The 70,426-nt window shown below is 41.1% G+C and overlaps 4 protein-coding genes across 7 annotated transcripts; all 4 read right to left on the bottom strand.

Annotated features, from left to right (window-relative positions):
* Window positions 1-1,736: 1,736 nt before the first annotated feature.
* Window positions 1,737-7,488, bottom strand: SERPINA10 (serpin family A member 10). Its single transcript, XM_063397351.1, has 4 exons — window positions 6,750-7,488; window positions 5,645-5,918; window positions 4,785-4,932; window positions 1,737-2,016 (listed from the first exon to the last, which is right to left on the bottom strand). The coding sequence occupies exons 1-4, from the start codon at window positions 7,468-7,470 to the stop codon at window positions 1,825-1,827; spliced, it is 1,335 nt and encodes a 444-aa protein (XP_063253421.1). The 5' UTR covers window positions 7,471-7,488; the 3' UTR covers window positions 1,737-1,824.
* Window positions 7,489-24,324: 16,836 nt separating this feature from the next.
* On the bottom strand, window positions 24,325-36,788 carry LOC134551553 (alpha-1-antiproteinase 2-like). Of its 4 annotated transcripts, none has more exons than XM_063399285.1 (7): window positions 36,399-36,787; window positions 35,014-35,110; window positions 34,161-34,260; window positions 29,597-30,262; window positions 28,385-28,655; window positions 26,474-26,621; window positions 24,325-25,886 (listed from the first exon to the last, which is right to left on the bottom strand). In XM_063399285.1, the coding sequence occupies exons 4-7, from the start codon at window positions 30,243-30,245 to the stop codon at window positions 25,692-25,694; spliced, it is 1,263 nt and encodes a 420-aa protein (XP_063255355.1). In that variant the 5' UTR covers window positions 30,246-30,262; window positions 34,161-34,260; window positions 35,014-35,110; window positions 36,399-36,787; the 3' UTR covers window positions 24,325-25,691. The 4 variants fall into 4 exon arrangements, with proteins under 4 accessions (XP_063255355.1, XP_063255356.1, XP_063255353.1 ...); XM_063399283.1 differs by having other exon boundaries at window positions 24,326-25,886; window positions 34,143-34,260; XM_063399286.1 differs by lacking the exon at window positions 34,161-34,260 and having other exon boundaries at window positions 36,399-36,788.
* A 15,467-nt stretch (window positions 36,789-52,255) lies between these two features.
* On the bottom strand, window positions 52,256-58,391 carry LOC134550620 (alpha-1-antitrypsin-like). Its single transcript, XM_063397352.1, has 5 exons — window positions 58,365-58,391; window positions 56,100-56,744; window positions 55,172-55,442; window positions 54,501-54,648; window positions 52,256-52,572 (listed from the first exon to the last, which is right to left on the bottom strand). Exons 2-5 carry the CDS (start codon window positions 56,728-56,730, stop codon window positions 52,363-52,365), a joined length of 1,260 nt encoding a protein of 419 aa, XP_063253422.1. The 5' UTR covers window positions 56,731-56,744; window positions 58,365-58,391; the 3' UTR covers window positions 52,256-52,362.
* Window positions 58,392-64,183: 5,792 nt separating this feature from the next.
* On the bottom strand, window positions 64,184-68,672 carry LOC134550621 (alpha-1-antitrypsin-like). Its single transcript, XM_063397354.1, has 4 exons — window positions 67,905-68,672; window positions 66,147-66,417; window positions 65,351-65,498; window positions 64,184-64,375 (listed from the first exon to the last, which is right to left on the bottom strand). Exons 1-4 carry the CDS (start codon window positions 68,548-68,550, stop codon window positions 64,184-64,186), a joined length of 1,257 nt encoding a protein of 418 aa, XP_063253424.1. The 5' UTR covers window positions 68,551-68,672.
* Between the last annotated feature and the right edge of the window lie 1,754 nt (window positions 68,673-70,426).

A 70,426-nucleotide genomic window follows, 5' to 3' on the forward strand; every position in this document is an offset into this window, starting at 1 on the left:
TGTGCATGGTTTCATTAGTCCTTTGCACTACAGACCTCCATCCAAGCAGTCTTTTTAGGGACAGCTTACTTCTGGGTTAGTTCTGTTACACAGCACCAATGCGTTTGAACCCTTGAGAGCACTGTTTGTGCCTGCTGGTCAGCTGTAGCTCTGGAACAACAGCTGAAGGTCAGCTGTGCAGTGGAATTTGTTGGTTTTTGTGCAGACCAGTGGCAGGAAGGAGTGATTTTCTTTCTGTGTACATTTGTAGTGCAGTCGAGAGTTAGGTTAGATGCACCTTCACAGTCGTGTCAGATAGCAGAGCCTGCCTCCTAAGTCCTTTTGTGAGGGGCTTACATCAGTGTCTGGGCTGTTGTGGGCAGACACCAAATGGTAACTGAGGTAAGTTTTAGAGATTTACCAGCTTTATCCTGCAATGTACCTTTTGTATCTTCTCTGGATATCTGTGTGTGTTTACTGATAGACACCTGCGAAGTTCCTTGTGAAATGATTTTGAAAAGGCATCTGCTTCTTTTTGGGCAATTGTTTTGTGAAGGTTCTATGAGCAAGCAGAATAATGCTGAGGTCTGTTAGGTGCATAAACCTGGAAGTACCATTGTTTAGTACTTTACACATAGGACTCTGCTAATTAAAATCTATTAAGTCTTAAGGTTTTTTCATTCTGTTGGAAGCACTCCTCTACTTGAATAAAGGAAATTTTATTTAGATCATGGAAATATTTTACCAAAACATCTTGGCAATACTTTTTGGATTTTAGGATCAACTTTGTGAATAGATTTATTCCACTTTAATGGAGGTATGTTTTTTCCTACCAAAGTCTGCCTTAGTTCAGTTTTAGAATCACAGAATCACAGAGTCATTAGATTGGAAGAGACCTCCAGGATCATCAAGTCCAACCCAACTCTAACCTCAACTAAACCATGGCACCAAGTGCCACATCTGGTCTTTTCTTAAACACATCCAGGGATGGTGAATCCACTACCTCACCAGGTAAACCATTCCAATACTTTATTATCCTTTCTGTAAAAAAACCTTCTTCTAATATCCAGCCTGTATATCCTTTGGCACTCTGTATCCTGTTATACAGTTCACCCTGGTGTCTAGATGATGTTACAGTTAAAAATTCTGGGTTTAGGAGAGGGTAGGCTTTGTGCTATGAAACAGTGCAGGCCAGATTTTCCACAATCAGAACACCTAAGTTGTTTTTCAGAACTGGTTTGTTTTTAACTCAAAGAATATTTTTAAGGCACATAATGTACTCTGAGAAAATGAGGTGATTTGATAGTCTGCATAAATGCGTTGAAAGAGGTCACACTCACAAGGCAGACTTCACGATAGACTTATTTTCTACAGCAATAAAGATCTCTAGACAAAGATTGTAAGTTCTCTTTTATGGCTTGATACTGCTTCTGTTTTTATAACTTGCAAAATTCTGCTAACACTGAGATCACTGAGCTCTTCATTCTCTGCAACAGAAGATAGCCCTGAGAAGATAACAATGAGCTTTCTGAATATTTTGGCATGTGATTTGGGCTTTTTATTCAGATTTATCACTAAAATACTGGTTTTTGAAATTTCACTTCTGTGGTTGTTGGGTTTTCTGTTACCAAAGGAAGATTATACAAGTCACATTTTTGTTGCTTTGAGCCTTAATGAGGTTGGCTTGTTATGTGGCATTAATAAAATACTGCTAGAATGACCTAGTGCTAGCTGGAGAGACAAAACAGGTTTTCACATTTCATCTTTCAATGTCTTTTTTATTCTAAAATAAATTAATAAAAAGAAAACCTCTAACATACAAAGAATAGAAACGATTACCTTTATTCACATTTCTGTTGGATCAACCACCCTGCCAATGAACAGTAATGTTTTAAAAGTTTCTTCAAAGATCATGAAAAGGAATGGTCGGTCCACTTTGATGACAGGAGGCACTGTAAATGCAGTTATTTCTGACCCACTTGCTGCTGCAGCCTCGGTTCCTTCTTCATCCACTTCAATAACTGCCTTTTGGACAACCTGAAGTGCACGGTAGAAATAAATACGTGACAGAAGTAAATACTAACATGAAGAGTATTTTTCCAGGTGAAGGCATTCAGTTGAAGTAGGCTTTTGTTAAGGATTAAAATGAGCAGTTCAGTACTGTCTACCTGTGTTGGACTGTTTGCATCAGCAGCAGAGGAGTCAGCCCAGCCACTCTGCCCGCAGTGCTCAGTGTGGATGGTTCAGGAGTCACTGCACTTTTCCACATTTCTGAGCTTAGAGATTGGGGGTTTTACATGAAGCAACCACTGCATTTGTGTGGAGTGCTCCTCTTTGACACCTAACTGTGAAAAGGAGTTTCTCAATTGTAGGAAATGTGTTTTCACCAGTCACAAACACTGCCTGGCTGGATATGTCATTCACAGCTGATTTTGTGAGAGCTTAGGGAAATGCACCAATCTTGGCTTTTTCCCCTGTATATTTCTAATTTGTACATTTGGTATCACAGACTAAATATGTAGAGCAATGAGGTACAGTCCTGGATTGGTTTGAAGACTTTACTTTCCCACTGAAACTGCAGCCTGGCAGAATCTGATTTTTCATTTTTTCATATTTTCCATTTTGTACTTTCAACCTGCTTATATCTCTGAGTGCTTCTGCTGTGTTAGTGTCTGTATTGGTGAACAGCCTGGTCATCTAGTGGATTTCCAGCTCCTAAACTCTAAATTCTAGGAAATACTTTTGTGAAAACTGTTGAAGGACTTCCCCAGTGTTGAGCTTTCTGCTACATATTCTTCAATAATTTATTTGTCTTTCACAATTCACAGGGACAGGATGCTCCTCTGGCACTTTGTAGCTGATGCACATATTGCTTCTAATATCAGTTAGCAGTTCCTATTAAAGTGTGATTTTTTCGTAACACAATAGAGTTAACTGCTGAGAATTATCATGAAAGTTACATGATCAAGAGGGAGGGAGAAAAGTGCTGCAGATTGCCATTATATTTCCAACAGTGAAATAGTTCATACAAAACTGGAAATCACTGCAATTTTGTCCATTAAATATTTATTCTTGGGATGTTACATCTTCTCAGAAAGGTTGTTTTGTTAAGCCACTGCAATTTTGAAAACCTGTAGGTCAAGCATGAGAGTTTTTGAAACTTGTATAGAAGTGTTTATTACACCACTCTGTTAACTGGCTAATCACAGAGGCTTCTGTAAGGATTTGGTGTAGGGAGACTTGTAAGAGCAGCACCAGAAGGGTTCTTTCTCATAGAATACAAACACTCAGAGGGAGGGTGCAAAGGAGGTGGAGCCAGGCTCATCAGTGGTGCCCAGGACCAGAGGCAGTGGGCACCAACAGAAACAAAGAAAGTTCCCTCAGAACGTTGGGAAACGCTTTTTCATGTGAGGGTCACTGAGCACTGGCACGTTGCCCAGAGATCCTGTGGATTCTTCCTCTTTGGAAATACTCAGAAGCTGTCTGGACATGCACCTCAGCAACTTGCTCTAGGTGACCCTCTTGAGCAGAGGAGTTGGACCAGGTGACCTCCAGAGGTCCCTTCCAACCTTAAGCATTCTGTGATTCTGGGAAGCCACTCCTGGAGTTATGGTCCTGGGTTGTCAGAGCCATACAACCCTCCACCACCACAAGCAGTTGCATGCTACAGTTTCCTTACATAACTTTATAAAGCCATGCTTTTAAATCCTGTGCCAGATTAATTTTATTTGGATCTCGTTTATAAATCCATGCTGTTTCACAATTTTTTTTACTTTTAGTGTAATATACAAATTTGTATTTAGAATTAATTGCTTTTCATCTTGTTCCCACGCACTCCGTTCTTGTGGGCACAAGTATCTCGGTGTGTTATGTCTTTCATCTCCTTTCTTTGACCATGCCTTTTAATTTTCTATTATCAGCAAATTGTCTTTTTTAAAGACTAGCTGTTTCTTTTTCATAAGATGTCTCTGGTCACATAGACCTATTCCTTCTTGATATTGATGTGATTGACAAGTCCTTTGTCTTCCATTGTCTTCTGCTTCTCCTTCTGCCTCTGTTTTTTATCAGTCTTCTGAAATTCATCTATGCTCTCCCTTAAACAGTGGTACCAAATATCTCTTCCTGCTCCTCTTTTTCTGTGGGGCTGTGTCCCTGTCTTCTTGCCCATTCACTGCCCTTGCCTTTACCTGTTTAAAGGTTCTTTAAAAGTTTCAGCATACAAAGAAGAATATCTGTGTGGGCTGGAGTACAACTATACTGTGCCAATCCTTTGCTGTGAGATTCTGTTTTTTCTCTTCTGTGGTATGCAGAAGGAGAAGCAGGAGTGCTTTGACTTCTCTTCCTCCCTGTTTCCTTTTTGAGATTTAATTATTTAAACCTTCTAAGGTTCTTTATTTTTTTGAGAAGTATACCTGTCTCTGAACTGTGTATGAGGACTTCTTTCTTTGAATTTCCTTCCTTGCCCTGGCTTTTGCCATTTGACTGTCATTTTCAGTGTCTTTCTTGTTCACAGTTTTTGTGAAATTGTGCTTATTCCTTGCCAACCACCTTCCTCTTGAGGCAGAGCTTTTCTCCCGTGATGGGTTAGCTTTGGGAGGTGTTGAGCACCTGTGAGATATCACTGCCCCTTGCCTCTACACACCTCTGACTTGAAGTGGGACCTGTCCTGATTAAGATGTGTAGATTGCATATACGTGGCAGATGAGGTACTTTGCTATTAGTGTCCCTATAAATTTATATTACCATCTTGGCTGGGCCATTTGTATACTATTATAATCCAAACCTGAGTAATTTGGTAGGCTTACCTGTGAAACTGCTACGTATTCGTGATCTGTGAGATGACTGAGATCTGCTGAACTTGTAAATAACTTTTTAATTCCAAGACCTTGAAGCAGTTTCTTCATTTTGTATTTTTGCTCTAGTTTAAACTTTGGAAACGAAATATCCACTTTTCTGTTAAAAAAGAAATAAAATTCAATGCAAACAGTAGGTCACTTGACTGCTGAAATTCACACTACTCAGAAATTAAGCTTTACACAGAAAAAGAAGGGAGAAAACCTGAAAAGTCTCTGCTGGCATTTAGATTGGCAGAAAATAATTTCTAACCTGTTGCCTGCTAGTGATGCTAGAAATAATTTCCTTCTCTGTATAAGTACTTCCACCAGCAGTTACAGCGTCCTGATACCAGGGCAATGCACTAATTTATTGACTGATGAAAAGGATTGTCAGTTCAGGTACTACATTTCAAAGGAATCATTTGGGTTTACATTTTTATATTCAAATTTATCAATTCCTCTGGGTTTCCCCTGGTAAGAAATGTTTAATAAATGTCTAGACTTCTTGTGGATTTTGCTCGGCAGTACTAAATTTAAAGAGAGAGGAGACCTAAGGAAGAATATGGAAAGATGCATGCCCTCACAGAGAGAGATTTTTAACTGAGATGAGCCAGAGTTTTGACCCCTCAGAGTCAAAACTTCCAAACTCTGTCAAGACTCTGTAGATACCTCTTGCTACAGAGATGCTACCATGGGAAAAGGCTTAGGAAGAGCAGCTAAACTTTGCTGGGCTGTGTTGCTTTGCTGCAGTAGACATCAAAGACATTAATGTCCCATTTACTGCGGTAGACATCAAAGACATTAGGACCCCATATGTGTCGAAGCAATACCTGATTTTCATGTTTCCAAGCCAGGATTCCACAAGCTCTGTAGTCAAATGGTCTTCAATTGAAATGTAGTCTCCCTCTTTTTCTGGGATAACAATCAGCATGTGGGCATTCCCTTTGTAAGGTATCTTTATCACAGTGCATCTTAAGTTCTCATCAAAAGTTGAATTAATTTTGTCTGACTTGAACATCATGGGTACCTGTACGCTTCTGTATTTGTTTATGTGGAAAGTCTCTATTTCCGTGAATTTGGAATTAAATGGATAGACCCACTTGCCTGAGGAAAGAAAGAAATCAAATCATTATGTGTGTTCAGATTTATTCAGAAAAATGTTCTAAAAGGTTTTAAAAACTATAGGAGATTTTGTGTATCTAGTTGAAGTGGCTGTCAGTTATGTCTGGGATAAGTGGATGACAATTTCAGTATATTTTATGTTTCTTGTATATAATTTTTTTACAGAAAAACCCCAAAGTAATCCACAAAATAAACTGCTGCATTTGCACATAAAGATGGGAAATATTTTTCTAAGGTTGGTTAGTTGCCACTCAAGTTCAGAATTTGTGTTCTCTTTGTTTTATAAACGCCTGGTGAGCATCTGACCTTTCCTAACATGTAACCTTCTCTGAAATTCTTTACCAGCTGTTCAGCATCCTGTACTTAATTTAATTATCCAGTATTTTGGATGGGGATTCACTGACCTCTCCACAGAATGATTTCTGCCCATCACTGGTATTTTTTTCCCTCCCCTTGTAAGGTAATATAATGGGGTAATTTGGCTTCTCTGGGGCAAGTGATTCTTGATGGAAATAGAGAAATTATTTTTATTTCAATGATTTTGTGTACTATGTTAAATCAGTCCATGATTTTATGCCCAGTATCCAGCACTTTGAGACTCTATTGCATAGAAGACAGCATAGAAGAATTGTGGTTCCCTGTCATGAAGAGTAATTTCCTATTAAATAAGCTTAATAGAAAAAAGTAAAATTAGATAGAAACATAGGGAAAACAGGACATCTAAATTCATTTAAACTCCCCCTAATGTAGCTTAATTTAGAGTCTTGATTCTCCTAATAACTAATTATTCTGCAAAATAAAAATAGCAATTACCTTTAAATAAAATGTAGTCCACAAGCACCAGTTTATTATGGCGGTCTAGCTCTTCAAAAAGCCCTGGGATTTTTCCTTTGGTCGTTTTGTTAATGTTTTGATTGATGAAAAGTTTTGCCTGTGTTACATTTTCAAAGTCCACTTTCAGGAATTCCATATCAAAGTACTGCTTAGATAAATTCAGGAAAGGCTCCTTGAGTCTGAAGTCCTTTTGAATAAAAGAAAGAATACCGTGCATGAGGAGAAATTCTTCATTCATTGTGATGTTACCTATCAGTTGTTTAAACAAAGCTGGTAAATGTTGGTGATTCACTCTGTCCTTCACAGCATGGAGGTTTAGACCTTTTACAATTTGTCTGTATGTTTCTCCTTTGGCTGCCATCATATAGACACTCATGAGAGCTGACACAGAAAGGGGAGAGATGAATACATTGTTATCATGTGTCATTGCAATTTTTCTGTAGAGGTTAAATCCAAAATTTGCAGTTTTTTCTGTGAAGTTGTGAAGAGTGAAGTCTTCATGACCTTGGTCTTCAAAACCTTGGTCTTCAAAAGGCTTAGAGATATTTTTGTGATGATACCACTCTTTGGAAATGCTGATGTTATTTCTTTCCAAGAAATTACTCTCTTTTTCCTCCTTTGGAAATTTAGGTTTGATATCAGCCTTGATGAATTCAAAACATATTTCACTTAAGAGAAGTATGGAGATTCCTGTTTTCATGTTGACATCCAATAATGAGCTCTTTAAAGGTTCTTTTTTTCCCCTAGAAAACAAGAAAGGCAACAAAATGACTTTTTGGTTTGTTCTTCCATTCATAATGTAAACGTCATAGATGTAGTGGTCTTTCTGCATCTTCAGGGTATATACTCTAAATCTGGCCAACAAAATGTTCAGAGATGACTAGGCACATCTTACAGGACACCTCAGACAAACCTTAGCATCAGACATTGTGTAAATTTGCAAATGAAATGCACTTTGCAAGCGTAAAGTGAAAATATGATTATCATCCATCTTTCCATTAAAGCAATGTATGAATTCTCTCCCATACAGCAGTGTTGAATTGCACCTTATGGAAAATTTTGGAATGGCCACAATCCTTGCATTTTCCCACTGTAAATTAAACAGGATGTTCAAGACCACCAAACCTGCACAGATTCCTTTTGTATAGTAGTGGACAAAGGGATAAATGAGATTAAAAAATGGATTATATAGCCCATCATTAAAGTAGTAAAAGATTCAACAGTCTAGAATCACATGACAATTTTTAACTACTCCTTTTAAGTTAAGGATCCATAACAGCAAATTACGGTCATTGTATAATTTGTGATTTGGCATATGGGAAAGCTGGTTTTATCTGATTTATTCAGAGTTCAGCTGAATTTCACAGTTGGCTGATTCAGGCTGTGGGAGTTAGTCCTGAAAAGGTATGTTGATGTGAGTACTGAGACATTTGGGTGCCAAGTCACGAGGTGCTTTTGGCAGTCAGGTGCTGTGCTATTTTCTTTTGAGATAATAGGTCACGTTCTGTACTTGCTGCAACACAGATGGGCTGTCATGACTTAATCGTGAGGCAGTGAATTCAATGAATGTTATGCCTGCTCTCGAGTGCATGGCAGACAGAGAACAGAGCAAAATATGCAGCAAATACGTTGTGAATATTTTTTAATTTTTCTTTCCCATTAACCCTTTATTTATGTTTTTTATGAGATTCCCAGTGTCTGGATTTTCAGGACTGGAGCAGGGAAGGGGATGTCTTGACTTCAGCCCCTGCCTTGCTGGTCAAGCGGTGCATGTGGCTTCTGGAGTGCAGGGATACTCACTGTCCCCTGGCAGGCTGGTGCAGTGCAGCTCAGAGCTATTGCAGTAACTGCTGAGCGTTCTTTCTGCCTATGTAGTGACCCACTTCTGTGGGAAGTAACACAGGCACAGAGGTCCCGTTCTGCCGCAATGCTGCACCTGCCCTGGCAGCAAAGAAGAAGGTTCTTTCCTCTGGGAGTCATCCCTACTTTGAAGAAGCATCCTTGGACACTGCGGAGTCAGCTCTAGCGAAGAGGCAGGGATTGTAAAATTTTGCTTTTGATCATATTCAATCACTGGGAAAGCATTTTCTGCAGCAGCAGTCCCTCCCTCTAGAAGAGCATTAGGCCTAGCTGCTCACCAGGCATTGCAGAGTGCAAGCTCTTCCTCATCTCCTCTAGGCAGGGTGCGGTTCCTGCACAACATGTGGCAGTGTTGCGTTTGGCAGACATCTCTGTTGCGTCTCTCTCTGGGAGGTCTGGGACAGTACTTGGCTCAAACAGCCTCCAGCTTCCCCTAGGAGATGTGAAGGGACTGCCTGAGCTGCCTTCCAGAGGGCTCTGCCTTCCCAACACTCACAGGTTTTGGATGGAAAGGGCAGGGCAAATGTAGAAGCTCTTGTTTACAGGTTAACCCCAAACTATTCAACACTCAAGGAAAGATTCCTGAATCCTCAGGCAAACACAAGGATAAGTGCTACTGATTTAGTTCTAATGAGCGTGGGAATAAGAACCTTGCAGTTGCACTAAATAATCACTGCAAATGTGAGGTTGCAAACATTTAAAGTTAACATTACAGCAGCTGAATCATTCATCTTTATTAGTTAGAGCATGTCCTCTAGAACTAGGAAAAACAGTTCTGGGAACAATAAAGTAGAATTTATGTACATTACAGACTTGTATTTCTAGATCTGAGTGAAGCTTATTACTAATTTTAGACAACTCACTTTATTTGTAGAGCAGACAGTTCATTAATAGAGCAAAATGTGTGTTAGAGCAAAATGGACATTACTTCCATTTTAAGAAACATTTATTTTTAGTAATATCAATATCAAAGAAAGAAGCTTCTGGTACAAATGCCGTTTACTTCTGAAGGCATTAGAGCTAGAGGAAAATACATTAGAAGCTGATTAAGGTCTACAACCATTTAAAACATCACATCTAGAGAATCATTGATAAATATATAAAATTGCATTTTATATATATATAGAATATAATAATTTTTCCTTTACAATATAAAGGCTTCATATAAATCTTACCTATTAGGTAGCTCTTCTGTTACTTTTCTCAAACAGTTATGTTTAAAAATGAGATGAAGATGTCTGTCCCATTTAGAAGTTTTTGAACCAATATTTGCTCTTCCAAAGACCGACAATCTGGTTTTGTCCGTTATAAATTAACTGCTTTATAAACACTGAATATGTGTTTCCTATAAATGGCATAATAAGGGAGGGTTATATTCCAGTAAATGTGTTCTTTCATGAGAAACAAGAGAACAACAAATTCTTTGCATTCAGCCCTTCAGCACCCTATCAGGATGTGGCCCCCGCATCCAATGGGCCATGAGAATAATTTTTCAGGCAGGCTCTGAGCTACTCAGTGGTGGAAGATGTCTCCAATCCTGCTTAAATTATCCCCTTACATAAAAGAATATGTCAATATTCACCAAGGCAGGGGGAGCACGAGGGAGGGAGGAAGGAGGTACAGAACATTTGCAGGGGTGTTACCAGCTCCCTTGCCCTGCAATTTGGCCAGGCTTTGAGAGGAGAGGCCAGGGCTCCACCCCCTCTTTGAAGAGCATGCCAGGTATTCAGTGACACATCAGTCTGCCAACATCAACTGCCTGATATCCACTGAGGGATGTTTCTCCCATTAAATACAAAGTGGACCAAGCTGATATTCCTGCAAAAGTTACACAGAGCTGTGGGAGGCATTAAGACATTTTTTTAATTTTCAGTTGGTCTTGCTTGAACAGATTTGAAGGCTGGCTTTGAGTCTTGAACCTTATTAGTTGGGCAAAACACATTCTTTAAGACAGATAGTTCATGCAACAATTTGTGTAGCATGGGATGGTCTAAACTCTTCACTATTTTGATCATTGGCCTAATTCCAGATAAAACATAAACATGGAACTCCCTATCTTCCCCTCATGCTCCTAAATTATTTTCAAAAATACTCCCAAATGAAATAGAACACTTAATTTTGATTTGGGTTGTACAAGTGAAATAAAATGTGAGCTAAGGGTACTAGTCTCTAATTCTCCACTGTACTGAAAAAAATAAATAGTGTATCTATTATAAGTGGTTGTATTGGACATTTTAGAAAGCCCAAAAAGAATAAGGACATCCAGGACTCAATTTAAAAAAGGCTTTTGTTTGTTGATGAGTATTGCTTCTGTAAGAGTGTTCGCTTACAAAATGCAGGATTTGATTAGGAGGGGCACAAGAACTGAATGTAGCCCCTCCGTTGTCTAACCAGATTTGTATCCGTGTTGCAAGGGTACCATACTTGAAGGCAGCTGTGGGGTTTATGCTCTTAAGAAGTTCAACAGAGGGGTGACAGGCTCTAGCTTCTTAAATTCTTGTTTGTTTAAATTAATTAAAAATATTCTTGCTTTTAGAAGCAATCCCAGTCCTAACAGGCCCCCAGTGTAGGCATGGTATTTAAGAATATGGGAAAATAAGATGGGGTTAAAAGCGAAGGCCCTGCTGTAGCATCAGGCAGTCTAGTCCCTAAACATGAAAAGCTCCACTGTGGATGCCCCAGTGACTTCAGAACTTCTGTTCTCTGCCCATGTGACTAGACTTTTTCCCCCTACTTCCTAGTCTATATATATTTGTGGTTAATTCAGTTGTATTTGAAATTCAGATGTCTTCTCATCACATGGAAGAAATTTGCATCTGGTATGGTTGAACAAAGCTGCATTACTGTGGTGTGTCTCTGAATCTGTGTGTCTTCTGGAGACTGTGGTACTGTGCTTGTGGCCCAAAACAAAATACAAGACAAACCTGATGGGCACAGAGCCCAGCTTTTGTGTTCAGCAGAATCAACAGTTATTTGCAATGACAGTAGCAAACAAACCTCTTCCTCCCTCCTTGCACCAGGACGCTGACACATGTGGTCAGTGCTGGAAGCTGAGTTAAGACACTCAATATTGATGCTTAATATTCAAAAGATTGAGATTGTTTACAGATGGTACTGAAAAGATGAGTTTGAAGAAATCTTAAAATCTTTGAATCTCTAGGCTAAATCTTTGCTGCACCACAAAGCCCCTATCAGTCCTGTTTTATCCAGAGGAAAAAGGAGGCTGTTACGACATGTATTGGCTGTGTACAGAGATCTGAGAGAACTGTCTTCCTCTCTAGTTACTCACAAAGCCCTTGCTAGTTTTTATGCCAGGTAACACCTTGCTGAGCGTATCCACCATACACTACTGGGAGTAACGTATTCCTCCCACCAACTCCTATTTATATTGTCATTTGCCCTTTGCATTCAACAGAGCTTTGTGAGCAGTTAAACTCCACAACATATGGGTAACATTCTGCCAAACTATGCATGTTCACAGAGTGAACTGGGACAGGATTGCCAGTGTGTGACTCTGGCAGAATTGCACTTTTCCACAGTTTAGGACAAAACCACCTCTGAAACCAGAACAAGCAAGGCCAATACAAGTGCACTGCTGCCCAGTCGTGTCTCTGCTGGGAGCTTGTGCCAGTGCCGAGGCTGGGCCGCAGCTGAGCTAAAGACTGTCTGTTTCTAATAGACAACTGTTTTTGGATGCATATGCAACTCTCAAAAACTTGGCAGTGACGATGTAGTCCAGGTTCTTACCAATCTGTTTGACAAAGCCGTGTGACTCTTGAGTACCTGGGGGTAGATACTGCAGAGGCAGATTCAGCTGCTTGTTCCAAATAGAGAGTTTCTGTTGTAAGAATTCTTCTTTTGCAGTTCTTGTGGGGCTGGCAACACCTCTAATTCAGTGGCTGCTTTTCCTCTTACTTAATTTCCTCAGTCAATTTTAGGAAACCTGTGACCATGAAGAAACCAGTCATTGTAATATTCGGGGTTTGGGGGCTTAGGTTCCCTGTGCTATGATTCCTCCCAGTTATGATCTCCTTGGAATAGCGATAGTGCTTTCCTAAGTAATGCCTCTGTTCCACATGCCATGACCCATTTCAGCAGTTTGTAAGCTGACCACAGCTGAGATTCAAAGTGAGCTATGAGATATGGCAGGCATGATTGCACTACTGAGAGCAGGTTCCAGGAATGAGACAGGTGGTTTAATTAATTGTATGTGCACCAGCTTCCCAGGGAGAGATTTTTTGGAACTGAGTTTCTCGCCTTGCTCAAACAAGGTAGTAACTAAAAAGATCTATTTCACTCAAGGCCCTGCAAATTTCTGTCCCCAGCTAGTGGCTACCCAATTGGTTTCTCAAGGGCAGACACAGGGTATTTACAACTGTCTTGAAGGATCTTGGTGAAATCAGTCAGAAACACTGACCATACTGGAGACCGATAGAAAGTAAAAAGTGTCAGTTCAGGCAAATATTTAGGCTAAATGTGATCTAACCTCTTCTATGTTTCTTAGACTAAACAAAATACCAGGAATTAGCACAGGGGATGATTTGCAAGGGATCTGCAGTTCTTCTGAAATCTCACTGTGAAATTACTCATAACACATAAACTAACATGGTCCAACAGTTATAAAACAGCTCTTTATACAGTCTCCTGAGCATACTTAGTTTGTCAGCGAGCTGATTCATCAAGGTGACTGCTGCTTCTCCCACTCCAAGGACGCACAGTATGATTGAAATCATCAGGATGCAGCTGTGGCTCCAGACCTACACTGTTTATAAGCTTGGCCTCTTCTGTACAACTTTGCCACTGTTCATGTGACAGGATTCCTGTAGTGAAAGCCTCTTTGGAAGGTGCCTGTTCCTGCATGTCACCTGCAGTGGGATGGGTGTACTACTGTACCAGGAGGACAAAGCTGTAAAGCTGTAGTAGCTCATAAATAGGGCTGAAGTATCTCCATTGTGCTTTCAGCTTCACAGTCAAGTGCTAACTGTCCTTGAACACATAATGAAAATATAATTGTCTGTTAATAACACGTCTTACTGTGGAGTCTTTTATAGGAAATGCAGAAATGATGAAACACTGTAACACTGTGTCCAGAGAAGTACTATTATTTTTCAGTAAGAGGTAAAACAATCATCCATGTTGTATGATGAAAACAGCACAAACCTTGTTTTTTCCCAGGGGATGGAGTAAATGATTTTTTAAAGTTCCTAGCCTTGTTTCCTGTGATTTTCTAAAGCAATGAAAAATTTCAATTCACAATTATTTATTTATCCTCTATTTTTACCTGCAAGTATTGAAGAGCTCTGGAAGGGGCTGGCTGGTGTTTGCTGAGTCCCCATGGAACCAGCAGGTGTCATCACAACTTTTATTTCTCAGATGGGAAGAAGGATAATTCTGTGTGTTTGGACAGCTGCCCTTCTCTGTGTCTTACTAAATTTGTGTCATCAGACAGGACTTGAGCAGGCAGGACACACAAACTTAAAAAAATGGCACTGGTAGGTATTTTTGTTCTCCAGGGAGGGCATCTCAAAGTTTCTCCGGTAGATGTCACATGCAAGTGCATTTTTGTTTTAAATTCCTGGAAAAAATTCAACTTGAAAGGCAGGAATTACAAAGTGTGTAAGAGATTGGTATGTCTAAGGGGAAAAACCTTTTTGTTACACCTTCAGAATGGCAGAAAATCTTACAATCAATAACTTCTGATGACCTGAACTTGAAATATGATATATTTGCCCACTATTTCTTATCCAAATTCCATATTTACATGCACTGCACATGCATTTCCTTACTGCTGTGATAATCAATCTAAGTTCCTGGGACTTGCTATGTTTGACTGTCTGGCCTGAAGCAATTACCTGATGTAATGAAGAAATCTTTGCACTTTGGCCTCTGTAGCAGACATGCAAAAGGTGCCCTCTGGCACTTGTGAAATGTGCTGAGGGTTACTAAGCACCAAATGAGTGCAAGTTAGTGCTACCTGCATTGTCCAGAGTGACTGCCAAAGAGCTCTGCATTGTGGGGTTGGGTACTTGTGTTTCTTAGGGTTTTTTCCATTTGAAGAGAAATATCACTGCAGTAACCTGCTGCAGGCCTGGCACTGAGTGTGCACTGCCTGATCTGAGTGTTGGAGGATGCATGGACTGGAGATTCAAAAGCAACACTTATCCAGAAGAAAGTTTGTACCAACCTGGCTGTGCTCTCATGGAGTATTTAAGCAGAAATTAGTTTTCATACAGGACTTGGTGTCTTTGTTTAAGCTGCTCCAGCACTTTAAACTATCTGTTCTTCCATGTGACATGTCTGTGCTCCCTGGTTCTACTCATTTCTACATGCTGGTCTGTGACCAGGCCCTTGCTGAGGTTTTGAAGACAGTATCTGTGCTGTGATCTGTGTATCTATGTTTTGAAGACAGTATCTATAGTATCTACATGTCTATTGTTTCTTTCTCATAAGGAAAACTATTTAGACAGTAAAATAATTAAGTAGACAGCAACCTCTCTCTATGAGCTGTATAGGTACTCAGTTATGGCTTTCTTTATGTTTCATAAGAATATTGCATTTAATATGTGGGCAATGCCAGATGTGAGGTGTAATTTTCACTTCCTTGATTTAGGCGCTAATGTCACTTAGCAACCTTACTCATCTTTGAAATGGAACTTCTTAAGGATGCACATACATTGCTAATGAGAATATAATTTGTATTGGAAAAAAAATGGTAAATGGAGCAAATGCATGAACTGCTTTCAGTCCTGATGGAAACCAGGTGCTAGGTTTAAAGCTCTTTTGAGAGGTTTCTTTTAGGCCACTACAGAACTGCTCTTCCCAGATCCTGGTATTTTCTGGTCAAAATGCCATCTAACTCTGAACTTTGAGTCAGTAAATTTTCAGCTTGAGTTTTTTGAGATTTAGGTCATATTTTCTTTATCTCATTCACTCTCCAGCTCACCCTCTCTCTTAATATATTTTGGAAGTATTTTTTTTGGCATCTACTGTGACAAAATGATAAATGTCTGAAACATACCAAATTCATGAAGCTGAATGACCTGATCCAGGGCAGACACTTTTACAGCCTGTACTGTGGGAGGAAGTGGTGAGCTCATCCTTGCCAGACATCAGATAATCCACACTAGAGAAGTTATGGAAACCAGGTTTCACTGAATCTGCAGGCCAGATAACTCTTGATATGCACCAAAAAAGTACAAATACGTTTGCTTTCAGATACTAAGTTTTATGCTGGTAAATTAATCCCATCAACATGTCAGAGGCAGATAAAATCTTAATATTCACTTCCAGTATAACAAAGAATAGTGAGATATGTTCATGATTAACAGTTTTTATGTAAGTATTCATTCCTATAGGGTGATAAGACAGCTGGAAGGAGAAGAAAAGGATGACACTCAAGGTTGCAGAAAGCTGAGACTTTGTCGAACAGAGCTCAGAAAAAGTAACCTTGTAGGTTACTTCCATCAATCCATGAAACATAACTGGCCATTCGAGGTCTGTTTCTTGGCCAGTAACAGCATGTTCCCACGTGGTTGGCATGGACAGTGCAGTCTCTCAGTGAACTCTCTGGGTCACCTGGAGAAGAAAGTTGTGTTCCCACAGGATGTGGACCATGGGTCAGCTCAAAGCACCTTCACTGTCAGCACCCCGGTGCCGATTCAGCTGCAGGTTAGTCTTGCTTTTCTGTGCTACAGTCATAACTACAATATCAGCACTGTTCTCTATGTCTTTTCTTGGAAAGATTCCTAGCCTCCTACAGCCAGGATTTTGTGCCAAACTGAAGCATTTAAAAGCCTATAATACACTGTATTATATATTCCTTTAAAGAGAGTGGTATCTCCAGTGTGGGAGCAGTCTTACTTCAGACACTTCCTGGGGCTGTGGCCAGATCAGAATAAGTGACTGAACACATCCAAGACATCCTTCTTACCTCCCAGAAGGCCTCATCTAGCATCTTTACTTGTTCCCTCTTAGGCATTTTTGATTGAAAGCACCTATTTTGCTCCCTATATAATGAAACAATTTTTGGATCCCACTAAAGTCGATCTATAGTAAATGATAGTAACCTTGGTCAGCATGTGATTATAGAATGAATGCAAGATTTCTGCATCATATAATTTGCTTTTGATGGAGGTATTCATTTTTCTTTTTGGCATTGTAATGAGCATGGAAGCATTTGCATTGACAGGAGGTTTAAATTACATGCCAACACCCATTCTTCTTCAGTGAGCAGTGGTGCCTTCAAGTTCCAGTCACTGTCCTTCTAAAGGACAGCCAGTTCTGTGGGCAGACTTTTTGTCAGCCAACATTTCTGTTCAGTAGAAGATAAGCGTAGGCTGAATATGATATTTCAGCTACATTTTATTGAGCAAGTGTCTATATTTAACAAGACTTTGCCCTCTCTGACCAAAAAGCAAACAAGTGCTCTTGTAAACACACAGTGCAGTAATAGCAAAAAATTAAGGACTCTATCAAGAGACTGTAAGAGAACAGACTTTTTAACATCATAGTTCATATACTTGCCACCCAAACCTGTATGTTCCACTTGACAGTAGTTCTCTTACAGCCTAGGCACAACGTAGCCATAGTAGGTGTTGGAAGATCTGACCTTGGACACAAAGATGCTCCAACTCTAAAGGAAGAATGTTGTCATTGCACCTACTTTGATGCTTGTGGGAGGTCATATCCAATGATAATCCACCCTCCCTGTACTCCACGTAGGTTGGTCTGGCAAACATCTTTGCTTTTATCCTGCTGCAGACATCCTGTCTCAACTCCTGCTTAGACGTGTGTACGAGTAACATGGATGGTGTGTGACAATGTGCTCAGATGCTCAGCCTCTTGCCATTGTGTACCAGGTCAAATTGCTCCTCCCAGGCAATGTGTGACACGATGGGCTGCAGCAGATCAGGAGCGTGAAACAGAACATAAAAAATAGAGAACTGATGGTCTTCATATGAAACAGAAACATATAATATACAGACAATTCCAATATGAAGGGGAGGAAAAATTACCAGTGCTTTCTATGTGGATGTTTTATTGTTATATCAGTAAATTTTAGCTGACATAGGGCTGTCTACCTGAGGAAATAATGCAGTAGAACTGTGATGGGAAAGCGTTACTATCCTAAATCCTTGTGTGAACTTTTGTTTTAGCATGAGTGGCTTCTTGGGTGAGTTTAAACTCTTAAACTCTTCAGCAGATGACACATAGAAAAAGATTTCTTATGTCAGAACAGAAGTTTCTGTACAGAAAATTTTCAGTCTAGAACTATATTATTTTAAACCAATCCTTTAGATCATAGCAGACCCTTGGTTTTGTATGCATGTAGTGTAATAGAAGATGGAATGATTCAGCACATCACTGAATATAATTTTGGGAAATTGGTTTAACTCTTTCTGCCTTTTTGACCAAAATTCAACATGTGAAACCTTGCAAAACTGACAGCTTCCACTACTAGCTGGCACCACAGAATTATGTCTGTTGTCCCTCTGTGGTTGTGTGACTCCCATGCTTAGCTGACTTACACAGCAGCTCTTACTCTTGGCATGCCCAGACCTGCAATGGTGTTTTGAGGTCTCACTGAGCTGAGCCAGTGGGAGACTCCCTGTAGGAGCAATTACACCAGTACAGCTGTACCTGCAGCAGAACAGCTCATGCTGCTCAGGGGAAGTGGCATAAACTGGCTCTGTATGAGACAGTGGTGTAATGACATAGCTCCATTACTTCACTGGACAGGCTGTGGGTTTAACTGCCTTGCTCAGGCAAGGACCACTTTAGTAATTAATTACGTACATGTTGCAGTTTATGCTGGTCACAGTGTGTCTACTTCAAGTAGATGTGATAGATTCAGCCGCTGAGGTCAGTCAACAGCATGATACTGAAAGCCTGCGAGCAAACAAGCTCTAACAGATGAGATTGCAAAAGCAAAAGTTGAAGCCAGGCTAGAAATTTTGTCCTAAGCACATATGAAATGCAAATGTCTCATCTTTTTTCAGTTCTGCTGAAAAGAAAAATGAGCTGTGCAATGGAGTCTTTGCCCAGAGTTTTATCTCCTAGTTTAAAATCAAGCAATAGGGAGTCGGGGTGGAAGAACAATGCAAAGTCAGCAGGCTCACCACAAAACAAACATGAGCGTTATCTTAAATTTGCCCTGAGAGAGCAAAAAACAAAGGTATAAGCCAGCAAAGCATTTTCTCATAGAATCTCCTCTTGCACTGAGAGTGCCTTAGCCACCATCTCCTTTAGAGTGATTTGGTTTAATTATACTAGCAGTGGCTAACACCTTGATGTCCCCAAACCATACAGTAAAGATCAGTGTGTGTCAGTGAGTTCAAGTGTATCTGTGTGTGGGTGCATCTGTACGAAAGAAATAGGACACCGAGCCTGAGTGCCAGGACTTAAGCAAACAGAGGCAGAGCTGGGAGGACCTGGCCTGTGTCTCTTTGTCCATTAGCCAGGAATGGACTGGAATGGTGCTCAGGAATGGTGGCACATTGCAGTCACCCTGAGAGCAGATTTTAGGAAGAAATCTGGGAAGACAGCATGCCTTGCTGGAGGAAGCAGCCCACTTAGGGAGCCCTGCTGGCATGTCAAGCAGCCCCAGCACAGCTCTGTGGCATGGGGAAACAGCCAGGAGGGAGCAGAGTGCTAAACCCCACTGTTGCTTTTGTCATCTCAACAATAATGCATTTGAGCTGGGGAGAAATTTGTATTATAAAGTGCTGTCATCACAGTCTCCCAGTAATCTCAAAAGTGTCCAGATTTCGTGCTATCTTGGTGTGTTGTTTTGTTCACTTCCCCAACTGCATGAGGTGTGAGACTCATTTCCTCTTGATGCACTTCAGGAGCTGTGGAGATACGCCCTGTGCTGGTAAACATGACCTGCATTGGTTACAATATGATATAAATGGTAGGCAGAGCTAAGCTGAAACAAAATGCACTGGCTGTCTTCAAGTGTCTATTCTTGATTCTGCAGATAAGGTGATCTCAGCTGTCACACCCTAAAAACTGTGGGGTTTGCTTGTGTCACGTTAAAGGGGACATTTGGAAATTGGTGTTTTTTCTGCAGGGGAGATAATAACTACAAATACGGCAGCAAAAACACACTCCTGACTTCAGACTTCCAACTTCATGGAAATCTTTCCTTTCCCCTCATGCCCCTGTCTGTGCTACCCAAGGAAGGACACTCAGGGGCACCCAACGGGTGACACTGTGGTTCTGTACCATGGTCAGTGGCTCTCTGCCTGGCAGTGAGGCTGAGAGCTACAACTTCAAGGCTCCTTTCACCTGAACTCCTATTTGTTATCAGCCCCACTGTAGGGATACTCCAATTTTCTCTGTCTAAGTGGCCTCACACGTGGCCAGGCTGAGTCCCAGCACTGCCCATTCTGGTGGCCATGTGCAGAAGCAGAGCAAGATTACTTCCTGTGCTAACCAAAGAGGCTGAGCTTTTCTGCAGCCATCATCTTAAAAACATCCTTGAACTTTGCATTTATATTTACTAAAGTCTGGAGTCATTAGGAAGTTTTCTTCTGTGATCAAAGGATGCAAACTTGACAAAGAAATATGCACACAAAATGTGCCTGTTTGGGAAGACTGCTGAGTTAGGCAGGTTTTCTTGGCTGATGCCGCTGGGCTCCGTGGGATGGCATCACCCTCACTGGCCAGCATGACAGGCTGTGCTCATTTCCACTGCAGAGCCACTCCAGTAGTGTCTTTCTCCCCTGACTGTATTAGGGACTCAGGATATATTTTGAGAATATTGAAAACTAAATTTCCCCAAGAAATAAAATAAAATAATAAAATAAAATTTCCCCAAGCTTTTGTTAAAGTTTTAAATGTTATACAATTGTTAAGTCATGCTAGACTTTTACCTGTGGCCAAACATGTTAAATTGATTAAACAGCTATTTCCCCTGCTTTGAAGCCAGCTATTTCAACACAGCAGGTACTCTGATAATCTCTCAGCTGCACCATTTACCAGGCAAATAGCTTCTCTGTGTAAACTAACATAGCCAAACCAGGGATATAAAATAATGGATAGAACTAGATCAAGCTGTAATATAAGTGCTTCAAATTATACCCAGATAGCCTAGGGAGCGATGACAAACAAAACCAGATTAACATGCTTGTCTCCTGCAACCAATAAACTGCACAACCACACTCATGTGGCCTGCAACAAGGTGTCCTAAAAAATGCTGGCTGTTTTCAGTGCCCCAACAACACTGGATGTTTCACTATCAGTTCTGGTCAGAGGCTGAGAACTCTGACACATGAACGAGCACACAAGTTTTGCCACAGCAACTTCTGAGTTGCTGTCACAGGACTGACAGTCATTTACAGTTGTAAAGATTTGTTTTAAAATAGTTTTTCCATGTAACCATGAAGAAAGCAACCTACTACCCTTTTCTGCTGTGATTTCATCTCTTCTCAGTGAGCTGCTCTCCTTTGTCAATGAGTAGAGGCATGCTGATGCCTTCCACTAATCTGTACCTGACTGGCTCAGCTCCTGAAGATAAGACAGAATAAATAATATCTTATTTCTTGTAGCTATCTAGGGGGGGGGGGAAAGGTGCTTTTGGTCAAGTTGCTAAACATCTAGTGACTGAATAACAGAGTATCAGTATAACAGATAAGGAGGCACAGAAAAAGGAGTCCTACTGAAGCCTGTTGTGCTGCTTTCTTCAGTTTCTGGACTAATAAAGAAAGCAGTGTGAAATTCTGTCTGTGGGACAGATCTCCTCAGCAGAGCTCTGTGCCTGTTAGCCCCAGAGCAGTCACCCAGAAGGTCCTGGGGCTGTGGATCACAGCCTCCTGCCCGGAGGTGTCCCCTGTGATGTGGCCCTTTGCCAGCCTTCCTCCTGGTCTTGCTGCCCAGCTGCGGGGAAGAGCTGAATGTCCTGTGGCCCAGGCTTGGTGGGAGGGCAGCCCAGGGGGGTTCTTTGGGGGAGAATCAGGACTGCCACCCAGGGCTGGCTCCTTGCCTCTGAGTCCTCTTCCTCCTGTTGCAACAACTTTTGCCTTTTGTCCAGCATTGATCCACAAGGTTTGAAGCACTTGGGAGAGCTCACCGACTGACTACAAAGGGGTGTTTTGGGGAGGATGTTTTCTTTCCAAAACATAATTTCTTTACCTACCATCAGCCTAAGGAAAGGGATGGCTACATCCTTGCCATATGTCACCTCTGTCCTCTGGGGCAGATGTCACCTCTGTGCTCTGGGGCCTGCTTGGGATCACTCTTACACACTTGTGTTCACCTGTTCTTCCCCTTGATTTTCTTCAATGATTCACAGGTCCACAGTACACTTGGACACAGGACCTGCGATGTGTTTCACACACACTGTGTACTCAATCTCTGTTCTCATAGTTACTAGTTATGCCCCAAACTGTTTTCACCCAGCTCCCAGGTCTGTAAAGCTTTGATGACCAGTGACTGACCACTAACGAGATGATTTCAGCTCTGAGGTGCCCAGTATCATCTGCTTGTACTCTCCAGTCCCCTGCTATCATCCCACTGTGTCTGTATTGCTTTCATTTTTCATTCTAGGGCCACAGACACGACATTCTATGCAAAGAACTCCTTGTGCTTAATATCTCCAGGTTACAAAAATATCTGTATAGAATTATAAAAAGCAAAGGAAAAATTTACACAAACTAGGTAACAGCACCCAATTGCTGGATAGTTACTGTTACAAACAAAGTAGCTAAAACAAAATCCCGGGCAGGCCTGGGCAGGTCCAAGCAACGCCAGGCAAGCACAGAGAAGCAAGGCCTGTGCTGTTTAACAAAAATCAGGCCACTGCATTACCAGCAACAATAACACTTCTGTATTTGCAAAGTTAGAGGTTATACTGACCTGTGTCTTTCCTCATGCTGAGCAAGAACTATCAGATCACACCTGCCTGAGGAGTAAATAGGGAGTTTTTCCCTTGACTACTCTTTGTAGGGAGGCTGAGGGGTGTGGGGTGGGAAGTGAGGGGACCTTTGGTTCCCTTCCTCCAGGTACAGCCTTAGTGATGGTGAGAAAAGAGCCAACCCTAAACAGCAATCAGAGTTGAGCCCAGGAGGCTGTTGCGGCCTTGGGATGGGAATCGGGAGCCCTTGGAGGCTGCTGCCGATGGCGTTGCCGTGGTGCAGTCTGTGAAACAGGACGGGCACCGGGCCAAGGGACAAGCAAACCTGGGATCACCACAAGCACAGCTGGGAGTTCCATCCTTACACTTGGTATCTATGTCAGCTGCTTCAGTGGCTAATGAACCTGGTCACTGACTGTCCCTGAGATGTGTCTCTGGCTCATGGATATTCCCACAGTGCCCATCGCAGCAAATGGCAATATCCAAGTGACCTGAAGGTCTGCCTGCTGGGAAGGATGGATACTCCTTCACTGCCTTTCTGCCCAGCCTTCCTCACTGTGCTGTAAGTGCCCTGGAGATGTTTTGTGGAAGGCAGGGCCCCCTGTTTATTCCTGCCCTCCATTTTTTGGGAAGGAGAGAGGCGGGCCTGCTGGCGAAGCAGGCGCCGCAGCTGAGGCGGCAGCACTCCCCTCCCGCACGAACAAACGGCGCCGGCGAGTGGGAGGCACAAAATGTTAGTCTGCAGGAGGGAGAGTGGGAGGCTGTGAAAAAGAGCTGGTCCGGAAACGGGGAGAGTGAGTGCCGTCAGGAAAACCTGTTTTGTTGCTTGCAGCGACGAGAGCAGGCTTGAGGGAGTAGGGCTTGGTGGATGGGGGGGAGAGATGAGAACGGGCCACATAACAAACAGCGCAGCGCAGCATGGATGTGGGCAGGGAGCAAGCTGTCTGCTGCTCTTTTGTGCTAAGTGTGGTGCCTGCCTCTTCCTAACACTGTCTCTGGCAAATCCTGCGGTGGAAAATCACAGCGTGATGTCAGTACAGCGGGAGCTATTGCCTGATGAAGCGAGTCTAGCAGGCGGCTCCCGGCCTCTTTGTCCTCCAGGCACCACTGCCTGTCCCTGTAACCTCCCCAACACATTCTACAAACACACTCTAAAACACGTGTAAGAGATGCACTGTGAGATGCAGAGTGAGAGAAGCACAAACGGGGAAGTGCTAGCTCTGCAGCAGCGTAGCTTCTCCTCTGCCTTCCTCCCACTGCCCTGTGTGCTCTTCTTCCCGAAATATGTCAGGAAAACCGAATTCCAGCATCCTGCTTGTGAAGGGGGCACATCTGTGAGGACACCAAGCCACTAAGGGTAGGAAAGGAAGGAATCTCCTTCCAAAAATAAGGATTAACAGACCACAAAAGCTGATTTAGCTTGTGTGGGAAATTCTCTTCATCTTAAAATCTCTCCCAGAATCACATGGGGACAACTTTCCTCCTACTATGCTGTATTTCTGTGTTTATGTCTTCATCCACTGCACAGTGATTTACAACGGAGCAAGCAATATCTAATTCATCTGTGGCCTCTGTTTCCTCCACTCTTGAGGTAAACTGAGAATCATCCTGCTAAAATCAATTATTTCCATTTTTCAACTGCAGCTCTAGGGAATTCAATACATAACTAAGGATCTCACCTCTTTGAGCTCTCTACCCTCTAAAGATTTTACTGTTGCTTTGCTGGATGCCATTGCTTAACAGCAGTAAACAGTAGGAGTGATAACAGCTGAGACTGAGGCTGCACCCTGCAACTGTATTTATAGGAGATGAAAAACCTGCAGTTGGGTCTTGGTAATTACTCCTGGGTGGGTGTTGGGCCACAAAGCCACCCAAACAGATGGAGGGGTATGCAGGAGCCAGAAAAGTACCTGCACTTCTGTCACTCTGAGTCCTGCTTTTGATGCTATGAGTTGTTGATAGATTCATCTATACTGAGACTGTATTTAGTCAGAAAACATATCAAGCATCGTGTTAACAGAGGACATTTACTAGGAACATAGTGCAGAAAGGGGGCTTTCCTTTAGACTGCGATAGGGGAGACAATCCCCTATCTACACCATACTAATAAAATCACACTTGCTCTTAATTTTGCAGCGGGCACACAAGGCTTTGCTGAGGTTGTATTCGCTTCCCAAGCCATTTAACTGCTCCCAGCATCAGTGCCAGTGACATGACACCATTTCATCTCTTCCCAAACCCCACAGCTTCAGGGAAAACAGGGCCAATTGTACTCCTGATACCAGTTGCCAAGGCAAGTCCATTGAAGGTGGTTCCCAGCCAGCCTGTGTTCTACCTAGGTGTCTGTCACCCCTACCTGGGCCAGATGATTTGCTTATTACATGCTCCTTACTTAAATTTTTGGCTGTAAAAGGACAAAAGCATTTGAAAAATCTCTACTTCTCTAGTCTCCTTATAGGCTTTCCACAAATCTAGCTGACAGTATGCTTGTGTAATTGCCATCCAAACACCTCACCTTCCCATTCAGCTACATCCTCCTTCTCACCAGTGATGGTGATACATGTGTGAGAAGTCAGTAGCTCCATCTAAATTTGTTAAATTGGTAACACATGGTGAAAATCTTCATATTTAAGGCAGAGTTGATCTTCCTGTTCTCTTTTGAGCTGCAAGAAAGTCAGGAAGATTTGCTGCTAGATTGATTCTAAGAATGATAAAAGGTTTCTGGTACAGAAAGCTGTTGAAGGCAGCTTTTCACTTTCCCAGAGCTGTCTCCATTAGAAGCTTCAGGTTTCTGTGACTCTGCAATGTTGATTCAACTGTTCCCATGTCAGATTTACTTATGGTAAATTACAACCACTTCTGCTTGCTTTGCAAGAATGTTCATAATTTTATCTGCTGACTGCCTTGTATTGAGCAGGAGTCTTCCATTGTAATAAAGCATTTCTTTCCAAAGGCTGGCAAAGCTGAGGACTTTCCTTGTCTTTCAGTCACGTAAAAAAGACATTCTTTTCTAGCTGAATTTAGAACAGCTTCTTCCTTCCTCTTCAGCAAGTGTCATGGTCAATACCAATAGTTTTTGATGATGACATAAAATAAAAACTGTTACTAACAAAGAACAATATATGAGCTGGTACAAATGGAAATAAATCATGTCATGCATTTTCACATCTTTAATTAATAATAGCAAACAAAATTCATATGTCATTTCAGCTAGTGATAGTTGGGTTAACTATTTTTCCTACGAAGAGTGTACTGTTTGTATCTCTATCAAAAATCAGCACGAGGAAGGGATGGCTGAATTCAATGGTTGGAGGAAGAGCCACTGGCATTATTTCAACAGCAGTTGCTGCTGCTGCCTCAGTACCTTTCTCATCAACATCCAAAGAAGCCTTGTGGACAACCTAGGAAAAAAGAAAATAGAGTCACTCTGGGCAGTCAACAGCTCTTGAGAAATGAACAAGTCCTTTTAAAGCAGCCCTGCTTTGAGGGATCCACAGAGAAGTGAGTAGAGGCAGAAGAACTGTATTGTTGTGGTCATGGCTGTTTAAATGAGGGTTAGGCTGGAGTTATGGAGCTCTCCTAAAAAAAGTCCGAAATATTGGATGAAGTATAGAGGCTCCACCTGTGATTTTTTGTCTGCACCTCCAAAACTGAGTCTCCATGGTGAGAAGGACAGATTGTGCTGTGTCTGGGAGCATTAGTGGTTTTCCTTGAGGAGTCAGGGCTTGATGCTCCTCTCATGATTAAGATACTGCCAAAAAATCTTGGCCAACACCAGTCTTGGAAAAAACAGACGTGGAGCACTCTGATCTCCAGTGTCACCAAGGGCCAGTCTCCTTTTGTAAGCTTGCTGAGGCCTGGGTGACCCAGCTGCAGGCAAGCTGGGAAGCTGGGAGCCATATATACCTGGTGTTTCTGGATGCTACCACTGATGGATTTTCCTGCATGTTTGTGAAAGAAAGGAAAGAGACAGCAGCCACAGACTTACTTTGGAAACCTTCAGCTCTGGGGTGCCAGTGATGCCAGAGAGATCTGCCTGGTTGGTGAAAACATCCACAATTCCCATCTTTCTAAGGGTGTTACTTATTTCATAGCTTCCAGAAATAGAAAATCTAGGGAAGTAGAGGTCCATAAAGCTGTTAGGTAGAAGAGAAACATAGAGCGTGGTGAGAACAATTTTTTCACCAATATAAATGATGGTAAGAAATTTGTTTAATTCCCATGACTGTCAAATCCCAGAGATTTGGACCCTCAACGTACAATGAACACTAATTCAATTGCTGATGCTTCTCATGGTGATACAAGGATTATCATTCTTGGTCATAATAATAGCAGTCATAATGGTATTTATCTGGTGTTTTCTTTCAGGAAATCTGAGAGGACTCTGCTAAGTAGAACAGTAACAAGAGCCCCTCTTTATAGGCAGAGAGGAGGGATTACCCACATTGCTCAAGAAGGTGGAGAGCTGATGAGAATTCCTGACAAAATCTCCTTGGGGAGAAGTGTGGCAGATCCCAGCATTTCAAACCAAAGAAGTATTTTTGGCATAAGTAGGGCATTTGTCATGGCCTCAGGAAAGGTCTGTTCCCTGCTGCCTGCACATTTGGATTCCATGTCCTCTAATTGTCTTCCTCCTCTGGGCTGGCCATGATCAGTTTGCCTTTGACAGTGAGCTGTCTGTGGCAGCTCCTGCTTAGCGTGCTGTCTGTTGGATTTCTTTTCACGGCCTGTCCAGGGATCCTCAGAGTGTCCAAGTCACCACAGCAGTGATTACCCTTTGGGTAGCTGAAGTCTTTTGCTGCCTTGCCCAGCAACAGCTTGGGCTGAGTATTGAACTGCAAAACAGATGTGGCCCAAACTGCAGTGCTGTAGCCCTCATGTGATACTGCCCAGTCTCTAGAAGAGGATGGGACCAACTGTGTCAGCATGTCAACAACAAAACAGTGAAACAGAAATTGCCATTTGGTTCTCACAGTTTTTCCCATGAAGAACATATTCCTATATTGATCCTCAGTTTGCACCACAAATTCATTTGGGTAAGGGTTTTCCTGATATTGCAGCTGAGAATGATACATTTTTATTTTGATATTTGAGATATCACATTATTAGCTCATATTCAGTTTGCTGCCCATTATGTTTTTACTAACTGTACTGGTATTTCTGTGATGATGCACTGACTGATGGGTGTGAACTGCACTTATTAGTTGTGAATTAGGGCAGAGCTTGGTAAATTAAGCATGTATTAACTTGATATGACTCATCTACTGTTGCTAAGATCTCTTCTCTCCCAGACAAACAAGGTTGTAAAATGCATTAGCTGATGTTGGTGTCCATGGTTGAAGCTAACAGAAACTCAGATATTTATAGTTTCAAAACAAAATGCCAGAAAATCAGGACATTCACAATTAATCACTTGCCTGTTCTAACAACAACTGAATGCTGCAAGATGATTGTGTAGGACATATCGTATCTGTAAGCACTACTACAAACTGTGTAAGTTATGCTTTATTTAAGGTTCAGACTTATGTCTGAGTCAGAGTGCATCAGTGACATTAGAGGAAAAACACACTAGCTGAAATCTCAGTATAGAAGATTTGGCTTGAAATTGCAACCATTCCTCTCAGTCCATGGAGTGTTTTAGAAACACCAACCAAGGCTTGCTGTTCCTTAGAGAGGAATAGGACAGTCTCTGCTGTGGTTAGGAGGGCAGCAAGTCACTCAGCCATCAACAAAAGAATAGTTAAATACCAACCAGCTGCAAGATTTTTACAACTAGGGCACACAAGCCCAAAATAACCCACTCAGTTCCCAGAATTGCCACGTTCATAGTGTTTGTGTTCCCCCAAAAGAAAAAGTACTATAAATTAGGTGCCACTGCAGCTGACTGGCAGAAGATTACCTCTGGAAGAGATGGTCTGACCATTTCTGGATGGTTTCCTTGTCCAGAATTTGCTCTAACTGCTTCATTTTCCCCTTTGCTGGCAGAACCAGGAATGCAGTAGCACTCCCATTATAATGCAGCCGTACCACAGTGCATGACAGCTCCTCATCAAAATAGAAGTCAAATCTCCCCATCTGGTGCATCATAGGGACTTTCACAGTCGTTTCAGCATCCACAAAGAACTCCCTTTCTTCAGTATGCTCTGGTTTAAAAGGCTTTTCCCAGCTGCCTGATACAGAGAAGGAGAATTTAACTGAATATCCCATCATAGACTAAAATTTTTATACTAGTAATAATATTCACCTATTTCTCCATGTGTCAAATAAAGAATTTTCAATCATAACACTTTAGAATGTGTATCACAGAATTGCCATGATCTTTTACCTGTTCAAAAGAGTGCATTCTATTCCACCTTCAATTTATGTTTCAGATGCCAGTAATGAAATAATTAGGTGGTTATTTTGTACCTACTACTGCTTTTCTGTTCAGGATATCTAAGTGGCCTTTCTGTAAACATCATCTGTATACTCATATACTGCATGAAATAATTTCTACTGACTTTAATCTTAAGTCTCAATTTGTAGATACAATAATGTAGGATCTTGTATCTGAGATCAGGTCAGGCTTAAAGGGACATCTAACCCACATCAGAAATGCACAGTGTTTCTGCTTTGTTTCTTAAAATCTTCTCCCCTATTTGTCACTACCTTCTCCTGTATATAAATGTTAGTGTACAAGTATAAAGGACTCTGATAGGGGAAAAAAAAAGTGTGTAGTAAATTGGGCTACTGAATCATGCGTAATTTAAAAAGAGGCATTAGGTAATATATAAGTCTCAGTGCCTTCACTGAAAATTAGAAGAATATGAGACAATTGGAGTTATGGTTAAACCCAGGAACACCAGTTCAGGCTGCATGGAAGGCTGTGGCTTGGAACAGAGCTCCTGAAGCTGTCACAAAGAGGAACAAGACTGCGTGGCCTCCAGCTGCCTCCCTATGCTGAGAAGGGTCCTGTTACCTCTCCACCTCCCCCACTATGCCATTATGGGATCTTTTGCCCCTGAAAAAAGCATTTGAAATTTTCCCCAGACCAGTTTTCAGTTGGGGTAGGCACCATTAGATTTGTTGATAAGAATGAATATTGAGAATGTGAACCCTAGAGGAGACATACCTTTAAAGAAAACAAAGCTAGCCAGAAGCATTACAGTTTGTGGGTCCATGTCCTTGACCAAATTAGTAATTTTCCCATGTGTTTTCTTCTCTATATAATCATTGATCTGCTTTTCAGCTTCTGTGGGTTTGTTAAAGTCAGTTGTAAAAGCCTCCAGCTGATACAGAGCTTTGGCATCATCTAAAAACTTTTTTAGGAGTTTCAGCTTCTCTGTTACAAAGATGGCATTCCCCATGTTGAGCTGGACTCCACCCTCAGGATGGCTCAGCATGTGGATTAGGTTGTGGAAGCCTTCATGTATCTCTTTCTCCTGAATCTCTGTGAGGTTGAAGGTGAGTCCTTCCAGGATCTGAGACTGTGTGGCCGATCTAGCCCCAAGGGCCAGCATTGCAAAGGCAGCAGAGATGCTCACAGGAGAGAAGAAAATGTTCCTGTTGGGTGCCTCCTGTGTGACCTCCCTAAAAAACTGGAATGCAAAGTCAGCATTGTTTGGCACAAGCTTGAGGCAAGCGATGGCTTCACCTCCGTGATGCACGTGATGTTCAGGGTCATTTGGATCGTGTCCGCTGTGGTCGCTGGGGGGGAGCTGACTGTGGGCAACAGTGTGAAACCCAGCCAGCAGCAAACTCAGGTAGAGTGTGGTCTTCATGCTCCTGTATTAAAATCCTATAGGAAAAAAAAGGAGATGATAATTACTGAGGTAAGTAAATAAATTATGTAGAAAGAGTTATTCTGTCATTACCACTGAATTAAAAAGCCTTATCTCTTTCTTTTGTCCTCAGTTTCTATGTTCTCCAGTTTTTGCCAGATTTTTTTTTTTTTATTTTCCCAGGCCTCCTGGCAAGTCTCTGCCAACTTTCTGCCACCCACCCTAAACACCTGCAAAGACAAAATTCAGCATGGATTGGTTGAATACACAGCACCCTCAGCAGGTTGGAGAATGGAGCATATCCCATCAGAAAACACCTCTTGGCTAATCGCTGAAAGGCTGCGGTACCACTCTGCTTTTGACAGTAATGGTCTGAATAATTCCTTAAAAGTTCATCGTAGAAGATGGGGGTGTTTGTGAGTTAGGGGAGAAAAAGGAAATTCATGCAAGTGAGCAGCAGTCAGTAGCTACATAGAAACAGAATTTGAGCAAACAGGCAGGCAGGACATCTTTAAATAAACTTTTGGTCAGATTGATAAGGTATACTGTTTAAAGAAAGGACAAATAATGGGGGCTGTTCTGCAGTAGCAAACCAGATATAAACACCTATCTCTCTAAGGACTAGGTGGGGGTTTTTTTTCTGAATAGAAATAATGTAATATTTTAAATTAGAACCTGAAATAACATGCTGTCTCTTCTACAAAACCATTGGAGTGGGTTCATTTTCAGCACAGCAGAAGCAGTCAACGCCATTAACAAAGAACAAGGCCTTATTTTTATCAGCTGCTGCACTGGTCAAAGGGCAAAGCATTTATCAGTGTGTTACCCTTGGCTGTGGTAGCCACATTTCATTGCAGGGCTGACTCTCTGCACTGTATAAGCTCCTAAAAAAGAGACCTTGGAAATGGGGATATGAATGTCCCAATAGGCCTCATTTATGAGGAGGAATCTAGGGCAAAGAAATGGTGCAAGAGCTGCACTGGGTTTGAGGAGATAATGAGCCAGATTTGCTAAAATTGTGCACAGAGAGACATATTACACCAATTGCATCTTACATCTCTGGCATGACTCAACTTGAGAGACTTGACAGAAAGTGCTGTGTTTATGGTCCTGCTTTCTCTCATCATCAGAGGGAGCAATTTGTATTAGTAGTTGAATATCCTCTTACAGTTAAGACTCATGAGAACAACAAAACATTGTCAAGCTATAATCAAATATTCACACATTTACACGTTTGTTATAAGGGATTTTAAAAAGCAGGCCTATTTGCAATAACAGCATTACTGACAAATGTAAGAACCATAAGGGTTGGGTTCTTGGTAACTACATTTTTAATTTCTGTACACAGTAGTTTTAAATTATAGTTTTGTCTCTTCTGATTTTGACATTGAAATAATTCTTGATGTATCTAGATACTTATAACTCAACACAAGAGCTCCAGTTCTGAGTTTTTAGAACTGCTATCAGTGAGCCAATGTATTAGTCAGACTTTGAAAAGAAATCAACTCCCAAACAAAAGCATCAGAGCTAAGCCTAATCTATTTCCACATATCCAGCAGGCTGATTCAGAAGCTGCCTGTGGATAAATTATTTACTATGAACAATTTACTCAGCTGCAGTCATAATTTATTAAGAATAACATGAATACTAAAAAAGAGAAACATTTCATTTTAAACACAAGTTGCCACCTGTTCTCTATCTCATCACATTTAATATTTTTTACAAAATATAGCACCTGGTAGATGGGTTTTTCTGTGTACACCTCAAACTGCCAATTCTATTTATTTGGAATGCAAAGCAGAAAGGGATTTTAACTGAATTGGCCTCGAAATTATGGTGAAAGGATATGAAATGGTTTTGCTGTAAGGGTTCTATAAAATATTAGTTACAGTTTTCTGAAGGCAATTTTCCCTATCCTGATTTTTTTTCTCAATGTAGTTACAACATGCTCGCATTTTGTGGTTAATTGATGTACTTTCATGAAATTAATTTCATTTTATTACAGCTCTGAATTCACAGATAATTAAATACAATCTGAATCTGAATCATCCATCTGTTACTCAGTACTGGCCAATCACAAACAGTGAAGACTCATGAGTCAGACCTCACAAAAATCTTGATAATGGTTAGTTTTAAAGGCATAAGATTAGCAACTGTGATTTGTAGAGGTCTTTTTTTGTTGTTTAAGCCTTCAAGATACAAGTGGCCCTCTTCATTAATCCCTGTTTTGAAACCCAAAGGTACTTTTATAACAAGATTTGCACCCTTGGAACCTTCAGAATATGATTGGGGAATGTTATTTCATATTTGATACTTACTCTTTCATTTTATGTTATTGTGGCTTCTGGGTTAGCAAGTGATCAACACCGACAAATTGACAACAGACACCCATTCAGCAGGAAACAGATGATGCAGATTCTCATATGGTCTTAAAGATGGAGCATGGTTGCTAATGATTCATTAAAAAGCAAAGGGCTGAGAACCTGTGCTGTGAAGCCTGTAGGAAATTTCCAGACTGAAGATGCTAAGTTTGCAGAAAGTTCTTGAAGGCCTTTACTTCTATAATTTCCAGAAAAAGCCCTAATTTATCCATCAACATGGCAGTAGAAGTGAAAAGCACTTCAATTCTAGTTCCAAATCTAGTCTGACTTGAATAGACTGGAAGAAAATATGTTAACCTGTGCCTCTTTTCTTTGTGTGTGTTATACAATGATAGTTTATTTGTGGTGTTCAAGGATAGGTTGCTTTAAAGAAGAGCTTTCAATCAAGCCAGACAATGATACAAGAGCATGCCAGCACTTGGAAGACAGTGTTTTCAGCAATTTATCTGTAGTAGACTTGGTGATAACATTTGTGGAATATATTACCTCTTCCCTAGCACAAAATATTCCCTACCATGCAACTCAGAAATAAAATGGAGAACACTGGGATTAGCTGAAGAATAATTCCACCAGAAAACCTGGGAGTGGGCTGGACTGAGTTTTCTGACTGACAGAACTTGCTTCTTTATGGATATAGCTATTTTGTCCATTTTAGGGATGATTTCTGTCTCTATGATTTGAAGAGATTCTGGGGACGACTTTCTGCCTTTGGAGTCCCATGTAATATTCAAGCAGATGAATATTCATCCCATACTACTCCCATATGGGGTCCTCACTGATAATCTCATTTTAGACAACATGAAAATTTGCACTACTCAAAAACATATGAAGGCATACATAGAAAAGCTGTTTGCTCACCAGATGGTGCTGCTTCCCTCTTGATTGTTTCTGAAGAAGGAAATCTGAGAAATTTGTTTCCTGAAAGCAGCACTGAGGGGGCACTGGGCACATCAAGTTACAGCACCACAACCACCAGTGGTGTCTGCTGAACTAAAAATCAGCTACTCAGAGACTTGTAAAAATAATCACCCAAGCACACAAAAAATCACAAAAGAAAGACTTGACTAGCCATATCTGTGTGTTAGAACATGACCTCAGGTCCTACTGTCCAGGACCACCTGTTCAAAGGAACACCACAAACTCACGTGTGCTTTCCTGGCTGGTCAGAAAGCTCTGCCTATTTAATCATATGCACCTGAAGAGGTTCAGGGCTTATTCCAGACTGATCATCTAGACATTCGCTTCTCCTGTCATTCAGAGTTTTGACACCTTTATGTCTGAGCCCCTGAGGAGACTGCAAACACAAGCCACGGGCATTGGACTGTTCAGAGAATCCAACCACTGTGAATATTTAATGAAAAGTAATTCCTTTTGCAGCAGAAATGTGAAAGCCTAGTATACATAATCCTTTGGAAATATATGTGACTGTTCACAGGGCTGGTTTGTGGGGTTTTTTTCTATCTTCTCTGAGCCAGCTTAGCATTAGAGAATTTACCCAGAAAGTGGCATCACCCACCTTTAAGCCTCCTTTTACCTGGAAACAGGTGAACATGAGCTCTCACTCTTCTACCAGGCCACCATGAGTATTTGCTGTTGAACCTGAGTTACTGCACACACTCAGGGATGAAGCATCACTGAGGCCAAGAGAATAAAAAAGTAGACAAAAAAAAAAAAAAAAAAAAAAAAGGAATGAGTGCAGTGTTTAGGATAGAGGGGATTTTCTTCTCTCTGCAAGAACAGACCAGATTTTCAGTTTCTACATTCCAGTGTACATGTGACCACAGCCCAGTTTCTGTCTCATTAAAAATGTTGACCTCACTGTGATCTTCTGAACATGTGAAAATCACCAATTTCTCCACTTCCCTCTCAATGGTCCTGTGATATGATGATTACCTCAATAATGTCTCACCTAAAAGGGAAGTAGACATCAGATACACTATCCCCTAAGCAATGGTATTTCTTGTTGATCTTAGTATAAAAATCACCAGAATTATTTAAAAACAAGCACCAATACATTAAAAAATGTTTTAAGCACCCATCCTCAGACTTTTAATGAATCAGGGCCTATTTCTAGCAGGAAGTACATCAGGGAAAGTCCCCCTTTTAGGATTTCTTGGCTGCAGAGACCACCTTACTTTCTGTCAAGACACCCTAGTCTGCTTTTAGAGTCTTACCCCTTCTTCAAGTGACCTGACAATGTGTAGGGAACTCATGGCCTCAACTGTGATGCCTATGTCCTTTATATCCAGGTGACGCAATAAAAACCTCATTTTTTAGGACAGATTTCAGTATAAGATACAACCCTGGAAAAGATTTAAAATTGATTGCCTTCAACAAGAGGAGACACTTTTAACATCTCTATAGGAAGAAAATAAATGACTACTTACAGCAGCTTCCAAGGATCCTGCTGTCTTCACCAGGACTGCCCTGCAGCTCCCTCTCTTATTTATACAGTTGAATAGCATTATGAAAGCAAAATGTCCTCTAGAAAACATTAACCAGGACAGACAAGTGTTACTACTTTAGAAATGGTGCAGAGTAAACAGTGAAGACATTTTTTTTCTGGGCAGGCACCTGATTTTTGCTGTATATGCATGGCCAGACCCAGCCTTTTCTTAGAACAGTCCTAAGAGTCCCCTGCATTTCTACACATCCTTCTGATGGGAATCTAGCTACTCGCTCTGGGAAATACTTCACATGCATCATTAAGTTCTGTAAACTGCATGAGTTCATTCAGTGGAAGTAACTAAGTGAGTAAAATGAAACATATACATAACACTGTATATGAGCCTAAGGAAAAGACAGCTGTGGATGCATGCTGCAGCCAGATCTCAGTTTAGTATTTTTCAACAAGGTACTTTGCTTCCTCTATTCCAGATTTTTGTCTTTATTTATTAAAGACTACTGTCTTTATTTGCCATATTTGTTTTAAATGATACACTATTTCTTAATTACCTGCATTGCCATTAATAAGGGCCAATTTCTGGGGACATAGCTTTTAGAATCACAGCTGCAGTATTGCTGTTTGTAGTGGTTGGGGTTGCTGTCGGGATGGCAGGATGGCAGAGGTGTGCATCCAGGACCCCATGGCACCCTGCACACCTCAGCCAGAGTGGTGGCACCCGGTGCCTCACCCAGTGATGGACTGAAGGACAAACTGCTGCTTTGTACTCCTGGTGTGGGCTGGCACAAAGTGCAGGTACTGCCAAAAGGCAGACAGGGAAGGGCAGGCCAGGACACCAGAGCCTGTTTTTGCACAGAGCTGGACCCATGTGGCCAGGCCACCTGTGTTTTACATGAGCCCCTGAAAGGGTGGGCTCCTGCAGCACCCACGGAGGGGCAGCCACAGGGACTGTGCTCATGTGGGTGTGACTGAGGGATTGGAAAAGCTCACAGGTCAGTGCCCCAGTGAACACCTTCCATCCAGGATGACCATCCCCTTGGGAGGTAGGGGATGCAAGGGGAAAAGGTGCTATACATAGTAGAATCATTTAGGTTGGTAAATACATCCAAGATCATCAAGTCCAATCATTAACCCAGCACTGAGAACTCCATCACTAAACCTTGTTGTTAAGGGCCAGATCTACATGTCTGTTAAATATCTCCAAAGATGATAATGCCACCCCTTCCCTGGGCAGCCTGTTCCAGTGTTCATAATCCTTTTGGTGAAGAAATTTTTCCTAATATCCAATCTGAACATCTCCTGGCACAACTTGAGGCCATTGCCTGTTTTTTTATTACTTGTTACTTGGGAGAAGAGATCAACACCCACCTTGATGCAACTTCCTTTCAGGTAGTTGTACAGAGTGATCAGATCTTCATTGAACCTCCTTTTCCCCAGCATAAACAACTCCAGCTCCTCCAGGTGCTCCTCATAAAACTTGTGCTCCAGACCCTTTACCAGCTCTGTTGCCCTTCTCTGGACACACTGAACCAATATTCTTCTTGTAAAGCAAATGCCTTTTCTTGTAGTGCATGTAAAGAAGGAATGTGTCAGAAAGAAAAGCTTTACAATAATAGAATAAATGTTGTGGAAGGATTTTCCTCTGGCCATTCTTCAGGGGTTAGCAATGAATGGAAGCATTTCTTCTCTTTTCCAGCCTATATGTCTGCACATGTGAAACTACCAGAGGTACAGCATGAAAAGTTCTATGCATTTAGGGCTGTTGGAGCTTCTGCAAATCCTTCCTTCCTGGCTTCTACCTCTTTCTCTTCTGTGGGTGCCTTTTACCTGTGCAAAGGTAAACAGAGTGATTCAGTAGAAGTTTTGATCCAGACTGTAAACACAGACTGGGCACATGCAGTCTGTTTTTCTGTAAACCAACAAATGAAAATAGCCTCTGAGGTTACAGAAGTTATCTAAAACATAATTGGACTGAAGATGAATAACACGTGCACTGAGAGAAAAATGAGACCACCAAAGTTCAGTTATGAGTAGTTACTGAAAAAAAAATGAAGGAAAAACCAATCAACTGAATAAGACTTTATTTAAGAGCAATTTATTATTGCAATTGGAAGTGCCATTCCCCTGCTGACATTTGTACAGGAGTACAAGAGGGAAAACGAAGTAAATAAAATCTAATCTATATAAATCTCCAATGTTATATCAAATGTGATACCTGTTTTCTTTTTCCTCATCTATATAACAGTTTCATCCGGTCATGTAAGCCATCCTGAAATTTGCTGAGACTCTGTTTCGATATTTGATGATGGAGTATGTTACATAGGGACTTGTAGCTCTCTTATTATGCAGGCAGTAAGCTTATGTAGGCACTGCTCTGGTATTTTGAAAGACAGCAATCCTTCCATTGACCAATCCTTTTCCAAAGACCAATCCTCTTGGTCTGCAACACTGGGTGTCTTATTACTTTGAAGCCCATGTTACTGTGGAGTTTTAAAATTATTATTAATTATTAACTATTATTATTATTATTATTATTATTATTATATCTTAATAATACTGTTTCAGGTTTTTCTTTGTAAACTGACAACATTAACAAGAGTCATCCAGTGTGAATTCCCTTGAAATCAGGCTGGCTGTAGTCCGAAAAGAATTAATTATTTAAATTAGAAGAACTGTATGCTTGCTTCTCTAGTAGAGAAACAGTTTCATCTTTTTAAAATATTGAACTAATTTCCCTAAAGACTGTTTTAAATCGCAATGGGTTGTTGCTGTTCTGATGATACCTTCTGGAGTACAGAGAGCACAGGGTCCCTCCTCTGACAGCACTGAGAGTAAATGTCAGCGTGGAGCCAGTGAAAGCTGCATCCCACTCTCCCCTGCCAGGCCATATTTAATTTGTGGAGCTCTGTGTTTCAAGAGGGAAGGCACTCATGGTTACTTGGAACAGTTCAGTAGTGACCTGCTGGAACAAGTGGCAATACAGACCAAGTACAATTGTGTCAAGTGCCTTCTCCAGTGCTTCCAAGTGAGAGTACAGCACACTTCACCTTCAAGTTCCTTCTTCTTTGCTTTAATCTCTGCATTGTTCTTGCCCCCTACCAGCCCCACACAGTAAGTCTGAGCTCACCCCATGGGGGAATGTCTTGCTCAGACACAAATTCCATCTCCAATGAGGGAATGCACACACCATACTCACCATACTGTCCCCTGAGCCCCTGCAGTGAGTCCCTTCCCTTATTGCCAGTCTTAGCATCAGTTTCTTTCTGCAATGCAGTCAAGACCTTCTGGGTCCCAAGGAGAGTTATGTTCTATCACTTCCAAAATCTGGTGTGGAGTCTGCCTCTTTCTCTTAGGTTGTACAGTTGCTTTAACCTAACTAAGGTACAGGATGCTGCTGCCAGAGATGTCTCATCCCCCTGCATCTCTCCAGGATGGCTGATGATCTCTGGGGTCTGGAGCCCAGGACAAGTGGGGAGAGGCTGGGGGAACAGGTATTTTCAGCCTGGAGAAGAGAAGGCCAAGGGAGAGACTGCACTTGCTGTCCTCTCCCACATAATGGGCTACGTTGGAGAGCAGATGAGGTCAGAGGTGCTCAGTGGTAGTGAGCAAGGCATGGGATGCAAGCTGCAGCAAGGGAAATGCCAGTGAGATCTGTGGAAAGGAGTGTTCACAGGGAGGTGAAATACAAGGCCACATCTCTGTGTGAGGCTGTGAAACTGCTGTCCTTGAAGACATCCAAAACCTGGCTGGACATGGCCCTGAGCAACCTGAGCTACAATCCAGGCTGGTGCTGCTGTGAGCAGGTGGTGGGATTGAATGACCTTCCAACATTGGAGGAGCCTTCCAACATAAATTATTCTACTTTTCTAACAAAAAATGACTGTGAAGCCACGCTCTCAGGAGTCTGTCTCCACTTGTGCTGCAGGTTTGCATTTCATCCTGCAGGGAAACTCCCCTCTGCTTCTCACCACACGAGTCCAGAGGTTTTTCCCTGAAACACTCAGCTCCTGGGAAGTTGTCACCTTCCCAGTCCTCAGGCATGCCCCAGCAGAGCCAGCACGAGGGAAGCAGGCAGGCTCCCTCCTGGCTGCTCAGACACAGGCTCTGCCAGGGCACAGCACACAAAATGCACACTGAGAACAAACAAATCTGGTGGGCCATCTGCCATGCCCCCAGCCCGCCACAGCCACGGCAGGCGGCTCACACCCCTCCATGGGGTGCCTGTGCTCAGACCTGCAGCGCTGCACAGGACTGTGCTCTTCTCAGAGACCTTGGCAGCTCCCAGTACTGACTGAATCTCAGTGGGAATCCATGTAGCTGTCTTCAGTTCTCCAGACCTGCCTGTAATTCAGGCCTGCTGATGATACACTTTCTGATAGCCTATGTGGTGGAGACAGGGAAACTGATGAACCTTGGAACAGGTGAACTTGAATGAGATATTTTAAAAGTTGCTATGAAAGAAATATTTGATGTGGCCATTTTCTTTCACATGTGTCTGTTAGCATAGTAAGTTCTCAGATGTGTCCTCAGTGGGGGGTTCAACAAGTTGGGATTTAAGTCCATTTACTTTCTAAGTGTGCAAGAAGGATGTGTACAAAACACGACTGCAAGTGTCTCAACAGGTCTGATTGTTTGCTGTCTTCTCCCAGGACAAGCGAAAGCATCTCTCAAGATAAAGTTGTGTGATTGCAGTGGGGAGAGCTACCTCTGATGCGTGATAAAATCCTTTAGCACAGGAGAACACAGTTTAGGAAATGTTCAAGTACACACTCACTTGTCTTGCACATATGCATTTATTATTAAGTAGATTTATTTTTTTCTTTCTTGAGGCATGAATACGCAACATATGTGAGTAAATCTGCAAACAAATGTTGACAATTCTTTACTTTTTATGTAGACAAATCTCCTTCCTCTCTGTGTCTGCTTGCAAGTGCTCCCTATGGAGAACCACAGGAAAGAGGAAGATTCAGTGAACCTATTGCTTCTATGCTCTAAAACGATGTGGTCTGAACATACTCAGTGTTAGATCTTTATTTTGGTAATGGTTGCTTCTTTCACCAAAGAAAGGTCCTAGATTTCTGCAAGTTTAAAATGTCTGCACACCTCTTGCCCTGAGCTGTGAGATGTGGTCTGTAACAGATTTAAACTCTGGAAGCTGCTCAGGGATTATCAACCTCTGTACATGTCCTGTGGAAACGCTTTTGGCTTTCAAATCTCTTCTTAAAAAGTCCATCACCTCTGATCAGATCCCTTTAGATTTCTCTGAAATAGCTAGGAAATTGGAGATTTACAGAAATTGGAGACACACAAATCCCAGCAGACTGAAAACCAGTTTATTATTTAGCTTGATTTTAAACCCCATAGGTCTACCATTTCCTGTGTGAGACTGCTGATTGCTCCAGCATTTGCACTTTCCCTTGCCCCAGAATCTTGCTTTTTGGTTTCATCCACTGTATATAGTGATTATTATGCACTTAGACACCTCAGAAATGGGATACTGCAGGTGATAAGTCCTAGAACTCTTGGAAGGGCTGTCAGATGCCAGGCTCCTCAGTGGGACATGTTAACTACAAACTCCTGCAGTTAGGAAATGCCAGGATGAGCAGATGGCTGTGCTGTTGAAATATGGGACTGGTAGAGGCCTGCTCCACTGACACTGATTTGACATTACATTTCTCCAGAGCTAAAACTCTGAGGCCTCAGTCTTCCTTCCAAGCACAGCTATTCAGATACTTGAAAGAAGAAATATCCAGCAATTTTCTCAACAAGGTACCTTTCCTGAAGATATCTACACAGAGGGTCTTGAGATCTATTTATCAGTGCCACATGGATTATTATATTTCCTAATACTTAAACAGACAGTTGTACAAATTCAGCATTGATTTAGCTCAGGTTTTAGCTGACATTGAGTATACTTTGCAACTATTTGCATGATGGTGATCATGGACATGTAGCAAACAGATCCAGCTAGTCTAGACCATCACCACAAGTAACCAGGGAATATACAGATACACACAACACAATCTGGCCAAGTAGCACACTGCTATTAGCAGACAGGAGTTACCGTATGTCTTTTGATGAAGAAAAAAAGCTTGCAATATCTCTTACACAGTAAAAATGCATTTTCATGCAAGGTTTCATTACTAGTCTTGTTTTGCTTATAATAAGACTTGTATGGTTTTATATTTCCTTTCTACCTTCTTTATTACTCCTCAAAAACTCACCCAGCTTTTGGGAGATGATGGCCATGGAGGTGACTGGAGATGGTAAACTGAAAGGAAAAGCCATGTTTTTGGGGCTCTGAAGGTTTCAATTTGTGAAAGATCTGCTGCTCAGTAGCTGTTTCTAAATATGGCCATTTTTGGAGATATTTATTCCTGCTCTAGTCAGTTATCTCCAATGCACAGAGTCTGTCCTGTTCTTCATATTCTTTCAGCTGTTGAACAGTATTACAAACCCAGACTCTGTCATAAACATTAACCAGATCAGGGACAGATAATCATTCCTGAGGAACAGCAAATAATGTAGATATTGCCTGCTTTTATTTTTTCACAAAAGCTGAGAGAATTTCTAGCTAGGGGAAGGTCAGCTGCATGGTGAAGAGGGAGAGCCTCTGACTCTGGGTGAAATACTGCTGTAAAAACTCATCTTCATCCAGACATGTTGTGTCAGGTTTCCCAGAACAACTTCTGAAGCTTTTGCTGAATCTGCTGAATAGTTTCTTCCCAAATATTTTTAGATGAAAAATGTAAGCATTTAATTTTGATAGTTTCTGAACTGGAACAGTATTTTAGAAGTTTCTTTAAAATGTTGTCTGACTCTTACAACACCTCCTTCAGCTCAGTAATTTGCTGCTTTTCAGCTGGGGTCAGACAAAACCTGCTGATCTCTTGGAGAAACTTTCAGCTCATTTACCCAGAAAATGAAAAGTGGTTTTCTGACAATGTTTTTATCCAAAGGGCAAGTCTGAAACTACTTGTTAGAACTGCTCTGGCATGGTGTTTCATTCCCTCAGGAGCAGACCTGGGGATGAGACCAGTGGGAATCAGGGAAGGGTGTGGAGGACTATGTACAGGCATCAACCTGCCTCCAAGGGAAAAGGCTCCATCCCACGCACACTCACCTCAGCAGAGCTGAGTCCTGCTTCTGGTGACTGAAACTCCTGAATGCCATGAAAGTACAAGGAATAGCTGACACAACTGATGCATTTGTATATGCATTGTAGTAATCAATATATTGTAGTAATCAATTGCTATGAAATACTTTCCATAGTGTTCTTACAAAACCTGTTTGCGTTTTTTTCTTTTTTTTTTCTATTATCTTCAGGTGTGTTTAAGGAGAACATTATTGATGAGTGTGAGAGAACAGCTGGGCCCTGCTACAAGATGGAAATCAATCACCTTAATCAGTCAAAGGAGGCCCCATGTCTTTTGGACTCAGGCAATATAAGCAGAGGCAGCTGATCTAGTAATGTGAAATGTGCAGTTGTTTGCTCAATAAATTAAATTCACATTTAGAAAAAAAACAGTGCAGGAAAAAGGCTGTATTCCTGGTTAGGATCAAGAAGGGAAATTTCCAATAAAACTGAAATAGAAGAGAATCAACAAGAAACCAGAGATAGCCTGTAAGATGATGGACTGCAATGTGGAATCTGTAGGTATCTAAAGCACTTAATTTATATCCTTTGTTGCCCTTAGACATGAAACATAACACTTTTTTACAGTTCCCATCTCATCCCTGGCAAGAACCAGCTGGTAGTGCTCCTGCAGTTGATGAGTTGTGAGCAAAGGGAAGGACCAGTGGAACTGTAATTCATGCAGTGCTGCCTTGCCCTCATAGTAAAAGCATGTTGGACCCCTTGAGTCTTCTTACCTGGCAACCTCCTAACCTGCCAGCTACAAACTCCCCTTTCTCCTGTAGGTGCTGCTTGCTCACCTGGACTCTATTCCCTACCAGAAGCACAAGATGTAAGGAATAATTACAAAGTGCAACGTCCAAGTATTATTAACTAGTATTGAGGATATTGCAAAGTCAGCCCTTTCACCCTGAGCTCCATCAGGAGTTTCCATGTGTTTGTTCTGGCATGTTGTGACGCCAGTGAGGGCTTCCTCTGTTCTTTCCTGTTTTCTTTCTTTAATATTTGCAGATCAGCTATCCAGATATTCCATGTTTTGACCAGTCAGCACACTACTGTACAGGTATTGGGAATAGGAGCTTCTTTCGGCAAAGGTGATCGTGAAGAACTCTGGGTCCAAATGCAGATAACTATTACTGCAGTAGAAGGGTAACGTGGAGTTGCACAAAAAGGGAAGCTACCTACAGGTGATCAGATAGCAACAGCAAAGGAAGCAGCTACTAGTAATGTCCCCATGCAACAATCATAGAATCTGTCAAGACTTTTGTCTTGGCAGTGCCCTGGATGTATCACAAGTTTATACACAGCCAGGAATGACTTATGTTCTCAATTCTTCTCAGCTTGTGATCTGAAATTCAGGTGCTATATGATGAAAGAAATGGAGAGTGCAAAGTGGATATTTATATGCATCATTCTTCCAGAAAAATGCAGTTATTGCTAAGCAGCTTTTCTTTTTCATCCTGAGGAAGATAGGTGGATATTTCTGAGCTAAGCATAAGAAAGGACCTGGGAGATGTGGTCAGAGGCTAGATATATTTAGCTGGTGGGTCTGCACCCAGCAAGGAGGTCTTAGGAAGATCAGTGTGTGCATCTGTGTGTGTGGCTTTAGGCAGATAGGCACTGGGTGAAAGCTGCACTGTGGCAGGAGTCTTTAGCTGCAGCAGAAACCTTAGGAAGGTGTCCCAGGGAAGAAACTCTCTTCTCCCTTACCTGAGCTGCCCCTGCAGTATCAGATGGTCTTCCTGGGAAGGGTTAAATGGCCTCAGAGGTGGCAAAGCATCCTTTAAGCATTTCCATCTTCCCCCTGCCCCTCCTTTCCCTCCCCACCTCAGTCACCTTCACAGAAAAGGCCCTGATCAAAATTTTCCACATTGGCACAAATTCTTTCATGTCCCTCAGACCTCTGCATTCTTCTTCTTCTTCTTCTGCAAAAACAGCAGAAGCAGGGTGTCCATTCATTGGAAACTGCAAATTTGCTTTTGAGTTTCCTGATTCTCTCTTCAGGTTTTCTGCTATGAGACTTCCTAGATCTGTTTCATGCTACATGAATGCCTCTGTTCTGACCAGCTGAAGTCTGTGGAAGCCATCTAGGTACCAAAGAAATAGATGCCCTAGTTGTCTACTAATTATGGGAATTAGACCTTCCCAAAAATCCTATGTCTTTCTAAAATTTGTGTTCAGTAATCCATGTTTGCCCTATTGCTTTTTTTAAAAGTTTGAAAGTATAATTTAAAAATCATCTCTATGGTAGTGAAAATGTCTGCCTTCTTAGCTGGCTAAAGAAGAGCTTCTTTGCACGAAGTAGACTGTCTTTGCCCTAATGAGCTTCATAGCTGGGTATGAATTAATTAATTGAGTGTGTTAATCTATGAAAGAGATAGCTAATGTGAGTTACATCTCCTTAGCTACTAAAATCTAATGGTATCTATGACATTTTCAGAGGGATCCCATCACATTCATCTGACCTTTATTGCTTTTTTGTACTGTGTTTATATTGTTTGAACAGGCTTACACAGTGAACACACTGTTATACATTAAACAGCAAATAAAGTTTATACAGTAGCTGTAGAGCAAGCAGTGACAACATTGCTCTTCTGGGCACAGCTGCATGCCAGCAGAAGAGAGCAGCAATAACACTGAGTGCTCCTGGGTCCCAATGGCTCCCCTGTTTCTTGCTGTCTCCTAAGGTTCATGCCAGAAATGAAGGGCAAAGGGATTTTCACAGAGCTTCTCTAGCAAAAGGCTGTAGCAAATACTCTCCTTCCCCTGCTTTTCTGATTCAATGTCCTTAAATGAAAGCCAGCAGCAGCATGGCTCCAAATTTAGACATATCAAATAAAGTTGTTTTCTTCATAAATCCTGACAAGTTTTAGTGTTAGTTGCATGTGACAGATGCAACATTTCTTCTTAAAATATGTTTTCTAAATTGCATTTCATGCTTCAAAAATCAACCTCTCCTTTGAAGCTGTGTCACTTTTATTCTGTTCCCCATGTCTGATTACTAGAAAGAGAATACTTCAGTCAGTTACATTTCCAAATATAGAGAAATATTAGGATTAATTAAAATAATAATTAGAAAGTTAAAACCATACAAAGTACCATATGGGGTACTTTGAATTAACTTAATGACACACACTAAGCTGATCACAAATAGCAAATCATGCCTATTTTATTTTCTGAGTGCTGAACATCTTCCTACTTTGTGGTTTTAAGATTAGTTAAGCCTTTAGACCAAAGGTGTCATGATGAGATACTCTTCAGTTAAGGCTAAATAGGAAGCCTCTGAGTGGTATATTGATAAATGAAGATGTTTAGTACACTGAATATTGCTAGAGTTACTTAGTCTGACTATGCCCACTCTAAAACATCCCTAAGAATTTTGTTTCCTATGTCCCATAGGGCTCGCCAAGATGAAGACTTCAAGGAAACAGCCCAGAGTTCACAGAGAGCAAAACTATGTGCAAGGTCTGGTAAAAACTCTTGGAGACCAGCTGAGGAAGAGCAGCCCAGAGGAGCAGGCACAGTAACTGCAAGTTACAGTACTTATTGGTACTTACTGGTTAAGAACACAATGCAATGTAAAGAGCTTTATATCAGATACTCTGTTAGGAGAACAGAGTGGTTAATTAGAGTGATCCAGTATGTGACTGGGAAACCTGGGTGTCCATGTGCAGGAATAATTGCGAGTTCAGCTGTCTTAACAAAGTGATCTACCACACACAGACTTGTATTTCCAGTGCTGCCCACCACATTACCATGCTCGCTGCTTTGGTGACCTTTGTGTGCCTGTGTCAGCCCCTCTGCAGCCCAGGCTGGCACTGCCTCTGGGAGCCAGCAGCCATGCTGTTGTGAAAATGAGGAAACCAACAGAATGTGAGGGACACGCTTTTTTGCTTGAGCTCCAGAAATGCACTTTTACCCAAAGGCTTGTTTTACCCTATGAAGATTTCACTCACTTTCCTTTGTGATTACTGCACTGGTGAATGCTTCTTTTTTATTTCCAAACTCTTTGCAAACTCTGACCTTTTCTGTTGTCTCCTATTTGGTATGAAGAGGTCAACTCTGACTTTTTATTCACCTGTTATAATTTCAATTTTTACTGCCAGACAATTACTTTATTTTTCACCCCTTATTCACTGTTTCACAAACTTATTTTAAGATCATTTCTCTAATTATTCCTTCAAAATCTCTCTTGAACACAACCTCCCCCAAACACTACTATTTTACAATTAAACTACTCCTTAGAGTGTTAAAGGAGTTAAGTAGGAGGATTTATGATTTTCCATAGTGGAGTAGGAATTATCAGGCTCTGTTCTGGTAAGAAGAGAGGGAAATTGTCTTATTTCAGTTGAGGTATAATGGCTCCTTAAACATGATCACTCTGGGGAAAATGCTGAAAGAATGATTCACCCTGCTCCTTCCCACCAATTCTGCAAGATGCTGAAGTTGCCACCTTTGAGGGAATTGCAAACCTTGATGTCACAGCACAAGGGGAGAAATACCCCCGGAAGAAAAAGCTGCCATTCCGTAGATGTCATTCAGTAATTATATGCCATGTACTTGAAGTAAAACTAGGAAGAAAAACTTCTCCTTTTCAGAGTAGACCTTCAGAGGCAAAAGGGCTTTTTCCAAGAAGCGTGACTTAAGTGTTGCCCTTGTAGTGTTGTATGAAAAACAAGAGACCAGACTACATTTGTATTGTTAAGGCATTTGTCCTCTTCTGGCCTCTAGTGTATGTAAACATAGCAACCAATAAAAATTTTTATTCCAATGATTTTTTTCAGTTTTTTCTGTAATTCCAAAGGGCCTTCTATTCCTCCTACATTTTCATTTCTGTGAGATAAACAAGAGATTTACTATGTCTATGGGATTTCACCACCCAGGCAGGCAGCCACTCAGTGCTTATGAGGCTAACTATAATATTTACTTAGTTTGGTCTTCCTTTGGGCTTTAACTGATTTTTCGACATGATCTTGGGTAATTTTATAATGAAATTCTTTGTTCATGAGACTTTTGAGAAACAGTAGAAAATGAAGCTAAATGAAGGAAAACAGGAATCATTAGGAAATATTCAATGAACCTCTGCTTAGCCAGGTCTGGTTTAGGGTTTTCTTGACCACAGAAATCTTATTTCTGTAATGGCATATTTATCCTGTAGCCAGATGGCTGGATTCAACAAGCAGTACTCATAATTACTGGTGCTCTGAAAGTTTTACTAGCTAATAATATTTCTAGTGAAAGGCAAGGAAAATGATTTTCTTTAAGTCTGCAGTTTTAGGAAAGCAAGTTTTCTAAATTGTTTTTCTAGTTGTTTCTGTAATTCTGCTGAGGCCCTTGTATGAGTTTCAGATCAGTTCCAGATCAAACTGTCTCATATTTGGAAACATGTAGAAACTAATAAACCCTCTCTTTTCGTGGTACAACTGAGAATTCTTCCCCCGAACCCTTACAACGTGCAGTTCAATGGCTGAGTCAGAGAGCTGGCTCATGTTTAGCTTTTATCTAATTTATTTTTCTCCTGTAATGCACAGGGAGCGCAAAAGATAGGGACGTAGATGGGAAAGCGATAGGCACTCAGAATTTTATTTAAGATAGTTGGTTTTTTAGTTTGGAGTTGTTAATATCATCCAACTAATTTAAAAGTTATGAGAGGATTTTCACACAACCTACTCTCCACCTACAACCCTTACAGGCTACCAAAAATTCTCACACCAAACAGCCTGCAAGATGGGAAATTAAATTGTTCGAAACTGATGCTCTCAGAGAGAAGGAATCCTGATACTGCTTTCTCACTTTCATATCCATATGCACATGTGGGCCTCAGTAAGGAAATCTGCATCTCAGTCTTGACCTAAAGCCATCTCCTCTTTTGGGGACCTGGTTCTTCCATATGAACTGCTCTATTAGGGTCAGCTTGACCACTTTCTGGATTTCCACAGGACTTTTACAGCACTTTAGATACTGATTTTTTTTAGGTCTTAAGGTGAATGTCCAGGGATGTAGAGTGTCCCTCACAGAACAGAATAGACAGTGCTCAGTTTGGGGCACTTCATTCTTGAGTAAGAGTTGAACAAAGGGTGGTGTAAATGCACTGTACCTGAGTGAGTGCCACAGACCCTGCAGAGATTTGGAAGGAGTGGCTGCATTCCTAAATTAGACAGAAGTTGTGGCTTTCTGCTTCCTTGTTCACTGCCATATTTAAATGCTAAAATCAATCCTACCTGCAGTACACACAATCCATACAGCTGGGTACAGCTCCCCTTAACATCCACACAGCATGTGGGCATGCAAAATTTTGATGTAAACTGATGTACTTGCCTAATGATTTACAGATTTACAAATGAGGACTAACAATTTTCACGGAAAACATTAACAGACCTAGCAAGAGTTAATGGTCTTAAAAGACTAAAAACCTGATGTGCCCCTTTAATACTGCCTGTACTGGCACATCTTCAAAGAAACACAACTGGCAAGGATATCCATGTGATTGTGCATGTAATAGATATTGGCTAAGCCACCAGTTCTCCCAAGGGCTCATGAGAAATCCTTTGCTTGAATTCTCAGTCATCAAGGAGCTCCACATTTACTAGAAATAATGCATGCCAAGTTGGGTAGCAGTACCTGATTCTCTAACCAAGGAAGTCAAGGGCATTGGCCTTCTCCACAATCTTGTGGAATTCCTTTAATGCATAGACCTGAGATCCCCAGATGCATTTCTTTCCTTGCAAGACACTTGCAAAAGTGATACTTTAGTAAACTGGAAGGCACTTCAACCCTACAAAAAAAAAAAAAAGAAAAAAGAGGGGCTTGAAGAGACTTAGAGCAGAAAAAGAATCCAACATAACAAGCTGTTGTAGTGCATTTTAAAGAAATGATTTTATGTTAGCCAAGTGAAAATCATGGTGGTTTTCTTTCAGATTTTTTCTGATTTGTTGGCTATTTATGGTTCTTATTTCAATAGGTGCATTTCAGACAAATCAAGAGAGTTCATAGTAACTTTGAAGTGCAATATGTTACTTTTCAAATATGTCAGCTTGCTGCCTACAACATTCCCTATTGCTTCTCAAAAGCCTTAATTTTGCTGAATGTCAGGTCAGACTGTTTGGAAATAAAAAACAAAAGCACTGCACAGATAATCTCCATCCCCACTTAGAGCTGACTGTGGGGAGTTTTAGGTCAGGACTCCTGAGACTTCAGCTACAGTACTGCTGTCTCTAAATACTTCAGAAATGCATTTTTTCTTAGGTAGGGCCCTGACACCAAAGGCATCAGAGACAGATGACTAATGGAGGCACAGAGAGACCTGTCTGTTAAAATCTGTGCAAAATGAAGGTCAAACATGGCCCAGTCACTGCAGTCTATTTTTACCCCTCACTGTGCATCCCGTATGCCCAATATTCCAGTATGGTAGGGGTAGATGTTACTTTTCTAGCTAACAAAGGAAATCATCAAGGATCAAAATGCATATCCTTGAGATTTTAACTAATTACCTGTAGGTGCTGTGCTGGTGTAGAATGAGGTGAGGCTAGTTATCCCTGATAACACCGTGCCACAACATTGGCAGTACACTCCATGTGCTGGCTCCACATTTTCTCTCCCTTGGGTCAGTATGTCTGAAGTATGAGGGGCATTGTATGGTAAAGTGTGGCCAAGGATTCCTTGTACTCTTCAGAGAGATTTTGCTCTCCTCTTCTTTCTATGTTGCTCCTGAAAACATGAAGTTTCTCAGTCTGCTGGAGTTATCTTGGCTCAGGGTGATATGTTTTCCTCTGGGTAGAATTTCAGTTTCAGCCAGAGCTGATTCAGGGTATCTACAGCTGGGCCAATGTGTTGCCTTTGGTTTGTAGGCAGGCTTTCTGAACATCTGTAAAGCTTTCATTTTTTCTGTTAAATCATCATGTTCTTGCTATACTCCCCCTGGCTCCACGATGGAGCTAAAATAACTCAGCAAATCAGCTCAACACTCCTGTTCTCTTCCAACTCTTTAAGCTCCTTTCCAAAATCCATCTAAGTTTCCAACAGTCTTTGAACTTAACTGCTTATTTGAAAAATCACTGGTCTGCCTTTTAAATTTTTTTCAATTGTTCTTATTTACAGTTGCAGGGAAGTAACAAAAGCATAGCTGGGAACTCTCCTCTCAGCTGAAATAGTTTTTCCACCCTCAAAAAACTGCATTTAACCCATTAGAGACCAAGTGAACTTGCACTATTTTCCATAAGAAAAGCTCACAGTTCTGATAAGAGGATAGTTAAGAATTGTTACAAAGGTTTCTATTTCAGTTATCTAGTATATATTAGTAAACAATAAAACTGGGTTTTTCCTGGGTTTCATTTTGCAGAATTGGGCAGAGGGGAATGAAGGAATGAGGCAATATGGGCAGTTTCCTATTTACTCTTGTTCTTGCCTTCCCTTTAAGGTGTCTCAAGCAGCGCACAGTTAACTGCTCCCCTAAGCCTCACCACTCCCAAGGCAGGGGAGCAATGACTGAGCAAGCTGTATTAGTACCTGTGGATGAAAGAGACTTGTAGCTTGGCAGCCCTGTGCAAAGCTGAAGTCCTTGGCTTGTGTCCAACAACAGATATTTGCCCCTTCAAGCAATGCTGAAATGATTTTATTTTCCTGAGAGAGAAAATGCGTTAGACAGGTATAGCTGACTCAGATTTTCCATGGAGCATTGCTAGTTTTCTTTCTTTAAAATCTGGAGATGGGGGATATAAGGGGGTGACTATAGAGAAAATATTTTGCATTAAGCAAGTCTAGGTCTGTGTGAATAGGTTGGCTAGAGGCTGTTATTTTTTTTTCCCATAGGACTGTGGAAAGGTCTGTGCTTGCTCACATGAAAGGCTTTATTATCTCTCACTGCAAAAATGCACCCCATGGTTTTCTCTCCACCACATGACCTGCCAGGGCTCTCCCAAACCAAAACACATTGCAGAGGCATTTGGCAGCTCTGACCCATCCTAGCCAGAAGCTAAAGCCCTGCAGCAGTGTCAGGGAGCCCCAGGCCCTCTCAGTGGACTCTTTGATTCCAGCTCCTCCTAAGGTGGAGAGCAGAGCTGAGCCTGGAAACCTAGGGAGGAAGCAGTGTCCTGAGACGTCCTGAGGCTCAGGCTGTGTTGGAGGAGTGTCCTCCAGCTATTGATGCTGAGTGGACACAGTGAAGGAGCTCCTGACTGTTCATTAGCACCATCAAAGTGTTCTGCCCCTCCACTAAATGGTGTCACCCATTGTGAGCCCCAGCTGATGACTGGATTCTGTGCATCTGGTGTTTGTGCAGAGGTGCTGTGAGGAGAGGTCAGGGCTGTCCTGTGCTGGACATGAGCAGTTCCAGCCCATTCCAGAGGGCTCCAACAGACCCACCACACAGCACAGCTGAGCCCCCCAGCCACGATGCTGGCACCTGTGGGGAATGCATTTGAGAAAAAGGAAAACACATTGTGTGGCAGCTGTGAGAAGGAGGACTGAAATAACAAGTGAGACAAGCAGCCCCACAGACATTCACATCAGTGCAGAAGAAGGGGCAGGAGGTGCTCCAGGCTCTGGAGCAGAGATTGCCCTGCAGGCCCTGGAGAAGGCTCTGGTGAGGCAGCTGTGCCCCTTATTCTGGAGCAAATAGTGAGAAGCGCAGAAGGGAGCAAGGTTTGGAGCTGGTAGAAGGCAGTTGTCAAGCTAGAAGGAAAGGATTATTCTTTACCAAGGAGCATCCACCATCTAGGAGAGGAAAGGTATAACAGCTCTGTCTCTGTTTCCTTTCCCCTGGAAAGATTTTAAAGATGAAGACGTCTCCTGGGATTCATGGTGGAATGGGAGGGAGGGAAAGAAGGGTTCCCCAGCTGAAAGGGATAGACCTGTGGTTTGTGAGGTGAGGACAGGAAATGGGAGACACAGGAAGTTTCTCAGCCAACAGCAGGAAGTTTTATCTGCATACAAGCCCCCCTGACACTATGATAACTACACAGAAAATGTATGCCTGCTGAAGATCCCACAGCTGCCTACTTGGAGTGAGTAATTTTGTAAAAATGGCCTATTTGAGTTTGTACTCAAATGTCTGTTTTGAAGTAAAGAAGAACTTGACAGAAAATTGAATTATTTATTTGTTAATTATGCACCTCATCAGTTCTAGTCCTACTTCGCAAAGAAATTCCTGGTATGTGCACAAGCTCTCCTCTCCGCACTGGAGAGCATCAGTGCTCTGGCCTAGCCTTCCTTAGCAGTTGGGTTCACAATTTTCCCCAGGAAGAGCATGCCATCAGTGCTTTTGTCAATAATCATCATCAGGAAGGGCCTGTTGAAGCTGACGTGAGGAGGAGGAGGAAACGGCAGACTCAGTGGTGTTATTTCTATCATAGTCACTGCAGCAGCCTCTGTGCCATTCTCTCTAACATCCACTGTGGCCTTGTGAATTGCCTGAAAGGAAAACAGAGGTTATAACCTAGGTGCAGAAGAGAGAGAGGCAGCTAGGGGAAAATTTGCTTGCACTGTGAGAAGGTAATTCTTAAAAGAAAACACAGAATGAATGTATAACCGGTGTGAAAAAAATACTAGTGTCCAGCCTTTCCAAGACAAGCAAAGTTTGCTCTGGGATCAGGAAAAGTTTTCTTCAACAGAGTCAAACATGACTGCTTGCAGAGGCTGAGCAACACAGGGGATATTCATGATTCTGTTGTTTCTCAGAATAAGATTTTGTCCTTAATACTGAACACAAAAGAATAATTTTTTTTTCATTTTGCATCAATTTCTATGAAAGTAAAATAATTCTCTCTGAAAAAATAGTAGTGACAAGCTTTATAGAGTGTCTCTCTGTAACACAGCCCACAGATAAGATTTTTCAGGGCTTTCTGTGGTAGGTATAACAAATTTGCGTTTAGGAATTCATGTGACCTATTTCATTTGGTTCAGACAGCCCTCTGTTTTCTTCCCTCATTGTCTGCAACACATCTAAAATTTCCTCTTTCCTCTGCTTATCCTTCACCAATTTACTTGGCTTTCCGGGCATCAGTCCCATATCTACATTCCAGGTGTTTCCACATGCCATAGGGAGGAATGCGAGGAATCACAAATAATATATGATGGAAGGACCTCTAGAGGCCATTGAATGCCACCAACGTCCCTGCACTGTGTCACCTCTGGCAACTCTGATGAGGTTAACCAGGATCTAATCCAATCAGGATTTGAGTATTTCCAAGGACAGAAATTTCATTAGTAACCCATACTGTTAGCGTAGGAAAACATATAACCACACAGAGGCGATCATATGCGGTTCTTTATTCCAGCGCGCGGGACACCGGGGTGATAATACACCCAAATCTGATGTCCGAAGCATACAGAGTCGATTCGTGATTTTTATAGTTTAAATTATACACATGTTAACTAACCCCCACCCCTAGATACTGATTATCCTATTCCTTAGTTACTATCTTAAATCATACCTACGCTTCTACCCTGATCCACACTTGATTTGGTTAAAACAATAGCATGGAGCTGTTTACAAAAGCTGACGCTTGTTCCCAGCTAGCTGCGTCAAGTTCCAGTTGTACGTTCTCTACTTTCCTCCCCCTACTCATTACTCAATCCAGAAATTACATTTTTTAACCCTCCACCAACAATACTAGCTGTTTGATCACCCTCATGGTGAATTTTTTTACATAATATCCAATCAGAATATCCCATTTTCTAGCCACAGCCACACAGCCACCCTGCTCTCCAGCCACACAGCCACCCTGCTCACCCTCCACTGGACCCACTCTGCTCCAGGGTGCCCCCATGTCCCTTGTATTCAGGAGCCCCAAACTGGATGTGTTGAATTCCAGAGCTAGTCTCACAAGTGAAGAATAAAGGGAAGGCTCACCTCCCTCATGACACAAGGCACATACTCCTTGGGATTCTAGAGAAATCATTTTGGTTGTCTGTGTACTCGTTTCTTGTTTGTGAAATGGGGCTATCCCTGTCCCACAAGTCTGTTGTCCATATAAATTCTGAAGTGCTCAGACAATGTAATAATGAAAGGTGTATGCATAGTGTAAGAATGACTATTCCCAGACTTAGGTCATAACTATGGTTCTTGTCATGCTTTACTTCTTTAACATCAGCTTTTTTTGAAATTATTCCTGCTATGCTTTCCAGTTGTTTTCTTCTTCAGAGACTTTGTTTGTAGGATCACTGTGCAGTAAACAATTTAATATTAAACTGTAGAAACAACAGCCATTTAATGCCTAACCTTTTCCTTCCTTTATTACCATCGTTAAGCTATGACTACACTTCAAGGGTAGGATTAAACCTGCATACAAACAAGGCAGAAAAATCTCATGATTACCACCCCCTGCCTGCATACTTACTTTGGAAACCTTCAGAAGAAGATTTTTTGCCACTCCAGAGAGATCAGCCTGATCACTGAACACCTCTGTCACACCCATTTTCTCAAACAGGCTCTTAACATCATAGGAACCGGAGACAGAGAATTTTGGAAGATCCAAGTAGATTTGTCTTTTAAAAAATAAATAAAAATGTGAGTTTGTTATTGCAAGATCCCTTGAAGCAATATCTGTTGCAGGTATATACTCATCCCAAACACCCATGGAGCTGAGGCTTGGCTTTCTAAGACAGTGATAAATCTCATGTTAGAGAAGCAGAAACTGAGGTACCTATCCCACCAGCCACAGTCTAATCTGTGGTGCAGGGGTAGAGTGGTGGCCTATGAAAGTGACTGGAAAGTATCATCCACATTGAAGAAAAATAAATTGTATTTTCTTTTTAATGGATTCCTCCTACTGAAGGCAGGTTCCTGAGGGCAGTTACCCATGTGCAGGACCCTCACAACTGAGAGCTGTGACTAGAGGAGCTGAGAGGATTCCTCTTTGGTATGAAATAATAGCTTAAAAAAGCTGAGTGGTGCTTGTTCCTCAGAGCTGTACTTAGCAACTCATCATGGTATCCTAAGCTTTACCCTTCCTGGATGAGTAGTATTGGTCTGTTCAATATTTAAGCAAAGCCACAAATAAAATATTACCTTCTTTTAAGTGATCTCAACCAGATAGACACTGTTTCTTTTAGCAGAGCATCTTCCACCTGTTTCATTGTCCCTTCATCAGGCAGAACAAACAATGAAGTAACATTTCCTTTGTATGGGATTTCTACTACCCAGCAAGACAAGTTCTCATCCCTGTGGACATTAAAGTCCTTGTTTTTATGCATCATTTTGACCTTGACAGAATTTTTGGCATCCAAAAAGAAGTCATCATCTCTTGTGTTGAAACTGCTGAAAGGTCTTTCCCAGGAGCCTTTGAAAAAAAGAATGAGTATAGAATTGGGAAAAAAAAAAAAAAAAAGGGACTAATAAAGGCATGTCACATTAACTGATGCTTCAAATAATATACTTGAACTGTAGAGACAAGCCTATCTCAATTTAAGGATGCTTGTTCCCTGGCCACAGGAAGAAGCTTAACCTCTTTTCAATGGTTTTAATAAAAAACACACAAGAAAAGTATGGGTTGAAGCTTGCAGTGGAAAAGAGATGAGCCTTTGCCTGTTCAGATAATGGTAAATCTTTCACAGACTCCAACTATACAAGCTTCAGTCTTATTCCTTTCATGTGAGTGTCATCTGTGTTTGACCATGTCCTGCACAGCCAGACACCTGTGCCTTTCAACAAATGATCATAAGTTCTGAATATCTTCAGCTCTGAACCTGGTTTAAAATTTATATAGCATTGATTAGTACTTCTGCTGGTTCTTTTATTTTTTCTTTTTTTTTTTTTTGATTTCTCATATAGAAAATGATTATTCTCACCTGTCTTTTAAATATTTTCCTGTGTAATTTAAAAATAGAAAGATGTGTTTTAAATTAGATTATAGGATGTGTTCACAATGTGGAAAAGTTTTGTTTCTTAGAACTTTCAGAGCTTATTTGTATAGTTGCTACCCATGTCTGTCACTCACCTCTAAAGAAAATGTAGTTAATGAGAACCATCACGGTTTCCGGATCAAGACTCTTGACTAAATCGACAATTTTGCCATGGGTTTTTGTTTCCACGTACTCATTGATTTCCCTTATAGCCTCTGGGGGATTCTGGAAGTTGCTAGAAACAGCTTCAGCATAATAAAAATTTTTGACCTGATCCAAAAAGTTCTGAAGCAGTTCCACTTGGTTATCTACGAACAGGGCATTGCCCATGTTCAACTGGACCTCTCGGTGAGGGTCATTGAGCAGCTGGAGGATATGCCGAAATCCCTCATGAACCTCCTGCTCCTCTATCTGTGTCAGGTTGAAGGCAAGACCTTTGTGCAGCTCTCGGAGCGTGTTTGATCTGGCCCCCAGGCTGAGCATTGTGAAGGCAGTGGAGATACTCAAAGGAGAGAAGAAAATGTTCCTGTCGCCCGATTCAGTGCTGATCTGCTGGTAAAGCTTGAATGCAAAGTCAGCGTTGCTGGGGGCTAGCTTGACATAAGGCAAGTTTTCACCATCAGCCTGGGACTGGTCTTCTGCGGGATGGTGTATTTGTTGTTCCTGCTGTTGACCCTGGACTTGAAGTCCAAGAAGCAACAAACACAAATACAATACAGACTTCATTGTCCTGAATAGTTCTGTTAAGAAAAAACAGAGGAACTTTTAGATCTACAGAAGTTTTTCTTTACTGGATAAAAAAATTTTGTATTCTAGATACTGATTTTCAGATAGTCATTAGAACTACTAATCTTCCTGGAAATACTCTTCTACTTGGCCTCTGGATAGTCTATTTCTAATCAGTTCTCCTCATCTGTGACCAAGGAGCAAAGGAAATGAGACAATAATGTGGTACTGCCAGGGAAGAATCAGCTTTCCTGAGATATTATGTGTGAAGTAGTTCTTGCTTCTGACCAGTGTGGCCTCAGTGCATTCCTAAGTGCCTTGGGGTACATGGCTGAGTTCATGTATTGGCACCCATCTATCTGGTGAGTACTTTGGCAGAGGGACCAACTTGTGCTGATGTGCTTCTGTGCTACCCATGGTCTTGTTAGGACTTTGGTTTTCAAGCACTGCTGAGATAGTCAGTTATAGCAGTGTATAAAATCCACCTAAATGCTCAGCTCTTAAACTGTTTATAGATTTCTGCCTCTTATATAACAGCTCTGACTCAAGACCTATATTATTCCAAGATTTTTACCTTAAGTGTTTCAGCAAATTGAGGCTAAATTGAGACAGTTTATTGAGACTATATTCCACATAAGCTATCCATAAAGTTGCAAAGCTCAAGACTCAAGAGCTTAGGAAAAGCTACAGTGGAATCTGCCTTGCTGTGTATATATAATTTGATGACTTTTCCTTTTCCTTTAACTGACATAAGCAAATTCTACATAACCCCACAGTCCCTCTTATGTCATTTTGGGGGAAGAATCCTGTGACATATTGGAGAAGAATGCTCTCCATATAGTTCCTCACCTAAATGATCTCAAATGACAGAAATTCAAACCCATGAAGCAAGCAGTGACCCTCAGGGAAAGAGAGATGGTCTGAATACTGTTCATAGCAGCTGTATACTTATTCTGGAGAATGAGATTCTGCCCAGAATCTGCCTCAGGCTGCCAGGTTCAGGTCTTGCACCAGACTAATTATGGAGAGTTGTTATTTCCAGGCTTCCCCTTTTCTGGATTTTCATTATGAAAAACTGGAGGTACAAGCTGTTGAAGTGCTGAGCATGGAAGCTGTGCTCAGCATGTCCAAAATGCTGGGTATAAACACTGACTCAGGAAAAAAAGGCATTCTAGCTCTTGATAATTCATTTTGTTCTGGTAACAACTCGTTTCATAACAACCCAAATCTGCCTTTGATTTCTCTTCCAGGCCACTTGACTGCAACTAGGCTGGTCTTTAGGCACACTAGACAGAAATGAAGCTACTCTCATTAGCCCTGCATCAGCCTGGAATTGTTGGGACACTGAGATTTCAACTAAATTTATTCCTCTGGGAGCAGAGACAAGGTTTTGTTCTTCATCTTGGTATTGATTTTTGGGTATTCATTTTGGACCTCATATCCCTGTCATCCTGTTACTATAGCTAGGAGCTGCATCACTGAATGAATTCTGCTTCAAACATTCAGAACATGCTTCCAGAAGCTAAAATAATTTTCAATTACTGTACAAAACAAACTACTCTCAGCAGTAAATAGCAGGGATCACACTCAGCATAAATTCAAAGACTTCTAAGAAAGTATAATATGGTACTTACTGCGCTGGACTTTTCTTTCACAGTGCTTCTTCCCTCCTATTCATTTTCTTCCTAGTATTAAGTTATGTCCACTGGTAAAGATTAAACAGGGTAAATAAGAGTTATTTGCAAAGCAAAGATTGAGTAAACTCCTTTTTTCCGGGTATCAAATATTTAAAGTCTTTTTCCCATCACACAGCCAGAATGATGCCAGCACGTAGGAGTCTAAAGGGAAAGACCAAGGACTTTGCTACTGTTGGCTCAAACTGAACTGTCAGTAAAAGAGTTTTACCAATAACTGTGGTGAATGAGCTCCTGAAAACAGAACATGAGAAGAACTGGAAAGCTAAGAAAAGACCAGAAAACATGGATGCTCTGTCCCACTGGATCTTCTGCACATGCAACAATGCCATCTAATTGAGTGCCCAAGGCAGCAGCAAGTTTGTTCAGGTGCAGCTCCATGCTGCCCTATGGAAGGCATGCCATTATTTGATGGGCTCAGAACACTGGTTAGCTTTTTGAAGGATCTTTGATGAGTATTAGAAACTACTGAAGTGGAAAGCAAAACATAGCATGCCTTGAAAAATAACCAAAATAAGAAAACAAATGAAAGAATGAAATAGGCAAACTTTTCCACAGCAAAATGTTAACTTGGGAGAAAAGATCTTAACCTCTCGTGCTATCTATGCATAGGATAAGCATGAATTACATAGTATCATACATATCTTACACTGGGATCGCTCTCAGAGGAAGCTGAAACAGGCACAATTTAGCTATTTAGGAGGTTATTTAAGGATGAGGTGCATGGCACTTATCCTAATTAGCAATGACTAATTATTTCTGTTGAATGTACATGACTTCGCCCCAGGTAAACTTGAAATTTATCTACACATAGGAATCAACCATCATTGTTACTGCTGTGTAACTGCTCTCTCTTACAAGACAGAGGCAGGGTTGGTCAGAATATATTCCTACAGAGAGAGGGTTTTTTTCACGACATGTGCAAGTACCCAGAAAGTTTATTGCAGTATTATGTAAAATGACCAAGTCTCAGGAGCAGCAAGTATGCTGTTGCTGAACTCTAGACAAGATATTTTTCTCGAGCCTAGGCCTGCCTAGATAGATAGCATTAATCTTTCAGGCCAGCCCTAATGCTTGGCTAACCATCTGAAGGATGCCACTGTTTCTTGAGATAAATTTCTGGGAACAGCAAAGCTGCTGCAGTGATTCCTCTCCTTTCTCCCAGGAGATGCAGCAGCACCCAGCATGTCAGGGAGATAGTGGAAAGTTGCTTTTGTCCCTGCTCACCCCCAGGCACAAGATCCTCTGATCCTGGCCCAAGTGTCTTCCTAGACAAGGTTAAGACCAACAGTTACAGCAGACCCATAAAATGATCATTTTCCAAGAATCAGCTTCCCAACAATTCCAGACAGATCAGCATGGTTAGTGAATCCATCAGTCACACCCAGTCCTTTGAAAATCTCCCTTAGGTCATAGGTGCCAGAAATAGAGACTCTTGGATAATATATCTTGCTTTTGTTGAAGGCAATGGAAAATGAGGGTGAATCACCACACATAGGTATCACCTGCATGTCAGCCAGGTGACAAGTCTGTGAAAACACAGGGAGAGGAAAACAGTTTGTTTCTTCACTGCACGTTCCTGTTGTTGAAAATGGCTGTGTCCCCAGAACACAGGGAAATGCAAGGCCAAACTGGCAATTTGGTGTAATTTTGCAAAAGAGGCATCATGGGGAATTGCGCCGAAGACAGTGTGGAGTTCCTGGATGCTTTGAGATAAGTGGTGGCTGGGACAGGGGGACTCTTGCTCCAGGAACCAGGGGAATCATAGAAAGGACTGACAAACATGTTTTTCCCATTGGTCTGGTAATGATCTATATGGAAGGAATTAAGGAATAATTTCATTATCTCTCTCCCTACTCTCTGCCAGTGACTCTGCTCAGTTATGCAATGTGTCTTGGTTCCTCCTTATAGGAGCACTTTCATCCCGTATCATTAACTTATTTCTGTTGCTACTTGGTCATCAAATTATCATATTTCAGTTGCTGCTTGGTCATCTAATTATTATATGTTGGCTTTGCAAGTTATATTTGAGGGCTTTCCAGGGCAAAAGATTTCTGACTGTAAAAACAAAAGATCAGCAAGATAATTGTGTACATTGTATGATAAATCCTCATGCAGCCATTTATTTTTTCCCTATAAAGATGTGTATGGTATGTCTATGAAAGTTCATCTAAATTGATTTCTTGACGTACCTAACTCCATTAAAATCAGGAGATTGGTATCATTGCAAAACTGGTGTGAGTAGATTAAAAATCAACTCCTTTCAGTAATTTTATTTTTTTCTGTAGAGGGCATCCTAAATATACTCTCCATGTCTTACAAATATTTAATCCTTTTCTCCTCAAATAATGAAATTACTTTAGGCTCCCATTTCAAAAACCAGCATGACTAACAGAAAGAAAAAAAAGCTAAAGGCTAAGCAAAAGTCTGTGACAGAGCTGGGAATGGAAACCAGACTTTTCCTACTTTGTTGTCAGCTTCTTTCACCAATGCAACTGGAATCTTTGAATTGAATTTTCATATAAACTCATAGTCTGCTAGAAGAAAGCTGTATGAGCAGAACCAAATTCTCTATTTTTTGTTCTGTGTTATGTCTCAGAAGAATATAGGCTTTTATTATTAGGTGTGATTCCTTTTCTCATAGCAGACATTTTTACCTCAGATGATTATTTCATCAGTGCTCAGAAAATAATATTTTATATTTTCTACTTTGTTCCTACTTAATCTCCTAGTACTGAGGGAAAAAGTGTTTCCAAGAGCATACAAGCATTTAAAGCCTGATGTGAATTCCACTGGGGTCAATCAGCCAGCATTGTAGTGTTCAATATGGGTAATCTGTCACTGACAGCTCATCTCAGATTTTCCTGATATGTTTTCCATTGAGTTCTCAGCTGAGTATAGTAGAGTTATACTGACAGATACCTGACACTACCAAAGCTTTTTAAAACTAGTTGTTAGAAGTTTTATAAAAACCTCTCAAATAAAATGGATAAAAATAAGTAAGAGTAGGTAGAATTAAAGACCAAAATTTTGATCTCAAAATGTATCTTAGCTTGAATTTCTTTTTTAAAAAGATACATCAAACTCAATTAGTTAGGACTACAGACCAAACACCTGAATTAATGACAATGGTGTGAGAACTTAGAGATGGCATGTGTAACTCCCAGAATTGAAATAAGTGGCAGAAAATGAAAATTGTTGTGCCCTACTGAGTGCCAGGGAGGTTAAAGGCTGTCCCTTCCAGGACCTGGGCCTCGCTGGTGGCTCCGGGGACCAGAGAGAGCTGAGTAAAAGCATTAGAGAAGGTGACCAGGGAGAAGGAAACTCTCTTGCTGGGTTCTTGGGCAGTCAGTTGCCAGCAAAACTGTAAGGAAGAGTGCATGTTTTTGAGGGCTATCCATTGGCAGCACCCAAAAGGATCTCCACTGTGGGCCTGCTGTTCCTCTGGATCTTAGTTTTCTTACTCTGCTCGTGGCCACTGAGCTATGAAAATTAAGGACAACAGGCTCACATTCAGCAAAGGAGCATTTCATGCAGTCATGGATAAAGAAAAAGTAAAATTGAAAATAAATTTCCTATCTGGGTACCATGCCAAACACAACTCCTAAATTTATCCATCTGGCCCTTTGAGAACTTCTGTAGTTATTACTTTATCAGGTTATAGCCACATTCATCATTCTGATTTGTCAGTAAAATAACTTCTAAAAAATTTTAGCAATCAAAAAATATGAGTTTCTCTTTAGTCTGGCACTGTCTTTGAGAATGAATTGATCACCTGGGATTTGGTTATATCTCTCTGGCTCAGCACAATTTGGCAGTAGTATAGCTGCAGACATGCTCTGCTTTAACAACACTGCCAGGTCTGAGGAGTGGGGAGCTACGCTCTTCATCACCTCCATCTCTGCCTGCTCTCTCTGCCTGCCTCTGCACAGTTGTTGGAGGGATAGCTGCAGGATGCTGGCCTTGGGTGCTGAGCCTTTCTCAACATGAGGTCCACCTGCCAAGGGAGACTCTCCAGTGGTCTTTTTCTGCCAGCTCATTCCAGTTTGCAGCATCAGGCCACACTTAGCAAGCAGCTGGGTCCTTAAACTAGTGACAGACTTTCTGGATCATAACAAAAATCTTGGTTTCAATATTCTTAAGGAGGAGAGGGGATATAGATGATGGACAATGCCTCTGCTTCCGCAGTAAGTTGTATCACATTTGAAATTGCGTTTGAGTTCATTTATGTTACAACATAATAGAATTAAACTTTCATATTTTGTGCTTCATGGTAGTTTTCTGTGTGCTCAGTTTTGAAGTGTTTCTGGTGTTTGCATCATCAAAGCATTGCTGTGCCATCTAAGGAACAGCATAAATCCTTACTGAGGAGCAGCCCTTTGAAAATAAGCACTCACATTTACTGTGAAAATAAGCATACACAATTACAGCAAATGCACAGGACTAATCAGGAGAGACCACCCAAACACATCCGTGCTAAGTACGTGGGAGTCTCGCAGTCTGTGACTTGAAGTCGTTTTGAAGGGCCTTTATTGGACTGCCCAGTCTTATTCCACATCAGGGTCTCCAGTTCCCTCATTTCTAAGAAATAGTTGTGAAGGCCTATCAGCATCACCTGGACCTTAGTGTTATTCACAAAAATGCAGCTTGCCAGCAGAGCTTCTAGGGCTGAGTGGTGAAGGGACACTTTCCCACTCCTCTGCTGTTCACTCTGGCTCCATTTGTCCCAGCACACAGAGCAGTCCTGGAGAACACACCTGGCCATCACCTACAGACTCACATTCTTGTACTTCTAGTACAGTTTCAGACACATGCCACCATATGATTCTTCCAAACAAGTGCTGAGCATGTTTTTGGAGTTAGCACAGGCTGAGGGACTTTTCCAATAAGTAGATGAGATGACTTGCAGGGTCAGAGTTAAGCAAGGCGGATACGACCTGTGATAAGCCGGTTGACCTCATGGTTAGAGAACAGATCTTAGAGTACTTTATTTACCAGCATGGATGTAAACTCTGGAGATAGGATTAATCTCAATGTTTGTTTTTTCCCCTTCCTGGTATTCATATCCTATCCCTTTTGAACATCCACTTACAAAGGACTTCTATTTCCAAGAAGTACAAGATTAAATCTGTAATGCAACGCCAGTAGAAACTTCTGGATATCTAGCCAAGTAAAACATTCCCCAGCAGTGCTTCCACAGAGGATGTTTGTGTAGAGTTTATGTTAACAGCCAGCTCAAAGAAGCCAACATGATGTGGGTGGATGCCATCAGCTGTGAATGTCCTAAAGCAGAGTATGGACTAAGACTTGACCTTCAAAGGTCGTGCCTAGGCCTGGTCTAAAGTCCCTGACTCTCCAGGGTGTCATTTGCAGCTATGCCTTCCTTCTGCTGGAAACCCTACCAATGTCAGAAGCCAACCTATAGTTCATAGACAATTCATTTGGATTTATCCACTCAAATTTTATTTACTTACAGTGTTTTAACTGAGTTTCTCAGCTGGATATTACCTTGCTTTTGAAAGATGCCATGATCACTAAAAGGCTGATTTATCAAATTCTTCACATATCACTAATAGGTATATCTCAGTGGTTATTTTCTGTGGAAGGACAAAGCAAAAGTAATGTTTCTAAGAATGCACTCTTTCCTGATTTCTTTGGAAAAATAAAATTATTAGTAACTGTTGGGATATAATTTTATTCACAATGGACAATAATTCCATAAAATGCAATTCAAGTCAATAAGACCAGCCACTGACCAGTCACTTTTCTGTTGGGTTTACAATTTTTCCCATGAAGAGGATGCTCTTAGTATACTGATCAATGATCAACAGCAAGAATGGATGATTGAATTTAACAATGGGAGGAGCAGAATAAGGAACAAAATTTATGCTGCTGGCTGCTGCAGCCTCTGTGCCATTCTCATGAATCTTCAGCAGGGCCTTGTGAGTAGCCTACAATAAAATATAGCAAGAATTAATGTAAGTGGAAGATGTAGTGTGAGATTATTCAAATTTACACAAATTTAATTCAACTACTGCCTTTCACAAAAATTGCTGTTAAGCCAGGAACCAGGAAGAAGGGTGCTACAGACCATTGTGGGTTTTTTAGCAATGTTCTCTCAAAAAGCAAATATTTACACATTCAGTGTTCCTCACCACAAGCGTATCAATGCAGACCTTAGCAACTGCACACCTCATGGAATTAACTGAAAATAAAATAGCCAAGCAAATTCACAGGGAATGTCAGTTTCAAAGGGGAAGGAAAAGGAGCTCCAGAATTGCTCTGTGACTATTCCTAACAGCACATGCATTACAGTTTAGCCAGGTAGAAATTTGATCTTGATACCAAATTTTTTGTTAAATTATTGTTGGGAATTTGTAGTCTTTTTCTTTTACTAGCCCCAAAATGTTAGAAAATTTTAAGTGTTGTTTTCCAAATGGCTGTAAAAATGCTCGTGTTTATCTTCACATTATTTTCAGTAAATGGGATGTTTTCCTCAAGTCTGGTCCATTTTACATTGTTAGCACTCAACTGGGCCTTCAATGGTAATGACAGCTTCTAATTTAAAATTATAGAATGCATGTTAGAAAAAGGCCACTTTTTTGGTGCATATGCTGATGCAAGACACACACGACAGAGTTATTCATAGGCATTTCTTTTACATGCAGAAAATATGCTGTGTTTGGGTTCCTGGTTAAATGCTAAACCCACCCCTCCGTCTACCCTCCACCTTTGCTTGTCAGACAAAAGAAGATATCCTTATTTCTAGATCTTGGAGAAGTCTGAGGTACTTTAAAGGGAATTCATCAGCTAAATGTTCTATTTCCGCCAGGCCTAGCAATAAGTAAAATTTCACAAGTGAGCTTAGGGTAAGTCAATTGGCTGTTAAGGAATCCACAGGTGGTTGTTTCTGCTGATAAACTTACTTTTGAAACCTTCACATCACGGTTTCCTGTGATTCCAGACAGATCAGCCCGATTAGAAAACACGTCAGTAACACCCAGATTCATTAAGATCCTCTTTAAGTCATAGGTGCCTGAAATTGATAGTTTTGGGATATACAATTCCATCCTCCTGTCAATTCAAACGTAAATTATGGTAGTTATTGCAATCAGAGCATGCCTTGGACTGAAGATTTCTTATTTGTTGGTGGTTCTTGTGTGCTAAAATGCTAGTCTTTTAATCTAAAAATCATGGCAAGAAAAAGAAGATAGGAAGATGCTGTCTGGAGGATAGGAAAGTATGGAAGGAGAAAGACATCAGTTCATATTTCTTGTATGATTCTGCAACAAAGTCACTTTATGACAAGTATCCCAGCATTTTTGGGACAAAGTTTGCATTCTTTTTCTAACCTGGAAAGTTCTGCTTTTGGAATTCATACCCCATTCCCTCTGAGGGATCTGAATGCTATGTCACAGTATTACCACTCTTAAAGTATTTTGCTTGAGACAAGGGAAATGGAGACCCTTAGTATCAACTAAAAAATGTTTTTGAGGAAAAGAATTAAATTTCCCACCTCAGAGATCTCTTCTCTCATCGCAAGGCAATGCTGATTCTAATTTTCGCTGAACGTATCAAATCATTTGGTCTGATCACTTACAGTCATTCTATTGTTTAAACCTCCCATCAAAAATAAAAGATAGTAACTGCAAAACTTGACCATAGCATTCAGACTTTGGATTCTGACTACCTCGAATCATCAAATCAAAATACTCTATTTACCGTCTTTGAAGAGATCTTTTCCATTTAGAAACAGTGTTTTTTGTCAGGGCACGTTCCAACTGTTTCATTTTTCCTTTACTGGGCAGGATAAACAATGCTACAGCATCTCCCTTGTAAGGAATCTGCACCACCATGCAAGACAGCTTTCTGTCAGAGTATGCTTTATAAAATCCATCTCGAATCATCATCTCCACTTCAACTGAGGTCTTTGCATTCACATGGAAATAGTCCTTGTGAGTCCCTTCAATATTGAAAGGATTTTCCCAGTAGGCTTAAAATCAAAAGAGAAAGAATGGAATTGAATACTTATTTCGGTGAGGATATATTAATATAGTACAGACAAATGTGAAATAAATAAAATTGTATCTGAAGATGTACACTTATACTTGAAGATAAAAAGTATTCCAAGTTTATTAAGTATCTTATTCCCTGTAACAATTAAATATCACAGGTTAAATTTTGTATGGAGTTGTACACCAACTTTCTAAGTCAGATAAATTAAATGAAGTAACTTGATCATATTACCTTATGTTTTATTGAAGCAAATGAAAACTGTCCAGAATCCAGGGATTTGCTGTCTGTTTTCAGAATATTGCTTGTAAAGCAAGTTTCACAGTGGATGTCTGACTTTTAAAAGGTAGCATGTTATGCACCTTACATGGTTTTTTATATGTTTTTCTTCTTGTGGCACCAAGGAAAAGCTTACGTGCTAGAGAAACACAAACTTTAGGACCTGAACATAACTGCAGTGTGATATATGGAATGGGGGCTCAAGGTCTTCAGTCTTCAAAATGGTTTGCTCTTGATGTTTAGTCAATTGAATTTTCTATGTATTTTTTTTTTTTTTGTAATAAAAGCAGGTCATTCTCTAAACAAATAGGGATTACAGCTTGTCATTCTGTATGTTTTTTGGCTTTTTTTTTTTTTTTAAAACGTTGAATAGAAATAGCCTAATTTGAAAAATAAATAATGGAAGGTAAACTCCACAGTATTCTGATTACTTTATAAGTTTAAGCCTTCTCCCTTGCCCTCCAGAAAAGAAATGCACTCTGGTATGGTACTCAGACTAGGAAACCTGAGATTAGGGCACCCAAATTTATGAAGTAGTTGAAATAAAATCTTTTTTTATTTTGCTGAAAGTTCATAATTTCCAAATATTCCTCTCTGGGTGGGAAATTCCATGTATGTCCTGCATGCTGCAACAAATGAACACCCAAGAAGTTAATAATTTCCAAAGCAGTACATTCAAATACCTCTTGGGATATGTGTAAAATGATGACAAGGTGTAGAACATTTGGATTCAAACTCCAGAGGTACCTACCCATTTAATAGTCGTGGACCGTAAGTAAATTAAAGGTTTTGTCAATCTTTGTTAATCATCATCTTCAAAATTTAGTTTTCTATTAAATTTCTACACATACAATGTGAAAACAGTTTAAGTTTTAAAATAATAAGTATATGACATTAGGATTATTTAACAATGCGTGAATTTGTTGTGCTCTGGCAATTAATTGCCTGAACACTGAAGTTACAATATTCCCTGAATATTGTAACTTTTATGCTTTGAAGTCTAAATACATGACAGAAAAATTTAGATGTGGAAGAAGTTTCAGAGTTGAAAGCTTTCAAATTTTTTTCATAATAATCTCATCCAAACACATTCATTTAAAAATTATTCAGAAATAACTTGGTGTACTTGTTTTACTTCAGGTGAAACAGCACTAAGTAGATGTACTAAGTAGCATCCATGTGACTTACCTTTGAAATAAATGTAGTTAACAATTACCATCAGAGTGTTTGGATCAAGATCCTCAAGTATTTGCTTTATATTCCCATGAGTTTTATTCTTTACATAATCATTGATCTCTTTTTTAGCTTCAGCGGTATTCTGGAAGCTACTAGAGAGAGCTTTTCCTCTGTACAGTTTTTTGATGTCCTTCAGAAACGTTTTGGTTGGCTTCAGGCGTTTGTCCATGAACAGGGTGTTCCCCATGCTCAGCTGCACCTGGCTGCCAGGGCGGTTCAGCAGGAGGAGGAGCTGACAAAAGCCATCGTGTATCTCCTCCTCCTGGATGCTGGTGAGGTTAAAGGCCAGTCCTCCCAGCACCTGAGCCTGGCTAGTGCCTCGGGAGCCCAGGGCCAGAAGGGCAAGGGCAGCAGAGATGCTGACTGGGGAAAAGAAGATGTTCTTGCCAGGCTCTTGAGTGGTTGCTTGCCTGTAAAACTGAAAGGCAAAGTCTGTATTGCTTGAGACTATCCTTTGGCAGGACTCAAGAGGATCTCCCTCATGGGAGTACTGCTTCTGAGGGTCAGCTGCCTCAGGCTGGTGAGCAGTCTGGGTCAGGCTGTGGACACTGAGGTGGAGCATGGCCACCAGAAAGCACAGTGGGAGCACGGCCTCCATCACTCTTCACAGATACTGCGTGGACAAAGAACAAAAGGTCTTGGATGGCGGAGGTTGGCTCTATCGACATCTCATCTTTTATTTCTGTCTGCTACTGCCTTCAAGTGGAAATCACTGTTATGTCCTGGCCTCCTCCTTTGCTATGGAAGTGTTTTTTGAATCCTCGTGCTTCTGAGTTTATCTGTAATTCCTGTCCATTGATGCCTACATCAGTTCTACTTTACTCCAGCTACAAAAGTTCCTTGTTAGTAGGGAAAGAAACATGTGAGTATTAAAGTAAGATAAGAGTCCAAGGGAGAGAAGGATTGAAAAGGTGCATTTTTTCCTTTTTTTTAAATGGCAAAACAACACATTAAAAAATTCTGATTAATTATTTTGTGTTTTTGTCTCTTAAGACCTCCTAGGATTATTGTGCTGTTAGGGTTTGAATGAGATTTATGTTCTATGGCAGTGCTACACTGCCATATCAAAAGGAAACAATATGAGATTGCAGAATTCAAAAGTGCTATTTTCTCTTATTCCTGACTAATTTTACCATACAAAGTGACTAATCAAAAGAGCTAGTAATTTTTTTTTGCTTCAATACCTGATTAAATTAGAATGTGTTTGTCTATTTTAAATGACCACTCATGTCACTTGTCTTCCAGATGGGTTCCTTCTTGTGTGTATCCCATATCTGGTTATGGGAAGGTGGGACCATTGGTGTGGACTTGACCTCTCCATTCTTTCCAAGCTTCATACAAGCAGGAAAGTATCCTTTTGTAAGGTAAATATGCCTAAGGCCAAAGTAGTGCTCAGCAGCAGGATTGGATCAGGGCATCTTGGACATTTGTGGTGGCTGTGACCACTTTTTACCTTTACTTTATTTGTTTACTGCTTTCTCTTTTACCAGTTGGACCGGGAACATGCTAGGATGATTTATGGTGTCTAGGATGCTTAGCCTGTCAGAAAACAAGTAAGAGCTATTCCCATTAAAAAAATATGGTACCAGTGATTAGAAAAGCTCTAAATAGCCTTCACTTAATGCCCTACTTGAAACAGAACAGCTTCAGGCAGAAGATCACAAGCTACCTGCTTACCCTGCAGTCAATGGTAAAGGCACTCAAAGACATGGGTTCAGCAGAGCAGATGAGATGTTTACTGGATTTTCTCCACCTTGGGACAGCACTCTGACCACTAAGGTTTGGGTGAAAAGGAGCCAGCTTGTCTTTCTGCAGCTTGGCTGTGTGTAAATTGGAATTTACAGAGGACACTGGCATAACAAAATCAGTTTGTGCATCCTGTCTGGGCCATCTTAGTGTAAGCAAGGCACTTACTCATTGACTTCAGTTGTGGTTATCTGATTGTAAGCTTTAGGGAAAATTAGTAATGATTAATAAAATTGACAGTTGAAAAGTCAGTATATTTCTATTATTGAAGCTTATTTGTTCTAGATGTTTTTGAGCTATTTGGGATAAATATCCAGAGCAGAGTAATACTCTGTGGAGCTGCTATAATGAATCTCCAGAATCTGCTATTCAGTATTTCTTGAAATTAGGTTCAGCTGTCATTTGAGTACTTAGAAACTAGGTTTTACCTTGAAAGCAGATGTGCTTTATGACTCATTTAGCTAAATACTGTACATTGGGTCAAAATCATTAAAGTAAAGATAACTGGGTACTTACTTTACATTCAGAAGGCTCTTGCTCTCAATGGGCTCTGCTGTTTCTTGCTGCTTTACTCGTAGTGCTGTTTTCCTCTGTTAAACATTACATGGCTTCAGATACAGATTACCTAGAAGCACAAAGCTGAATGCTGATGAAGCCAGTGTTCTTGGACCTTGTATGCATATGTCCACATCTCTTCATCCAAATAGAACAAAGACCACAGGCTGCTC

This window comes from Prinia subflava, chromosome 5 (assembly GCF_021018805.1).
Source record: "Prinia subflava isolate CZ2003 ecotype Zambia chromosome 5, Cam_Psub_1.2, whole genome shotgun sequence".
NCBI lineage: Eukaryota > Metazoa > Chordata > Aves > Passeriformes > Cisticolidae > Prinia > Prinia subflava.

Bases quoted from the DNA above. Each gene is read 5' to 3' on its own strand.
- LOC134550620 (XM_063397352.1), bottom strand. From the start codon at position 56,730: ATGAAGTCTGTATTGTATTTGTGTTTGTTGCTTCTTGGACTTCAAGTC. The intron at 55,443-56,099 runs GTGAGTGACAGA...TTTTTTTCAAAG, and splicing joins TAACTACATTTTCTTTAGAG to GCTCCTGGGAAAGACCTTTC. The intron at 54,649-55,171 runs GTAATATTTTAT...ATTTTTTAAAAG, and splicing joins TTGAGATCACTTAAAAGAAG to ACAAATCTACTTGGATCTTC.
- LOC134550621 (XM_063397354.1), bottom strand. From the start codon at position 68,550: ATGGAGGCCGTGCTCCCACTGTGCTTTCTGGTGGCCATGCTCCACCTC. The intron at 65,499-66,146 runs GTAAATAGAGTA...TTGAATTGACAG, and splicing joins AAAAGATCTCTTCAAAGACG to GAGGATGGAATTGTATATCC. The intron at 64,376-65,350 runs GTAAGTTTATCA...ATTTTATTGTAG, and splicing joins GTGATGTGAAGGTTTCAAAA to GCTACTCACAAGGCCCTGCT.
- LOC134551553 (XM_063399286.1), bottom strand. From the start codon at position 30,245: ATGAAGACCACACTCTACCTGAGTTTGCTGCTGGCTGGGTTTCACACT. The intron at 28,656-29,596 runs GTATGTCTCCTC...TCTCTGTATCAG, and splicing joins TAGCTTTGTTTTCTTTAAAG to GCAGCTGGGAAAAGCCTTTT. The intron at 26,622-28,384 runs GTAATCTTCTGC...TCTACCTAACAG, and splicing joins TCAGACCATCTCTTCCAGAG to CTTTATGGACCTCTACTTCC.
- SERPINA10 (XM_063397351.1), bottom strand. From the start codon at position 7,470: ATGAAAACAGGAATCTCCATACTTCTCTTAAGTGAAATATGTTTTGAA. The intron at 5,919-6,749 runs GTAATTGCTATT...TTCTTTCCTCAG, and splicing joins GGACTACATTTTATTTAAAG to GCAAGTGGGTCTATCCATTT. The intron at 4,933-5,644 runs GTATTGCTTCGA...CTTTTTTAACAG, and splicing joins CTTGGAAACATGAAAATCAG to AAAAGTGGATATTTCGTTTC.